The sequence below is a fragment of the Corapipo altera genome, unplaced genomic scaffold (genome assembly GCF_003945725.1).
Source record: "Corapipo altera isolate COAL_440 unplaced genomic scaffold, ASM394572v1 95, whole genome shotgun sequence".
NCBI lineage: Eukaryota > Metazoa > Chordata > Aves > Passeriformes > Pipridae > Corapipo > Corapipo altera.
The window spans coordinates 1,329,526-1,401,614 of record NW_020884947.1 but is presented as its reverse complement, the minus strand read 5'-3'; positions in this window follow the sequence as shown (position 1 = coordinate 1,401,614).

Here is a 72,089-nt window from a genome sequence, read left to right as displayed (position 1 = left end):
CCTTCCTGCTCTCCCCCTGTTCTACGAGGTACAAAGATCTGCCTCACACCAGGGAGAAAGGAGGCTCCTGAAGGACTGTTGGGCACCAGCCCCAGCCTTTCACACGTCTCAGTGCTCTGTGGCTTCAGGAGTGGAGTGGCTACAATGGGAAAGGATGGCTGCTCTGTGCTGCTTGCTGGGAAATGAATGGATGGACCAACACCTCCCAGCTCCTTGGCTAAACCTGGAGTTTCTCATTCTCCTCTCTGATGTGGTTTTGCAGTTTACCAGAAATGCTGCAGTTGCCCAACCCAAAGAACAGAGAGCTCTAGACATTATGGCAAGAAAACATCACTGAGTCTTGCTGATTTGCAATAATGCTGCTCCATCCTGGGTGTTATCCTGAGAAACTTAAATTTCTCAGTCCCTCAGGGCTTGTGGTGAAGTGAATGGCAAACCCACAATCAGTTCAAGAGCAACAAAATTGGGATTTTATTCAGGTAGGTGTTTTTTCCCCTCCCAGACATGCGATGAGGCCATATCCTCCACTGAAATCAAACAGCACTTGTATTTTCCAGTAACAATTCCCCTGACCGTGCTCCAATACACAAACCAACACACACATAGATGCAAAGAGGCCAATTTAAAAAAAAAACAAAACCAAACACCACCACCAACTTTCTTTGAAATCATTTTGGCCAGGCTGCTTTTATTTAATAGAAATGTTGTGTTACACTGCAACAATACATCCTGCATGCCAGAACAAGAAGAATGCCACTTTTGTGTAGGTAGGGAAATAGTTGTGATGTACAAAAGAGATACTGTTTTTCCATCAGTTTGGCCAAACTTTACACTTAGCTTCTCATGTCGGGAGAGGGTGTGACAGTAGATAGGATGTAGCCTTTGAAACTCCATCTCCACAGAGAAAAGACAGATGGAATCCAGCTGGCGGATATCACACACGTTTTCTGTTCTCCTCAATATCGCAGATCTGATAAACACAGAAGAATAACAAGCCTTTATAGAATACAGATGAACAGAGGAGACTATCTGTATGTAAAAGAGAAGGGCCTCAGTTGACTGAATACTTATTTCTCCTAAATGAAAGTTAACTCCCACGACCTCATAAAGCGAGAATCTACCTGTTGGAGGCACATATTTGATTATATATCCTATGAATTTCTTGACCTCCCATGGCTGTTGTTATCCTGATCTCATTTAACATCATGCCATGTCAGACTGACATGGATATCAAGGAAAGGTGATGCAGGAGGAGAATGTCCTCCAGGAGTTCACTGGGTTGTGTGAATCTTTGTCTCAGAGAGCACGATTGCTAGTCATCCAAAGTCTGCATTCTGGCTTTTAAAATAAGATCTTAGAGACCTGGGAATAATGTGCTAAGACAAGTGTTGTCTGCTGATGGGAACCAGGAAATGGTAGCTGCGAATACCTGAGTGCAAATGACTCATCCAGTGACCTCCTTTGGCTTTGCTGTGTCCTCCTGTAACCTCCTCATCTTTCCTGCTTCAGACAGAGCTGCAAGGCTTTGTTACCCAGAGGATTCTGTGATATGATTCTGTGCTCTCCAGCAAACCTGCCACAATTAATAAGAGAAGACGCCTAAGTAGCACAGGTTATTACTGTTGGTTTCACCTGTGCAGATATTGGGTCACGTTCTAAAATGGTTTTGATTAATAGAGGGTGAATTCTGATCTCTTTTTACCCAGTAAGGCAGCACTGTCTTAGTGAAGCCATGACAGAAGGTGGCATTATGATAGTTTAGATTTCCCCCCTATCTAAGGGAGGAAATTTTGTGAATTCCACAAAGAGGTAAATTTTAAGTGTATATTCATTTCATTCACCCTTGTACTGGAATGGTACTCACGTATCTTTTTTCTGTTTTCTCTTGTATAAGTTACAGTGAAGCATTCCCTTCCTTCCCTGCTCTTCTTTTATGGATAAAGGAATTGGTGTCACACAAAAGAAATCCCCAAAGACAGACCCTCTGTCAGTATCAACAAAAGTCTCAATTGCATCTTAGATGTCAGGTTCTGAGCTTGGCTCAGTGCTACCATTTAAATCTCTTTGTAATTTGTGAAGTCATGGAAATAGGTGTTTCTTTTATTTCTCCTCAAAAGAAGCAGTGAAACCCATTTACAAAAGAATTTTGGACTCTTGAAAGACACCCTGAAATACATATAAGATCACAGATTGTTACAGAAATGTAGATTATTGGACTTCAAAATCCTGTTTCCAACAGCAGCTACATCTGCTGCTCCAGAGCATGTTGCAATCTTTTGTTACCCCTAAATCCTACAGAGCCCCTCTGCTTTTGGCTGCTGGATTTCAAACTAAGAAAATAAACCAGAGTAGTGAGATACCTAAAACCAGAGGTAATTTTAAGAAGATTTACCCAAAGCCAATTGCACCAAGTAGGCAAAATCTACTCATAACTTTCACTGAATGACTTTACTCATTTCTTGTGTATTTTTTTACGTCAATTTTTCAAAATGAAATTCTGAGTTTGTACAAGCCAGCTCCCAGTCTTATGTCTTTGTCCATTTTGAAGCATACAAAGCATTGTGTCGAATTTAAGCCTAAGTCTCCAGTGCCTTTGTTTCCTGTGCATGGAATGGTTTCCAGCAACACATGCTCTGTGGAGGATTTTATGTTTTGTTGCTTTAAATACATGCCGTGTACCATTTGGGAAGCCTGAATTCTAAATGTCCTTTCTATATAAGTACACAGTATGGAAAGAAGAAAAACCTAACCTAAGCCTGAAAGAAATAAATTTGGCGTTTTAGAACATAGACTGAGCGATGACAAGTTTTGTAGCAGTCATACACAATGGAGAAGTTCTTCTTGTGCAGTGCAGTATAGGTTTATCAGTTCCTAAGACTGCTGATTTGAGAATTTTAATAGATTGTGTTTCATAAAGTATTGAGACTTTCAATTTGAAATCACAAAGGTATGAAAAGCCACACAGCTACAGCCACTACTTGTTCTGCTGCCCTGAGGAAACAAGTTTTGCTTTCCAGATGGATTTCTCTGGAACTCACTTTTTGCACCGGCATCTGTAACACAGTTTATGAAGCTTCTGAGAAACCTACCCTGCTGTCTGAACTTTGTCCCAGGCTCAAAACTGCTGTGAATACAGGCCTTTTCCACAACCCACGAACAGCAAAGAGATCAGAAACTGCAGCAGGATGAAAACAAAGCACACTGAAGTCCTGAGTAGCTGCAAAAATAAGCTTACCTTGTTCTCATGCCCGGAACAAAGTTGTAGACTCACCACTCATGTCACCTTGAACTATAATGGTTGTTGACAGTGAAAATAACAGACTCTACCATGAACAATTGAGATGCTAAATCAAGGAAATGAGTGAAAACAAGGAAATTTCACCTCTACATTTCGTTCTATTATCTCTGTGGACTTTGTGCCTGTAGTTGCTGGTGGACAGCTGCTACACTGTCCTTTGGTTTGATCCCAGCTGATATATGTTGGGCTGAATCACACACTCAACAAACTGGAGCTGAATTGTTGGGGTCAGTGAGCTGATGGAGGCTGGGAAAAGTTGTGCTGGGATGGGATGTGCAAGCTGGAGATGTGCTGTTAGCAAAGACTACTGATAACTGATACTTCTGCTCCTTTAACAAGGTGGAAAACATGAGCCTTATGAAAAATGTCTCTTGAGAACTGGCTGAAGAAAATAGGGGTACTTACCCTATTTCACTTCACTGGGGCTGTTAAGAACCCTCAAATTTTTCTGTCCTTTGATTACCTTTCATTGGGCTTAATAGAACTATACAGCTTACAGTCATAAAATCACTACTTATTGTCAGAACATGCACTAATAGATTTGGTCCAACTTTCTAGAAGGCTAAACATTAACAGCATTTACCACGTGCTGTTGCAGTGCTTTCCCCCAGTTCCCTTTGCTAGATGGGCAGCTGTCAGTCACTTGCCCTTTTACTTCTTGAGACAGGTTAAACATTGATCCTGATCAGCTTCTGCTTCTTCCACCTTTTTGCTCTTTGCCTGATTAAGGTTCTATATCTTCTGATGTTTCTGGATTTTTCTCCGAAGCTTTGACGATATCTTTGTTTTGAGCAAACAGTACTGACTCCTTTCTCACCATTATGTCCTGCTTTCACACTTTACACATGTTAGTGGTCTATATACCCACACACAGAACAAAGGGCTCTGAGTCACTGGTAAAACAGAGGATTTTCTAGGGAGCTATATATCTATTTTCTGGACAGAGTAAGAGGTCTTAAACTCTACAGACACAAACCACAGACTATCTCCTCAACAGAGATAAAATCCCTGGGGGAAGATGGATCCTTTTAATGCCCTAGTCACTTACACATGTGCTTTATAAACAACAATATGGCTTACAATTCAGTTCCAACATCTTTTCACCTTCATGGATCTTCCCAAGCATTTTTCCAACTATATGCTTCATATCATTCCAATGCCCACAAGAAAACACTGTCGTGTAACATCAATGGTATATGGCCTGCAGTAAATGGGGAAAGGACAAGATCTGACGTTCTGGGATTTTCTACTTGCCAGAAATAGTCCACAGTATATTCTGTGCCCCAGAATGAGAAGCCTCATTTCAAAACTTGTCAAACTAGAATGGGAATCCCACATAATCAGTATCTGGTATCAGGTATTCATCTGGTAGTTCCACTTAATATGTTGTTGCTAGAAATATTAATGAGAGCAGAATTTGGCATCAGTGCTGTCAGTTCTCTTCCTTTGGTTACCTGCTCCTCACTGCACTTGGAAGTAAAGAATATGGCTTACTGACTTCCTTCATTCTCCCCTTCTCAGTTTTTTAAAGCTTTTGAATTATTGCTTTGTAAAAGAGAAGGGCACAAGGTGGAAGAAACGCATCCCCAGGATTCAGCAGCAAGTAACTTGTCAACCTGACTGCTTTCTAGACACAAGAAAAAATTGTCTGTGAAAAGGAGAGGAAGAAAACACAGATAGAGAAGGTCCCTTTAATCTAGCAGAAAAGAAGCATCCCAGGACCAAATTAAAGCCAGATTCATTCATATGAAAAATAAGTCAGAAGCAAAGATGATTAACCATTGGAACAATACAGAGGGAAGTTGTAAAATTATTCCCCGTGTCCGGATGTCTTCAAATCACAACTGTATTCTCTTCTGTAAAATATGCTTTGATTGAAGAAATTTTTGGACTTGACACAGAGGAGGTCAGACTAGATAAGGTGATCATTCCTCTGACCTTAAAACTCTACAAATATGTACCTTCAGAGAGAAAGGCCATACTGTGGTTGCAGTCTGGCACAGGAAGACCAGAAATTTCAGTTCAAGGCCTGGCTCTGTTACAGATTTCCAGAATAACCACAAGTAAGTTGTGCAGTTTATCTGCGCCTCTGTTCACCATCTGTAAAGTCTGGAGAATAATCCTTCTCCTGTTCAGATTTTAGCTATTTGGGGTACGGAAAGCAACTTATTAAGTGTCGGTACAGACCTTTCCTAAGGTCTTCAAAGGAAAGTCTATAAGCATTGTTGCAAAGCATCTGTATCCATGATGAAAACTTGATTGTACAGAAGGAAAATATATTAGTAGGGAGATAAATAAATGCTTTGCTTTCAGCAGTAGCCTCCTGAGTGAAGTTAAAAAGAAACATGTCAGAGCATGGGGATGGTCACTCAGCCAGAGAATTATGATTTCATCTCGGGATGCTTCTGGATACAAATAACATCCAAGGCCTCTTCATGAGGGAGCCTCTCACTTCCTCCAGTGGCATTCACAACATTGCACTCATTTATGTTCTCAACAACAATAATCAAATGACCAGTGTCTGTCTCTATCCATGCACAATGAAGACTTGTGCTCTCTCTGCTTAGCTAAGAAACTTCATGAGCTTCTGCCAAGAAGTGAAAGATCATTTTGAATGGCTGGAACAAATTCAAACCATGTCCCAGAGAGCTGGAAGGCTCACAGGCCTGTCTCCTGCCCAGCTGCTCCTCCCTTCCCTACATCTTCATTGTGTCTATTGGTCTGCATCTCTGCTGGAGCTAAATTATCTGCCTGCTCCACCTGGTAGCTGGACACGCTTCCAGCTTTCCCCTTCGCCTGTCACTGGGGCTGAAATGTGAATAGCTTTTCATGGCATGTAGGAAGTGGGTTTTAGGAAATGAGCTGAGCATGAGCTGGGCTTCTACTCAGCCAGGGAGAGAAGGACTGCATCCCAGCTGGAACCTCAGAGTAACATCTCAATGAGTCCTTATGTGAGCTGCTGTTAGTTACATCTACTCCAGAGGGAATGGGAACTTAGACAGTGGTCTCTTGATAAGATTCAAAGTACACATAAGGTACTCTTCATTTCAGAAGCTTCCAGGCTGAGGAAGGGTCAGCATGGACTTGCATGTATAACAACACATATATATGTGTATATATATATATATACAAAACATGTTGTAACATAACATGCATAACTACACATATATAAGGAAAGCATAGGTTTCTTTCTCTACAAAGACAACTACTTCAGCAGAGTTAGTCTTACTAAGGCACCTTCTTTAAACAGAGAAAACAGGGCTAACAAACGAAAGCAGTAGCCACCAACACACAGATGTTCTTGAACTATGCTAAGGGTTGCAAGGAGAATAATGGGCACCATTGTTTCCAGTTCCCCACTACTCCTAACAAACCTCATCAAGCTACAAGCATGACCAGTATCAGAATAAGGCACTGAAAGATATATGAAGGGCTAGAGAAGGAAAGGAAGAGACAGCTGTTGGGATAAGTGGAGAACTTAGCAGAAATACAGTAAGACAGAGCTCCATAGAGCTCCACAGAGCTAAAAGATGCACTTGTGTTATGCTGCCAAGCCCTCCTTGGCACAATGTCCCTGCATGTGATCCTCTTAGTCTATCACTGGTTCTCTGCGATATGTGTCTATCTGGTTTCTCACGGCTGCCATAAACCCTTCTACTGCATTAATCTCATTTAACAGTTCCACTGACTTGAAAAGAACCCAAGTAAAATTGCTGTGCAATTTCTGCTGGCATTATTATGGACGTATCACTTGTCAGCTTTCATAAACAAGATAAATATAGTTAAACTTAAAGCATCAGATATGAAGAAATTTGGCACGTTACAGCAGCCTATCAGAAATAATTTTTGACAGGTACCTTATAAAGAAAGAAACAGGAGGATGCCAGTGAGGATCATAACTTCAAATTTCTCTTTTTGCAAAATTCTTTTGCCCAAGAAGGCTGCAAGAACTCGGTGTTCGCTACCCTACCTTTTCAGCACCATTAGCTCACTCTGCTGTCACACACAGCAGCCTGGACCTGGACTGACTCCCTAAAAGCAGTGAGTTTTGGTATCAGTTTCAGTATCTTATGGAGTCTCTCATCTCAGAGTACATCACTGGGATCCAGCTACCTGGAGGATAAAAGGCAGAATGTCAGCAGGCATGCAAAGCTGGAAGGAGTGGGGGAAATGTTCCTGTCAGGGCACAGGGAAAACCCCTACTCACAACTGATTTCTAACGTGTTTGCACAGCGAGAGGACATCCTGTCTGAAGGACCTGTGTGAAAGATCATCCCCCGCTCTTCCCCACACAAGTGGTTGGTTTGTGCCTGCAGCTACTCTGTGCTCCAAAGAAGACAAGAATCTCCCCTCCAGCACCCGCATGAAAAGACCAAGCCCAACAAATCTCCCCACACCCAGGAAGTACTCCTGGCTCTCTGCTCCCTTATCACCTCCTGGAGCAAGGTGATGGAGAGGTGGGATGGGGGAAGGTAAGCTCACAGCCCCACACTGTGATGACCAGGGTGCCAGCAGGAGCAGTGCAAGAGGCACAGGGAATGACATGCTCAGGGACAGTCCATGGGATAAGTCTGGGTCCCCTTTTGCTGTCAGGCCCTGAGCTCTCTCAGACCACATGGAGGTCAAACCAGGGACAGAAAACATGAGTTGGCTGTGCTGAGACCTGAGCCTATGGCTCCAGGGAAAGTAGGTGCTTCCTAACGTAAAGTTAGGACACTTTCTGGAAGAGATTCAGAGATCACAGGAGAGACTGTATTAGCTCCTAGCCAAAGAGGAAAAACCAGTCCTAAAAATAACTGAATTATGAAGGCCAGTGACAGAGGTTAGGCCATTGATACTCAGAAGAAAATGTGGCTATACAGCACCCAGACAATGGTTTTTTACCATTGTCTGAGTACTCTATAGTCAATATCAAACTCCACTAATGATGTACAGTTCTTGTTGCTTGTGCAACTGTAAAATAGGATGGGACAGATTTTCAGCATTAGCAGACTTTAGGACATTTATGATGTCTTTTTGTTCAGAAGAACTGAACATCAAAGTCTTGACAGAGATACTTGTGGGGAGAGGTGTTGAGATTTGAGGGTAGCAGACGGGGCAGACAGATCACGATGGTATGATCAGATAAAGAGCTTTTTGTCTTATGACATCTTGCTTTTGAGGAAATAAAATTCCCATCTCTCCACACTTGTACCTTTCCTCTTGCAGTAAAGAGTGAAAAACATGCAATAGTTCTGGTGGAAGCTGATGGGAAAATATTTTCCTGTCTTAGATTGGGGTAAAGCTGTTGATTATGTTGTCTTCAGACATTTCAATTTCCTGCAAAGAAATAAAGATTTCCACTAGTCCTGTGTCTAAACTGTGTGACAGATGAATTTGAGCCTCAGTTTGGATTCATGCTGAAGGTCAATCCAGTTGATCCAGGTGTAAATAGGCATATTCTCCTTAAAGATAGGAAGATCAAGGGTGACTGATAGGGAGTCAAGGGTGATACCAGCTTTTTCTGTGCTGCAGGCTATGAAACCCATGCACTTTTAGCACTGCAGATCTTACCACATTTACTTGAGACAAACTTTGGGCAAAGAAACATCTGCAGTCTCAAAATGAGCCAGAACACATACAATTTTGGGACCCCAAATTATCTAATGCCCAGTAGCAATCAGGGAAAATAAGTAACAAAGAAACTTCTAGTTAAAATGGTCTTCACCACTCTTGCTATCACCCCGGCTCCCTACCGACTTCCTACCAGATCTTCTGACTGTGGTTTTAGTGGGTGACATATGTATGCAGAGAGAGTATTTTCCCACTGATTAGTTACAGTAATTTCTGGAAAGAGCAATAAATAATCTAGAAAAAATACATGCTAGTATATTTGTCTCTGAAGACAGCTATGACCTGTCAAGTATCAGCCAGCCATTATTGATCAGAATATTAATTTTATAAGTTTATGTACTTTCTGAACATTTACAGCCTTCTTTCAGCTGATTAGAAGTCACTATTGATAGTAGACAATATTTTACTTCATTAAAAAGTATAGTCCCGGGAGCACTGATGAGTAAATGGCCTCAATCTGTCCATGTTTATGTAGAGAGTTTTCCAGATCTTTAAGGACTATAAAAATGAAACAAACTGAATGTGTGTCTTAGAAGGGTAAGAAAACTCTCTGTCATTCATCTTTGGACATTGTGATAAGTCATATGCCAAACACTTTGCCAATAAAGGAGAAAGGGAAGAAGAGCTGGTACAATTCTCCTTGGAGAACAACCTTCACCGTTTTCTCATACACCACTTCAGGTCTTAGCAATGATCTTATTAAAATGACTGCTACTGTTGTTCGGAGTTGTCCTGAGGCCATGGCAAGCAAACTGGATTTAAACCAGTTCTGCTTTCCTCAGCCTCTGACCTCCCACGTGGATCACAGCTGGGCTGGACCTGAGCTGGCTGGTGGGACGGCTTCAGCTGCTGCTGAAGTTATAGCAATGTCCATGACAAACCAATTGTGTGTGTGTGTGAGAGAGAAAGCACAAGAATTGAGGAATCTTGCAACAAAAATATGTTTAAAAGTGACATTCCACTTTAATCTCGAGTTACAACTATAATCCGTATCTCTCTTTGTTTCTCCTCTCTGGCATAGGAGCCCTGGTAGTTGTTTTGTCCATGGTTATAGAACAGCTCCTGAGCTGCATAGGATCCTGCTCATTCTGGTTTTTACCACCTGAAACAAATGGACATGAACCCACAACATCCTTAGCTGCATTCCAATCCAACCAAAACACAGGCACTAATCATACATTACAAAGTCCTTCGGCTGCCTCAGATGGAAAGATTTATGTCCTCAAAGACTTGGCCAGCCCATTATTGCTCATTCATTATGTTTGCCTACAAGTTACAACTGCTCTTCCATTAATTTTTAATGCAGCTCTAGCCTTGCCTCACGAAGCTCCAGGAAAACTGTAAAGGCACTGGCTGTTGCTATGAACCTATAATCTCTTGGCAAAAGTAGTCTGGGCAGGCAGTCTCCCCCCGTTGCATGATAGTTCAGAGCACCATACTCTGACCTTTGTGCAAGAACCACATTTTTCTTCAAAGCAAATGTGCAGTTTACATGTGCTTCCGTCAGATGCTTGAGCTCGAGAAAAGAGTAACATTTCCCAGACGAGGCATGTGAATTCAGTGAACATGTCCGAATCATTGTGAGCCTAGACGTGGTTTATTGCTATTCATAAAGCTCATCGCTATTCTTACCTAATGTTTCTCCTCTCTTTCAGTTTTGCTGAGTGCTCCTCATCTTGATATCAGCAATCCAGGTCCTGAGGGGAGCTTTAATATTTCTAGGCCTTAGATTTTAACCCAAATCAGATTATATTACTATGATATTGAATTTAGTGACTCAAGATGTTTTCCATTCCAGTTGTTTCTATTTACGTAACATATCCTAAATTGTCTCTTCCTTCTAGCTTTCTAAACACCTAGACCTCCTTTGCAGGTGTATCCAAACTCGGAAGCCTGATGCCAAGTATCAGAAAACCACCTGCACAGCGACCACCATTAAAACACAGAAGAAATTTTCATATATAAGTATGAAGTAATTTGCCTGCTGCCATCAGTATGGTGTGTTGGAATGGCATGTAGATACCCCTGCCCTGGAGCACAGGTTACTCACCCAAAATACAGGGGATTCCTGCATGCCTCTCAACCACCAATGGTTTCCAGAGTGGACCCAAGGTGCTCCACAATGCTAAAGAACAGGCAAAAATGGAGAGAAGCTATTGCAAATCCGCATGGTCTGGGTTAAATTTCCTTCTTTCCCAAACAACTGCTTTAGGCCCGGCAGCTGCAGCATTTCTGGTAAAGTACAAACCACATCAGAGGGGAGCAGCAGACACCCAGTTTTAACCAAGGCGGTGGTACCCTGGCATCCACTCGTTCCCCAGCATGCAGATCCAGCATCCGTCCTTTCCCACTGGGGACACTGTCTGGTGGCCCCCTCAAACCAAATGCCAAACAGGCAATTCCACTGGCCATGCCATGAGCAAGCTGAACAATAGAGTCCTTTGCTGAGGCACCAAGGTCTCCTCCCATTCAATATTGCATGGGGACCACAACTTGCCTCTGCCACAGTGGATGTTACTCCATGGCATCCATAACCCCTGGCTACAAGGCACGGTGAGATTCCCCAAAGCTCTCCCAGATACTGAGGACTGTGTCCTGCCCAAGTGCATGTCTGAATCCAAGGAAACTCCAAGGGGCTGGAGTCCCCCCGCTAAACCTCTCTTCCCATGTGAAGGAGCTGTGGAGTGGGTGACTCAGGCACTCGAGGGATCCCCGGCACGACTGAGTCAGTGCAGGGAGAGGAGCAGCTGCAGCTGGTGGAGGAGAAAGCCTGGGTGCTTTAAATCTAATAAATCATACACAGTGGCTGGGGAACTGGAAGCTCCACAAACCAGGGAGTGAAAAATTAGCCTGAATTCCTTGTTCCGCCTCCATTGCCTGCCAGCGCTGTGCCAAGCAAAGCAACAGACACCATACCCCTGCTTTATTCACTTGTGGTCACAGCCTTTGAGGCCAAGAAAGGCTGTTACAGTCACCTGGCCTGACACTCTGCCTCACAGAGTAAATATTTTCTGCATAAAGCCTTAACCTGTGTTTCATGCAGCACTATACCTTGTATGATCCACAGGATCCACAGACATCGCCCCGGGTATCGTAGGTATTCAAAGTTCAGTTTGACCTAACAGGCTTCAGTATTTCCCTTCTTACTTGCTGTTTGCAGTCTCTCACCACAGGCAGCAAACTGATTGATTAATAATTGCAACAATTAACTTTCACCAGGTAGTAGGAAAAAAAAATCAGATTAGGTTTGTGGTTGGTAATCTGGAGGAAAAAAATCAATGTACCCAATAAAAATGAAAGCACCGTTCTCTTGTTTATCAAGCAAGTTATTAAAGGTATTATGTATCAAAGAGTATGCACTGTGACATAAACTAGAAAACTAAGGGAATTTAAGTAGCGTGGCTCTGTCCATATAATGGTGGTGAAACATGTCTTCCATTCTTTATTAACTCATAGAAATTATTATCTTGTCAGGAAACTTTTGAGTGAAATTATTTTCAGAGACAGAAAGACTTTTTAGGGAGTCAGAATTATTTCCTCGTGACATCTGTGTACTTTCTGGAGAAAAAAAAATCACCTTTGTGTCAAAAATTGAGCCATTGGAGATGTAGGTTAAAGCTAAGGCTGGTATTTTCAAACCTGGTTGTCCAAAACTAGATTTCTAGAAGGAAAAATTAAAAACTACCTAAATCAAGGGCCCAACAATTTATCTGAATTCTATGTATTTGTTTACTGAAGGGAACCTGTGATGAGATGGCATAAACCAAGGAGCCAGAGGAAGTCACCAAGGGCAGCAAATCAGAAGGACAGTCTATTAACAAGTTGCACACTCTCCACCATCCATTCAAGAGTAGTTACATGGGTGAATGGTGGGAAGAAGGTAGAACATGTCATGCTTGCAGCTGCTGAAGAGACACACTGATGTGATCACACAGGCTTAATGATGTTGCTGCCCAAAGGACCTAAAATTTTTAGTGCTTCTGCAAATTGTTCCTCAGTATATTCTGGCCTGTGTCTGTGGCATCATTATGCTTCCTCAATGGGAAATTATTATGGAACAAATCAAATTTAAAGTAATAATTTTTCCTCTGTGTTGGCTATATTTTGGGCATTAATCCTCTAAAAGTGTCATGAATATACTAATTGTCAATGCATTGCTCATGACAAATAAACTCCACTATATAACTGTATGGTTTTTCCCATCTTATATAATATAACATTGTGCTAACACCTTCAGCAGAGGATGTTTCCTGAGTAACAGACAGAGGTTAATAACTTTGACTTTGCCTCTGGCCATACAAGCTCCTCCCAACTAGACACCTACTAGTTCCCAAGAAATATGGGAATTGTCTCAAGTATTATTGGTTTGACTCTACTTTTGATTCCATGCCAGCCACTAGGAATGGTGCCTCCTGTATCACAAAGAAATCTCTTGAGTAACAGATTTACAGACTCCTGCCTTATCTGGTACTTACATCTTGTCCCAGAAGTTAGAAAGTGGATTTACTGTGACAATAATTTCATAATAAACATGGCTGTAAGGGCAATAGAAGAAAGGTGGAAACCCAAAGCTGTTACAGTATGAGAAGCTACTTCCAGAGGCTGAAACAGGGACTGGAGATTCCAAATGCAGCTAAGGCGCACAAACTCCTCGCGCTGTTCCCCAGCCCCTCCTGGAGCTCCTTGCACAGAGCTGGCTTGTCTGCACAGCACAAGGCAGTGCTGTTGAGCCACACAAGGTGTGGGCTTGCCTGCTCCTGGCAGAGGGATTAGGCAGGGAGAAGGATTCAGCTGTTTGCAGTTGTTCTGCAAGCTCACTTGAGGTGAATTGTTTATACGTATTCCTCAGCTTACTCCAATTTACAGTCTAATACAAAATCTCGTCAGGCTAAGGCAGAGAAAATTCCAGAATAATGGTGTGTTTGAGAGTCAGATATGCTGATCTAAGGACACAAAAGCATAGGAGTCACTGTTCAGGCCATGCATTAGAGCATGAGCATGAAGAAGATGAAGGACGTGGTGCTTTCAGATATCTGTTGGATACAGCTCTGAAGCAAGGTGCATTTATTTTTACTGATATGTCTTTATTTCCTAACCTGTAGGTTTTGTTTTTGTTGAAAATGATTATGTATCAGATGGATTTTGTATCCTCATTCAGATCCCCATTTTAAACACCTTTATATGGAGCTTTTTTTAATCCATCCTTTCCCAAGTATCCATCCTTTCCGCACTTTGTAAAAACAAGTGGGATTTACAGGTGTTTACCTCGCTGTGTAGCACTGATGCACATCTGCGTCAAGAATTGAACAGCGTGTGTAATGATGGTCAGAACAAGGTGACCTGTAAATGATGTACACTTTGTAACTAAATGTGTCATCAAAACATAATGGAGCACTTTGCACCTCTTTCTGTGCCCTCTGATCACCGCCCTCAGAGCCATTTTGTCAGCTCTGATGACCAGATGGGATGGGATACTGTATGTGTTATAGTGAAATGATCCAGGAAGAAAATGCCTGATGGAATGAAAGACTGCTTTGTTGGGTGGATTAAGAACAGTTATATTGGCATTGTAGTAGAAGCCTTTGCTGGATGCAAAGTCCATGCTGACTGAACTTTGGATTTTTAAGTTCAGGTTAAGTGCTGAGTCTGGACTTCTTGAATATTAAGTTAAAAAAAAAAACAACAAACAACCAAAACCACCTCTCAGCAAGAACTGGGAATAGGAGAAATATCAATATATTACAGCAATGAAACCAAACCTTAACATGGGTTTTAGGATGCAGAATCACTCTGAACCAAGCCTAATAGCTTTATTCATAGGCCCTGATACATATTTTGGGTACTGTAAGGGTGAAAAAAATCCAGCTTGTTTTAATTATACTATATTTAAATACAGGTATATATTTGTCACTTTACTTTGAGGAATAGGTTGGCTAGAGAAAAAATGTCTTGACAAAAGCTTCCAGGGATACTTACTAAACATTTAATTTCCCTCTTTTTCCAGCATGGAAACACACACATGGTTACAGCATAAGCCAGTTAATGCATATTGTTATCACTTGTACTACAGCAGTAACCAAAGCTCTCAGTCACGATCAAAGACTTGTTCAAGATCATGTAAAAACCTGCTAGAAGACAGGATCCTCTGCCAGCTCCCCCTGAGCGTTTTTCTTCTGTTTTCCTTCTTTCCACCAGAGTGTTTCCAGCTTTAACGTTAAAAACTAATCACAATACTTTTGAGTGGATAACAAATGGCTCCCCCAGAAGAGAGGACGTTGGGGTGGGGAGGGCAAGGGCAGAGGAAGAGAAGTTCCTAACAACCCACACTACCAACCTGCATCTGCCTTTCCTTAGCTGGGAGAGTTGTAGCAGCCAATTAACTTCTACAATGTGAGTGTTTCATTAACTGCTAGAAATGGGAACGAGGACACCACTGCCAAAGATGGACCCAGACACTGCCATGAGGCAGCTCCAGACATGGAGAAAATAGCTGCAGGGTCTTCTGGTCTTAAAGAGAGGGTGGGAGGCAGGGTAAAAATCACCTGCATTAAATGATTCTATTAAAAGTAACTGCCAAATAGTTTATTACAAATTTAAAGTATCAGCTTTGTCATGTGTTTTGCTCACCAGAAGGATAAATGTGTAGGAATCAGGAGAAAGTTAGACAATTTTCTTACTTGGGATGCATATGTATAGCCCATATTTTAATGTTTTATCTCTATCTATATAGGTATAGCTGATATGTGAGCGGATGGGAAGGTTCAGCTTAGAGGAAGCAGACTTAAATACTGGTTGCTGAGTTACTAATACCTTTCTAGAGTGGCTGGAGCAGCAACCAAGACCCTGTAACAAATAGACCTTTTGGACCTGAAGACTCAGAATGCAGAACTGAGAGGTTTGCTTCAAGCCCAGACTTAAACATAACCTCCTGGTCTAAGTCACCCACTGCAGCCAAAAATTAAATGGTGTCTGTTGACTCCATATCAAAGATACTACCCTTATTTCTGCTGAGCCATGAGGTTATTTGCACATTGCTCCACCAGAAATTCCTCTGGAACGTATGAAGCTTTTCACACCCAGTGTAGTTGGCACATCATGGTGCTGTAAAACAAATGCATGATTTCTAAAGAACATCAGTGAGAGTTAGACATAAAAATTTCTGGAGTCTTCTGGCTACACTTCTATCAGTGCCAGACACAACCCATCATTGCTTTTTCACATGGCTGTTACCATGAATCAGCATCAGCTCTCCCTCCATCCGATCTCCTCTCCTTGACTGTGGTCTAAGCAGAATTCACACACATCACACAGGAAAACATCGGTCTTCTCACTCTGAAAATAACTAGATAAATTTTTGTGGTTCCTACATAACACAAGATAATCATCACCTTCCCTTCTGACCCCAAAAAATTTCTAAATATATTTGAATTCAATGACTGCACTGCATTCCTATGCAAGTCCATAGGAGCAAAGTATTTTATACAGTATGAATCTAGTGGCTAGTAAAATGTGGGGGTACTGCCTGAGAGCAACACTGCCATGTAGAGATACAGAGCAGGGAGCATTTCTTCACTGAATCACTTTACTTCTGTGATATTTTCTTACTGATATGTAACCATTTCCTTAGCTTTTGCACAGTAGAAATGTCTCTTTTGGTATAATTACATGAAACGACATGTCTATATCTCTTGACGTATTTACAACATTTAATAACCTTATCATTAATTTGTTTTGAAACAATGTTTCCAGCTGTCTTTAGAATGATTACCTAGAATGACAAGAGTGGTGTTAATTCACGAATATTTGCCATTTCATCTTGTAGAAATTTCATGGAAAGGCTGTGTTGAATAGATTCATGGCATTAATCTGTTGCAAATGCATGGCTAATTTTTCTCTTTTTTTTCCCCATTGCACCCTTTAGAAAGTTTAGTTCTGTAGTAGGATCTGGTCATTCCCATAAGAGACTTCAACAGTTCATTGGTCCACTTCTGGGTGGGATTGGAGCACTGCTCCCTCCTACATTTTTTGTTTATTACTTGTCCCCTTCTGCCACCTCTCAAAGGGGCAAACTCTACATATATCATAGGAGTTATGGACCAATGCAACAAAGACATCTGACTTTGTCTCTGAGGCTTTTGAACTTTACCCAGTAATGCTTGGTGTGGAAGGAGTTACTGTGCCCTGTGTATAAGCCACATATTTTTGGTGCTTGTAGATATCTCACAGAAGAAACTATGACTGCATCATCTTGTGAAACACTCAGAAAGAGAAAAAGTTGCCAAGTTCAGGGTAACAACATTTAGACTTCATACAGAAGAACAGAAAACTTATATTCCATAAAAGATCATCAGAGACCAAACATATAAATCCCAAGAATAGCCTTTCCTTTAGCATTTCATTTCTGTATTTTCCAAAAGTAGATGAAATCAAGAACTAGAGAGCATGCAATTATGTCAAACTCCTTTTAACTTCTGGAGTCTTCCTTTGGCTTTCTGGGAAAGAGAAGTCCCAGTAGAGGTTTCCAGAGTTGAGCAATTGAGTTATAGGACTGAGTTGTCTTCTGCTCATGCTGTGTCACTTTATGCTTGAGAAACCCCTCCTCTCCATGCAGACATACAAAGAACTTTCTCCTGGGCCACCAAACCATTGTTAAATAGCAGAGTCACAGACCTTACCATGGCACTGGAAGGTGACAATATCTCCTGAGTATTGGCAGAAAGACTTTCCTCACAACAATACTGACCCAAGGGCCCCAGCTCAGATTTTGCAGTAGGTTTTACCAGCTTGTTCCACCCTTGGATACCTCTGGATATACCTGCATTGCTTCTGCTGAATCTCCATGCAATACCTGACATCCATGGCTTTGTCAGATGTGTAGATCACAGTAGGTATCTCCATGGCATCCGATAATGTAGGCACGGATTTATTGAGGGAATGATGCCAGTTTAAGTCACTTAAGATTCCTGTGCTTACAGATGTGAAATTAGAAGTGTACACTTGAATTAATTTCATTAACAATTATTGTTTTGCCTGCTTTAGTCTATGAAAACAGAATTTTAAACAAGTTTTACTTTATGCCTTACCCCAGCTATCTGCACTGAAGTCCTAACAATGTCCTGACTCCTGCTGGGAAAATATTAAAAATGTTTAAACTCCATTTTTGTATATAAATAATAATATCAACGACACAAAATCTACTTATGGATCAATTCAGCAGCCAGAGCTCTTGTTCTTTCTGGTTGTCACTTTGATAATGCAGTACAATCACATGGGCTTGCAGCCCTGTCTGCTTGGTGGGCCATCATTTATAACACATTATCGGAGTGACAGCTGGCAGTAACAAGAGGCCAAGTGCCAGATATGCACAGCACATCTTACTGAAAAATATTTCCCTGTTAAAACCCAGATAGGTTGATTAAGAAGTGAGGGAATTCCTCCCCCTTCCCCCAGATGGCTGCGCTGATTCATTGGAAACAAATCCAGACGCAGCTTCTCCGTGCACTGGCAAAACTCCATGCTCCACCTTCCCTCCTCTATTCAGGTTATATCCCATGGGGTTCATCAGGAGAATTTTCCCTGACAGGGATTGAAAACGGTGATCTATAAGCAATGAGCAGCATCACCATTTGCTTTAATTAGGTAGGACAAAAAGCTTGCTCAAGGATGCACTTTATGCAGCACAAGGGTATACCCTGAAGAGGGTCCTGTTTGCACTCCACTTGCTTTGTGTTTGACCAGCCTACTTTCACTGTGGCCCCTTGAATTCAGGCCCAAACAATGTGCTCTCAGAGCTTTCCAGTCACCATAAATCCCTGCCTCTCTCCTCAGTGAGACTCCCTCTCAGGCACCATCTCAAGACTTCCTAACTACCCTTCCCTGATCCAGCCTGACCTGTTAATCAGTATTATTGAAGAGTTATCCCTTTGAACTTCAGGAAGTAATCTGGTGTATTAAGTCCTCCTTTTAGTTTCACTAAATAGTCCTGTGACCTCCCTGAAAACCCCTCAAAAGATGACAAAGGATTTGTGTCCCTCCACACAGGGTGCTAATTGGGAACTCCAATGAGTTAAAGGAAGAACAGCATTAGAGAAGACGACTTTATGGAGAAGTGAGAGAGTTAACTGGCTGCTATTTCATTATTATGCCAGCTGACTGTACAGGACTCCACAATGTTCTCAGGGATGTGGGGAGCGGTGTGTGTTCCCTGGCAGAGACCCAAGATCTAGATTAAAATCTCCCAGAGTTAATTTAGGAAAACAATAATATTTGAAGTTGGAAGGGTTTTTCTTTTCAGACTGTATTCCACCATGAAACATGTGATCCCTGGGCCTATTTCTTGTCCACATAGAGCTTTCCTTGTGAATTCTTGTGAATAGCTAGGCCTACACCTTCCATAAGAGAACCTAAGAGGAAGTACCTAAATTAATATTTTGATATTAAAATAAATATGAGTTTTCAAGAAATGTTGAAGTGTATCCCCAGTGAAATAATTGTCACAACCCCAAATGCTTAGTAAACTGATCATCACTAGTTATTCTGTACAAAGCCCAGCATTGACACCAGTCTCGGCTGAACTTTTGCAGCTTTTTAAATTCCTTATAACTGTTCCCCTGAGGTGGTGTAGTTTTCCTCACACTTCAAGAATCTACTCCCAGAGCAGAGGACGGCAGGACAACTTGCAAAGTGCTATGGGACCTGAACACTTGTAAAGACTATTGCTTGGATCTCAAGACCATCCAGCTGCAACCCTCTTCCAAACCCCCGTGGCAGGGTGGTGTCTGCCACACTCCCAGGGGAATATCTGTGTTGCAGAGCCAGAGTGTTGGCCTATGCCGGGTGGTATGTTGGAGAAAACATCCCTACAGGTCCAGCTCTGCCCTGAAGAATATAGTCCTGGTGCCACACAGTCACAGAAAAATAATATAACTCGACCATTTTGCCCAAGTGTTATGTTTGTGGTCAGGGCTACAACAGAGCCCAAAACCGTAGGGTTTCCCATTGTATGCCAATGTATCCATTTGCACCTCTGCTTCTCAATGTGTTGTTTCAGTAAATACATAAAGTTTTTTTATCTCTCTTCCCTTGCTTGTCCTTTGAACATTTTTTTGCACACCCCTTTGCATGTTGTTAAGAAATTTTAAGTTTCCTTGATCAAAAGTTACATACGGTTTTGTTTCCAGGGTTTGGTGGATCTTACCTTTTCTATCCCTGTAAGCAGGTAGAAGAGGTAAGGGGATAAACCAGTTAGGGAAGCCAGAGAGGAGGACTAGCAGGAACCTTAATTTCAATGTGTGTACCTCCTTGTTTGAACCAGGAATGTAGTATGTGAAAGATAAGAAGCCACCCTTCCAAGCCATAACAATGCAGCTTTGTTCCAATGTCATTGCTGCTGGCAGCTGGGTGTTTTTCTCACCTCAGCTCCCTCATATACACCGTGGCTAGCTCAGAGCATGATGGGCACATTCCAGGGGAAAACTGAGCATCTTTATCCGCTGTGATAGAGGGAGTTGTTCAGATTTCCTTTTTTTTTTTTTGGTGAACACTTTTCATTTAGTGAGTCACTATCGAATATGTGCTAAAGCACCTCTGGGAGAATCCCATCTGTACATCCCATGTGTATCATTAGGCACCCAAAACTTGCTCCTGAGGAACATTTTCAAAAACCATTTTCAGTGGGTTAGATGTCTGCACCATGCCAAGGTTTGTTACAGTGGTATCAATTCTGGGAAACATTAATTTTGTTTTCTAGTCAGCAAAGTCCATGCTACAGAACAAGCAAATTTATACTAATCTAAAAATGCCAACTTCAGCTAGTTTCTAGTAAAACTGAACTGGTAGCACTATAACTGCATGCAAAATTGGGTGTATACTGGTTTATCTAGTTGTACAATGTTAATGTGTAGATAGGCCTTAACACACACTTAAGTGTCCTTATCATGTCTGAAAGTGAGACTTAGGGTGTACTTCAAGAAATTCACTTTAAAAAGTTAATCAGCAGAAAAATAGAAAAAGAAGACAGAATGTTTCTTGCTACTGGAAGTTTCACTTTGAAGAGTAGCTTTTTACAAGAATATGGACATGTCAATACACCCGGAACTGCCTATCTGATGAAAAAAAAAAAAAAGAAAAAGAAGCTTTTAGCAGCTATTAAAGGATCTTGCAAGTCCACATTTGCATCCTGGCTTTGCAGTAAAAGTAGTAAGGTGTTTTTAAACTCTTTCTCCCTCTCTCTAATTAAACCAGCACAATTAAAATGACCTCACCACTCAGAGAAGACATTCATGAACACCTGGACTGCTGTGGCCAATAGATGTTGATCAGAAACTATGATGACACATATTATCTGCAGAATGCAAAACCTGCCATACATTTTTGAACTTTGTAATAAGAATATATAGTTTAAGCTCAGTAAACCGCTTCAAGATATTAGAAGAATAAAGCAATATTTAAATACACTCTTCCATTGTACTCTTACTTTAAAATTATGTGGTTTTGGAATTCCACTGATTTACCTGTATTTTAGGCCCAGATTGCCTAAATATTGTTGTGAATTAAAATAAGTATTTTTTTAACTTTATAAATCCTTATCTCCTGATGTTAGCAGCAACTAGTCAAATTTTGTGGATTTTGCTGGGTTACTTCCAAGGCAAATTCACCATATCTTTCTGTTGAAGATGGCTATGTAAATCAGGAATAGCTCCAATGAAGTCCATTAAAAATACATCAGTGGAATACTGGTGTAAGAAGAGATTCAAACCTATTGATTTCCACTGGAGTTTGCAAGAATGAAGAAAGGATAAGGAAATTAAACGTTATTTTTTTACCTTGTATTTTCTTTCAGAAACTTTAATTCCAAAACAAGATGTCTGAAATAATTTCCAATGAAAAATTAAATAGGTTATTGAACTGATTAAAATGAAAATGAAAATATCCAGAGACAAGATTTGGGGAAAAAAATGGAGAATTTGCAATAAAAACTAGTCTTTGCTGAATATTTTTGCCTGCATAATAGAAGACCATACTTTTAAGGGGTAAAAACATGTCTGTAAAAACATCTCTGGTGCATTACCAGAGACTGCAAGCAGTGATGTGCTCTGACAGTGTGCTCCATGCCACCTAACTGATGCAGGGACCAGGTAAGAGAAGAGAAGAGAAAAAGAGAAGAGAAGAGAAAAAGAGAGAGAAGAGAAGAGAGAGAAGAGAAGAGAAGAGAAGAGAAGAGAAGAGAAGAGAAGAGAAGAGAAGAGAAGAGAAGAGAAGAAGAGAATGAAGTAGAAAACATGGTCAGACAGAGGAAGAACTGTAAGACACTATTCATAATAGCATAAAAGCTGTATTTAGGAGAAATAAACTTAAAGTAAATGCAAAATGAAGACCTGAAAGAATAACCTTGTGGCAAAGAGGAATTCTGTGACATCCTCTGTCCCAGGGTTCACCTCTTTCATAATGTTCTGCTTCTCCTTGCTGGAAGGGGTTGAATTTGGAGAATGACTGAAAACAATGTCAGGTAGTGAATCAGACCTAGAGACATGAAGGTGTTTCTCTGCCTAATTCTTACTGAAATCAGCGAAAGTTAAATTCCAAAAGTAACTTTAAATGTGGGGCCTTGGTCTCTGTCCAGGTTTGTTTAGCTCAGTGTGGATCTGTTAGCTCCCAAATCATGCCCATTTTGAACAATTGCTATTGTTGCATATTTTTTCCTTACTATGTCAATATTTATTCTAGCTTATGGCCCTTTGAAACAGTGCTCCAGTAGGTACAGGCTTATTTTTAACTTCTTCTCTAGTCCTAACACACTTTTCTTTCCAGTCTTTGAATGGATGGGTACATCAGCTATTATCTTCCATGGAGAAAAACATAACCAATAAAAGTTGGTTTTGCTGCTAAGGGCTGAGCAGAAATGTTAAATAGCCCCTTTAATAATACCATTATTTTCATGGCCATCTGTATATTTTTCAGCTGTTCATTCACTTGGTGTTAAATTACACTCACAATTTTTATTATTATTATTTTATTGAGTTGTTACATCTTTGGAAAAAAACCCCAAAACATTAACAACCCTTAAAATTGTAGTAGGTACTTACTTAAAAGCATTTAGAAGTAACTGCCTGTCAATTGTTCACTGAAGAAGAAAAAAGGGACCCTAGAAGAAGAATTTATTAAGAGGGTGAATAAATCATTTCTCTCTCTCATTGTCATGTCATTTTCTTTACCATTTGGCATTCACTGCACTTGGAAATTCCTCCAAGTCTTTGTGTTCCTGAGCTTTGAGATTTCAGAAAACAGTCCCTTGGCCCCCAATCCCTGCCAAGGTTGCTACTTTCATACTCCTTTTCCTGTGGATTACAAAACAGGATATTATTGTAAAAACAAACAGAAATTGCTGTTCACTGCTGCTAATCTTGAAGAGAACCATAGGGGAATGAAAACTCAGAAGTTCCTCCTTTTTCAAGTGGCTCAGGCTAGGGATGACTTCTGTTCTGCTGCTGTCAGGTGAAGATCAAACCCTTTTCATTGCTAATCACCAAAGGCTGCAGCAGATAACTGCAATTTTCTGTCCCTCCTTTGAAATTTTGGTCATTATGAGGTAAATCTAAGTTTTTAAAGTTTTAAAATTTCCCAGTATGCTTCAAGGTAAATATGGGATCATTTATAAAGCAAAGGCAGTTTATAATAGGAAACTAAGTAAAGATATTTCTCTGCTCTGTACATTACCTCAGGCTGTTTCAACTCTGGGCAGAAGGGGGACTTGTATGTTGTTTTCTTGCCTTTTTCCTGTGGGTGATGTAGAAAGTGTTAAAAGACATGTATTTGACCCCTCTACATCTGTGAGCCAGGAATATCCTATCTGATTAATTTAAAACAAGAGAAATATGATGCCACAAACCAGAAGTGATGTGCTGGTTGTGTATCTCAGGAATGGGAGTCCAAGGCAGTATCTCTGGAAGAGATACAGATCTGAGAACAAGTCACCTATTTTTTCCCCCAAATTATTTAACCTCTTCCACACAGCATCTGACCCCACTATATCATGAAAGGATATTTTCTCCATAGCTCTCTCACAGGACTGTGAACTGTGAGTTATGCTTTTGACAGACAGAAAGTGGAATAAATGCAATTTTACTGCAGCTCTTGGAGGAAGAGTTTGGCTGAACTGGGAATAGAGGTGGGACTTCGGCTTTGTAACTGTAACATGTGGCTCCAAATTTAACCTTTCTTTTGATCTTCCTGTCTTTGGGCAGGAGGATGATGTGCTAAAATATTAATAGGGTACAAAGACCTCAGTCATGCTCATTAGGATTTCACCGTGTGCCAAAGCAGGTCCTTGAGCTTTGCTGAGGCCACACTCACAGGCTGCCACAACATAGAGTCAGGGACAGTGCTTTTCAGGACAACATCAGGTCAGCTCCCAAACAGCATCATGGACTGTGTTTGAGGCCTGCTGGCTACTGGCTGCTTGTTTCCAAACCTGAATTAGCCCCATTTTCCATTTCCATCCACTACTAAACACCCAGCTTGCACTGGTTTCAGTTGCAAGACAAGCTCCAGAGACCTCCTCTAGGCAGTCCCCCAGAGCCATGTGAAATGCTCTGGGCTGTCCCAGGAGGGCACAGGTCTCCTACCAGTCCTATTCCAGGGACCTGGCCATCTCAAGCAGCTAAAGGTGTCTTGGATCGTCTTTAGGCTGAATGGGAGCCAAGCATACACCTGCATTCCTCCATGAGGGCACTCCCTTCATTGAAAGGCTAAAAAGCAAACTGGGCTTGGAAAAAGCAAACAAACCAAGAACTAAGATCTGGTAGGGAGCTCTGGGGCGTGAGTTCTTGGGAGAGTCATTCAGGGTGTGGGTAATGAGCAAGTGGGTGCTTGAGGGCTTTCAGGGATAGGATCAGCTCTCTGATAACACTGCAGTGGTTCCCAGGCTCAGGGAATAGATGCAACCTGGTGGATGTTTAATTAGCAGATATGCTTAAAAGTTTGATCATTCAGTGGTGGTCAGAACTAGTCATACTAGTGGTCAGAACTGCTTTGTTCTTAAACTACATGATATGTGGTGGTCTCTGTGGTGGCTCTGCAGATCAGTTTGCCAGTTTTTGAAGAGGAACTTTATTAAACTCTGAGCTCCTTTAGACACCGAGAAAGAACAGTAATAGAAAATGAGGAAACTTTCCTGATGTTTTCTTACTACCTCCAACAGAGAAAAAAAACCTTAATGAAAGTAAAATGCTAAGATAGGTTTTCTAACTGATGTAGAATGTGTTGGACAGATCAATATTTCAACTTCTAATATTAGTTCTTCTTGTGAACAAACAGAGGAGTTTAGGATTGCCTGTTCATCATCTTTAGCATACATTGAAATGGCCATATTGATAAAAACAGAACAATTATGGACAGGAAACCCCCGAAAACAGATGAAAATCAAGTGCTACTTGGCAGCAAAACTTACCTGGGAAAAGTAGGGAACCCAGAAGAGACAAATAGATGTAAGTCTAAGGCTAGGTCAAATTAAGACTCAGATGTGTCATGTCACTAAAACAACATCTGAGAACTGCAGTTACTGGGAAAAAAACCAGTTTGTGTTGGCAGAGTGTGTAAAATTTTACATTATTGACAAACAGCTAGAAATTTGGCATGATACTTATGTTTTATAATGCTTTAAGATCACAGTAACATTTTAGCCAAAAGTGCTTAAAACTGCTGTTAGAATTTTTCATCAGCTTAACATACCATAGACATTAAAATGTCATTCTAAGCCCATTTTCTGAATTTTCTCTATAAAAGGATTAACTTGTCTTTAGAATGCTAAAAATGCTTAAATTACTTGATATTAGATAAGAAGGTTTAACTCAGGTTCAAGAAAAGTTTGAGAATTTATTAAGAAAATATGTATACTTTGTCTTTTGCTCAGTTGGTATAAGTCAAGTTCTATATGGTAGGATAGTGCTGATGCAGGGTAATTGGAGTGCAGGTCATTTGCAGTCCATTTACCAGGTACCTGACATTATCACCAAACTGATTCATATCCCAGAGGAGAGATCCCTAATACAAATGTAAGTTCCAGTATTCAATTTGGTTGGAGTCCATGTGAATGGGACCCATGTGACATTCATGCATGTGAATGACATGGAATTACTATCTGTGTCTCCAACACTGATTCTGCATGCTAGTTGATACATAGCCCAAATTCAGGCTTAGGGCAATCTGCATGGCAGTTTTAGGAGGTCTAGGTCCAATGGTAAATCCCAAAGATCTGGGTGTGATACTCAGAGCACCCTATACACACATCTTGACTATTTCACGCCAAGTTATGTTGTTTTGTGGTTCTCCTTCACCCTCAAATTATATTGCCTTCCTAAATATAATTTGGGTTTGATTTTTTTTCCCTTCGAAACACAATCGAGGAAGTGTTTCACCATCCACTACCTGTCTCCTGGTAGAAAGCTGGATGTGGATAGGTGACCAGTGGCAGCCTGATTTTGCCTTTATTTTTCCTCATCAGTTGGGAAATATAACACACCAGAAGAGCTATTGGAGACAGGAGATCAGCTGCGGCCATGATATGCCTTTCATCCAAGAAGATGGTCCAAACCATGGTCCAGGAGACATGCACATCAGTCTGTCCTTTTTCATGCAGAGAAGGAGATAGGAAACAGGTATCTGAGTTGCACTGGCTGCTCACACAGCTGAAAGACCCCTCCTGGCCCCAAGTCCAGTGAAAAAGTCAGAACCATCTTCCACGTAAAAATGAAGCAGTGGTGGAGACATAATTCCTTTTGCCTGTGCACGTGACCCAACACAAGTGGCTCCCTTTGAGAAGCATCACACTGCAGGAACAGAAGTGCAATGTAGGATGGAGGAGGAACAAGCTAAGTAGTGTTTGTGGAGGGCAATGTTCATCAGATCAAGGAGAGCAAAATCAGGAAAGCAAAGAACCTACTGTGTTCTGGAGGGTAATACTCACAAGTTGACCTGGCAGTATCCACTTTTAGGTTGGACATTTGTCTCAACATCTATAGACAATGAGGATGAGGGGAAAAGAAAGAGAGAAGAGTTGTAGCTGGGCAGTCTGCATTATGGATGGTATGAGACAGAGATGGCTTTTGGTGTCTATTGCCCAGAGGAAATACTGTTTTGCCCAGAAAACTCGCAAACTTAAAAAGAAAAATTCCCAATGGAACTGCATTTGAGAATTTTAGACTACCAATTTGTTTCACAAAACATGGAAAATCCACAGGAAAGGCATAACCAGAACACAGCTGTCCTGGCTCCCTTCTGAAGCCCTCTCTCTCAAGACATGTTGTTATTCAAAGCACACTGATCTCCCAGCTATGCTCAGGTTTAGCAGGGAGCCAAGGAAGCAAGCCGGCATGCAGCTACTGCATCCAGTTTCAGATCTCCTTCTGCCCCAACAGATCAGAGGTGTCTATGTCTGCCTGCTGCAGAAAAGGCTCTGTCCTATCTGTCTGCAACAGGCTTTTAATAAGGACAAACTGAGTGAAACTCACCCTACATTTACCCAGAAATGTCCAAGGGAGATGAGCAACAGGCTTCTCACGAGTGCAATGGGCAGATACAGCTTGTTTGGATCTCTTTGAACTTTGGTAATTTTTTTTTCTTAGTGGGGTTAGCAGTGAACAAGTTTGCAAACGTGGCATTTGGCTTGCCTCCCCTTGCTGGGGTCGCATGGCCACCACACCTAAATGTAAGGAGAATTTTTTATGCTTGCTCTAGCCAGCTGCCAGGTTGGTACAAATTATACATGGGGCACAGTCCCGCAACCTGACTTTGTGACAGAGCAGAAATGTCGCCTCTCCTGCTTCTCTTCCCTTCTCTCCCCACCTCATTTGAAGCAGATGGGCTCTGTGCTAGTGCTGAGACCAAAGCTCACAAGTGACTAAACATGGGGTCTTGCACACTTTCCAGCTCCTTCAAGAAACCAGGAACAAATGGCTCTTGCCAAGGAAATTGTTGCTGGCAAAGTCAAGAGTAGTCTCTTTATTGGAGTCTGCAGTTTGCACATTGCACACCAGTGAGAGTTTAGGTGTGACCAGGTAATTATTCCTTAAACCCAAGGCCTTAGCTGTGCCCAGGAGCAATCAGTCCTGTGTGTTATTTACCACTTCCTCCTTGACTGCCCTTTCATTTCAGGCTTGCTTTGCAACAGCCTGATTGATTTACCCAGTTCATACCATTCTCTCAACATAGGCCCTGGATTAAAAATAAACCCTGTAAATTGCTGCTACATATTTACTGACCATTGTGCTGCACGGCACCTCCTGCTTGCTCAGAAAAAAAATGCTTCCTCCTCTCAGCGTTGTTTAGCTGGAAAAGACAGATAACTTCCTGTACTCTAAGTGGTAGAGTTGCTTATTAAGCTGGACCTTGGTTAGCAACACCAACCTGGCAAGAATGAATCAGTAGGTGAATGCAACACTGCAAAACCCTGAGGATTCTCCCACCCTGAAAGAGTCATTAAAAACATTACAGAGAAAGGAAGGGTATGCCAAGTTTAAGATTAACAGCAGTTATGACTGTGAAAATCATACTGGGAACACTCCTACGGGCAGGCTTCAGTCTGAAAAGGAGGCATTATCTCCACTTGGCACCAATGTGCATGTCCAAGCGATAATTCTCTGCAGGGCTCACGTCAACAGAGAGAGCACAGTGCCTTGCTGCAAAAGGGCAAATAACCCTTAAAAAAGCAGAAAGAATCTCTGAGAGGTGAGTAACATGAATCAAAGAAGTCAATGGTACCTATGGAAAGGACGGGACAAAAGATCCTCTTAAGGCCAGCGATGGGAACAAACTTTAGGAAGGGAACAAATTTCAAGAAATGAAAAAGTAAGGGTTAAAGTGGTAGTTCCACCAGGGCTTGTTCTGAGAAAAACAGGATCCTGGGTGTGACTCATCTTGCCCATCCTATGGCATTTCTCACACACCCATATAGATAACCAGACTCTCAAAAGCACTTGGAGACCATTTTTAAGTGCAAAACATACAAAGATCTTAAGAGATCTCAGATTCTGTCATTCTTTAGAGGCCAGATACCTGCTGTAAGCCTGGGGCAGGGCTGAAACTTTCTGTCTTTTTGGTGAGATTTAAACTACTGGATGGTGCCAGCAGAAGAGGGAGCAGGGATGGCGGAAGGCCCAGCTTGAAGAAAGATAGCAATCAGTTGGAAGTACATTTTAAAAGATAGCATCAACCTTTTTCTTAGAAACATCTTGTTGGCTTATGTTACTCGGGGGAATACAGAGTCAAGGAAACAAAGTCTTCTGGTTTCAGTTGTTTAAATAATCAGGGCCTATGACTGAATGAAATAGCAGAACAAGGATGACGATAGCAAAATGCACCCATGTAAGAGCTCTCAACCATGAGGAGGTGAGCTGAGGGCAGCAGCCACCCTCCCTCAACCTGGTTGGCTCCTCTGGGAAAAGCCCTGCAGCTTTCTTCTCTTGCACCTTTCTTCTCTTCCAGCTTTCTTCTTTTCAGATTTTTCCCTGATAGACAGGTGTGACCCCACTCTGGGGGCAGGCAAAAGGAAGTAGCTCAGCATCCAAAATTCCCCCCTTTTTTAACTGAGAAAGAGCTGGCTGAGTCAACTTGATGCCTAAGTCCAAGTTCTTTTTCTAGTGTCTTCACCTTACAGTAACAACCAGCACAGCCAAGAGTGGGAGAGATTCAGCTAGTGTCAGACAATTTTCAGAGAGTATAACATTAATCTTCTCTTTTATCAACATATGCCCACATTTCTGGTCTCAAACACAGCCCAGCCTGGGAAAAGGGGTTGTGCACATGTCCCAGGGATTTTTGGCGGCTGTAGAAGCTCCTTAGAGACCAGAAGTACCATTTAGCCTAGAAATAGTTTTGCTGGACTCTCAGTATTGCTGGACTAAATGTCCCTCAGCAATCTACACCATAACTTTTAAAAGACAACAAAGCATATCCTAAACTTGGAAGAGATATTTTTTTATGCATTCTCAGAACAAGACAGCTTGATAAAACTCAAGGGAAGTTTTCCACAGCTAATGCAAAACATAAGTAAATCTATGCCTGTTAACAAAGAAGAAAAAGTCACACAAAGAGACACATTTATTTATATCTAGTAAAATTCTATAAACTATTTATATCCGTATTGATACCTGATTTTTGTTTTTCTGTTTAAAGGGGTCACATATCAAAGCTATGTCAATGACAAATGGCTGCAGAATAACTGCTCTGTTAATACCAAAGCAAAATGGTTAACTATGTTACTGGATATTTTTAAGCACCCAGATTTCATTAAAGAAACATTCAAAGGCAAAATAAAGCATCAGTCATCAAATGTTTGTGGATAAATGTACCAGCTTATTACACTGAGCAATGAAATGGGTTTTGGGGGAGAAGAATTTGCAAGTGAGTAATGGCTTCTTTAACACTAATGTGGCTTAATTCTGAATTAAATCCTTGTCCTGCAAACAGAGGCTGTCATAGAGATCAGTATTACTTCATCTCCTTTTTTTTTCTTTATTTAATGTCATTACAGAAAGCCCAGTACTCCAGAAACATTTGCTGCTACCCAGTATGTATGTATTAACAATAACCACTTTATGCTCCATTGAAAGAATAACCAGTATGCCTAGAAAGTACATTAAAATATAAATTAGGGAAATTTCAAAATAATCCATTGGAACTTACAAAAGACCAGAACAGTTAAAATAGCTTAGAACTGAAGTTTGGTTTTGGAAATGGGTGAAGTCTCCCTAGAGAGAAAATGTGTTAGATTTTAATGAACATTTTGATATCTTTTAAAATTGTATTTTGTTCTGTGGACTAAAAAAGAAAGAAAAAACCCCCTACATTTAAAAGTAGGCTGCATCACTTGTGTAACAATTTACAGTTGGGGTCATGAAAACCAAAGTGATTTAAATACAAAGAGGTCAGCTGTGATGGTGCAGCCTCCTTCACAGTATGACTAAATCTCATGATTTTATATATACTATGGTAATTCCAGGAAAAAGATGGTGCTTGTTGAGCTCTGTGCTGAACAGACCTACACTGACAGTCATCTCCCACTTTAGACGCTTTGGAAACCAAATGAAGTAATTGGCTGAGATTTCACAAAAATCTGAGGTACAGCCCAGTGGTGGAGCCGTGTGTGAACCCCTGGGTCACTGCCTGGGCTCCTGGTGTCAAGTGCCACTGGCACTGATGGTGGCTTTGGGATAGCACAGATGACACTCAGCACCAGTTTCTAAAGTACACGGGGCGTTGGGCACCAAAAGGTTTGTTCTAAAGCAAACTGCTTTTTAACATTAATTAATGGATTGTTATAAACAGCTGAGAGTGTATCTTGGCTATTTTGTCTGTGAATTTCCTGGCTTTGTTCTAGGAAAAGTGCTGGTGACAGATAAGTTTCTACACATTGGACAGTGAGTATTTTTAAGTTTTCCTCTTTCACCGATCTAAAAGCTTTCTTGTCAATCAGTGACCTTGCTTTCTGGAGAGTATGAAGAGCATTCTCATAGCAACGATGAAAGGGAAATTACATGGATTGTAAAACAGGATGAGAAAGGCTGGTGTGTATATCCCTCACCTGTAGGAATCATCAGTAATTTGTAGCCAAGAGATCTGCAGGATCCAGTAAAGGAAGAATAAACACCTAGAGAGCTTGGATTTGCAGAAGGAGCTGAAGAAGCACTCTAAAATAGTCTGAACAACCTGTTTACGTTGACTCTACTGTGAACAGGGAGCTTGGACAAGACAATTTCCAGAAGTCCCTTCCAATCTCAGAGGTGCCTGCCTGTATATATCAACGCAACCAACTACCATTAACCCACAGCTTCTTCCTGAGCTTCACAGCAGTCACACAGGGAAGTAGAAATATTTTAAAAGAAGTCAGCTGGCCCATTTTCATCTCTTTACCTGAAAACTCTAAATGTTAGTTTTTTCCGTCCTATCTCAGTCTTTTCTCCGTTCTTCTCATTTAATCACTGAAAAAAAATGGGGAAAAATAAAAAGAAGTAGGGAAAGAGTAAGCCATAAGAATACCAGGGTGTTCAAGTTTTGTTGGGAAAATCTGGTGGTTTAAATCTCTCACAATTTTAATGAAATAGGGTTTTTCAAATAAAAGTTTGAGGGTTTTTTCTGATGAAAAAGTGGCTTAAATTATCAACTGTCTCTGGGAAGCAGATGATATTTTGCTATACTATCAGCAATGAGAGAACACTCTATGTTCCCTGACCCAAGGATTTCTTTGAATACTCTGCCTTAGAATCATTAAGTTTGGAAAAGGTCTTATAGTCAAGGGATTCGCAAACAGGGCCAGTGAAGGCTTCAGCTCTAAGGAAAGTATTGATAGACTCCATCCACTTAAAGATCATCTCTTTCTCACTCTTTTTCCCCAGGTAAAATGATCACAACTCTACATTATTGATAACCTAGCATACCCTCAACACAACATTTCAGCCTTTCAGCAGAAAACTCAAACAGATTGCTCCCTGCCTGCTGTTGCAAATGCCAAGTGTGGCTGGAATCCACCTCACTTTCTCCGTGAGGAATTAGAAATTACCTTATGAGGGAGGTTATAATCCACTGCCAAGTGAGAGAGTCAGGATTAACCAGAGTAACCTGATTGATCTCTGTGTGAGGTTTTTTGAATGAAGCTCTGGTTAATTTCCACTCCAACAAGCTGCAAAGCGAGGTAACATGCAGAGTGATCTCAGGGAAAAGCTAGTCTAAGGACCACTCTGCTCAGGACTGTGTCCACTCAAATCAGAGACATGCTGGCATGCTGAAGGAAAATTCTCAGGGACAACTCATCACTCAAACAGCAAGGATACACAGATAGAATTTCCAGTCTTTGTTCCCAACTAAAACACAAGATCAAGAACGATGTGCTTGTGTGAGTCAGTCACAGCCTTGGTGCTGTTAGAAATGCTGCCTATTTGGTCTACCTGACAAGAATCATTTATTGCCCCCCAAAATCCTGTGATATCAGGCAGAGTAGCTGTGGGGATCTGTGAGCATCAGGACATGTGGTAATGTTCTGGACACACAAAAATTTCACTCTTTCCCCAGAATTAAATACCTGCCTGCAGTTCTGGTTGTAAACCATTGTATAGCGTGTCTGTGTTTTGATTATCATGAAAATTACACCCTGGAGGTAATTGTACTGTGGTTCTCTGTGTATTTCACTAAAAAGATGAATGAAATCATCTCTGGCAGTCCAGTTTGTACAGTGGCTGTTTAGGCAGTACGTAAACAGGATCCTTTTTATTTACGTCAGTTGCATAAAACCAAAATTCATTCCAAGGATTTGCATGCTCACAGGCCTAATCATGTTAGCACAGTGTACATTTGCAAATTTGCTCTCTGTCAATTGCTGGAATCTGGAAATCTGTCTGATTGCTGCTGGAGGCATCACCAAGTGCCAGAGGCAGTGGAGGGAACAGGTAGGGGTGCAGCAGCTGAGGGTGTGAGCAGACAGATGTGCCCATCCATGCCAGCAATGGAAATGCCAACTGAATAGCAAGTGATCTATTGTTCCTGGTTAAGTAAATAACACCAACTTCCTGCCCCTCTGGAAGCCGATGCTTCATGTGCCCCAGCTCCTCCTGCTTAATTGTTGTACGTCCATGTTCAGACTCGCACAAAGTGTGTAAGTCAAGGAACAATAAAATGGACATATTTCCAAGAAAGACTGATCTCTCACTGGAGTATAGACTGGGACTTGAAATTCTCATGGACTCAGATGTCTCCTATTTCGAAATTACAGGTAGAGTTTTCAAACAAAGCTATATTTACTGAAGTCTACTGAAGCTCAAGCATGCTTTCACTGCACACAAGCCAAGGTTCTTATCTGGTGTTTTTCGTAACATCCTCCCAGATTCTTCTCACCTGACTCGAGCAGAGCTTTTCTTCTGTGCCCACTGATTTACACAGAGGTTTGGGTTAGAGTCCCATCCCCACTTCCTTGGCTGCTAACCTTACACAACCCGCCCAAGTAATTTAATATTTGAATGCAGATGACCCACCTGAAATTCCTTTCACACCCCAGGGAAACCATACACATTCCCCCCCAGTTCATTAAAATCAATCACGGAGCTGCTGGGTTTATTGGAGCGCAGCAGTCTGCCGGGCTTGGGACGTGGCAGGGAGGGAGGGAGGGAGGAAGAGTACCAAGTGTGTGATCTCATGCTGTGCCTGATCACACCTGAGCCAAGCCAGGGTCTCAAGCCAGGGAGCAACCACAGAGCCAACTCTGCAGCAAACGCACACCTCCACATGCATTTCTGAAGGAAAGGTTTAGCTTGTTGGGATTTCATTCTCTAAGTGCCAAATAAAGACTAATATAAACTGAGAAATTCAACAAATAATACTTCAATAAGCCCCTTTGCTGTAGGTTTTTACATTCTCCCTCCCTTCTGTGCTTTTGTATGGACTTTAGGTTGCACTGGGGGCTGTGTCTGAAATATATTTCTTTTTTAAGGAGGGATTGTATTGGATAAAAGAGGGATAGACAACCCGTTTTATGTAACTGTGGTTTTTGCACCCCATATCACAGTTAATTCATTGTTTAACATGAGGCTTTAATTCAGTTGTCTTCATCAATGAGCTACTTTGTGTCCATATGGCTAATAAGTGTTATTCTGCATTCCAATTAATGGGAAAATAGAAAGTATTTTAACAGTGCAGCTGATCTAACAAAAAACACATCTGAGGAGGATTAACATTTCAAAGGAACTATTTGCTCAAGTGAGCTGTCTTTATTATGATCTAAAGAGGAGGGAGTTGAAGAAGAAACCTTGAGTAACATTTTCATTATGGTAGCTTAGATACTGGAAATTAAATAGACCCAACTGAATTATAAAAAATCCTTGTACTTGAGGTTGGAGATAATTAAAACTGTTTTACCATGTATCAATAGTAACAAATGAAAACTGGTGGAGATGAAGGATAATACAGTAATGTAAATACTTCCTGGCAAACAAAAACATTGCTCACTTTAACCATGGCCAGTAAAAAAATATGATTTACCAGAAAGCATAAAGAACAGGCTGAAGTGTATCAGTATGTTTTTATGGAAGACATATGGCTCATTCTCACTTCTCAAAAATGTGTGGCTCTGGTAGTAGGCAATTGTTTTACTACATAATACTAGCACAAATTTAATTTAGATTAAAAACACGACAGGATTCCGATGCAAGTTTGTGTTTGGGGTTTTTTTAATCTCTATTTCTCCAATTTTTTAAACCTTGTTCTAGTTACAGCTGTTCTTTCACTCTCCCCATCTAATGGGGAGGGGAAGCGAGCACCTGCTTGCACAGTCAAAGGCAGCATTGCTTCTCCCAAGCCAGCTGGCCAGACTGCCACGTCGGGTATGTGCTCCCTCCTCTCCAGAGATCAAATGCATCAACCAGTGTGAGGATGGTCTCTGCCAGCTCAGGATCCACTGCCTGGCTTTCTGTAATTCCACAGCTGTGGAATCTGGCTACAAAATACCCTCTCTACTGAAGAATTCATCAACTTCTCTCAAAGGAGTGGAAAGAGTAATTCCCAGTGTTGAGATCCAGGGTTTCCAGCATTAAGGTGACTGCACAGACTAAACTTCGTGTGTTGGAGTCTTGCAATGAAGAAGGATCTCAGGATTTAGATGTCTTCAATTATTCCAGTTGCTGAAGTTCTTACTGCCTTCCCTAGTGTACATGACCTGTCTATGTAGCATTAGGATGCTTAGGGTGACCATGTCCCTTCCAGCAAGCTACACATTAAGGGCTACACTTCATTTATGTAGAGTGATCCTGCACATTCTCCTTAGGTTTTCTCCAGTGTTCCTGATACAAGTATGTGGATGATCTTTGACGGACATCACACCGTAAAGCGAAAAATAGCCCATGCTCATATGGCTAATACAATCTCACAAGGAGCACCAGTTGGTCTTGAACTACTCAATGAGCCATTTGACAAACATCTGTCAGGACTGAACATATTTCTGAACTCCCTGTGAGTGGCACTATTGATTGGAAAAGGCCATTTGCGCTACAGGAGCAGAGGAAAGAAATGGAGCCACTGCTGATGTGGGTGGATACATTCATACCATGGACTCAGATGTCACAGAGTAAGAATTGGCTCCCCTTAGGCTGAAGGGAACTCAGCAGCTCTCCAAGGCTTGTGGCTGTTGTACAGATGCTCAAGACAAGAGAGGTCTTGGCATATGAGGGAATGTACACTCCTTGCAATTGCACTAATTGTGGATCTCTGCTAAGAGATTCTAAAGAAATACACATCTTGTTTCTGTTCCTGGCGCTTGTGGAGAGACATGTCTGAGATACCTGCAATGGCCACCAACACCAGCATATGAACTAGTGCCTTTCCAAACCCAGTGATTGATTTCCAACCCTAACGATGTCCAACATATTTTTGCTTGTTCAGAGGTGAAGGATAACAGAGGGTAATGCCCATCTACAAGACCTGTGTGTGGGTCTGCCCCAAAACTTGTGCCCCTTTGATCTAATGTCCTTTCAGGTGGTAATTATGACACATGCCCAGAGCTGTTAGAATGTGGAGGCCTTGCTTTAAAGAACACCTCTGGGTGTTCTACTTTTCTGACAGTTTTTTTGGAGAGGAGCTGAGACTTCTGTGTGCTGGTACATGCAGGTATAGCTTCAGAAAGATAGAAAGACCCAGGGTCCAGCACCATGAAACATGTGTCCAGCTGCAGGGAGAGTGAATCTCTGCCAACAAATCAAGGCCATTGTAGTTATTGACAGATGTTGCCTTATTTTCACAAGAACTTTCAGAATTGAAAGGTTTTGACTGATCACATTAACACTTAAAAAGGAAGAATTTGTCAAATGCATTTGTCAAAAGGGCACTGTTTCTCTAAGTTCTGAGAAATGTGGTTGCTGAAGTGAACTAAAGTTGCAGTCATAGAAATGAAACTCCTGATTCCACTGTAAGAGTTGGGTTGCAGACTCAGCTTTGTCCTCTGGTTTTCTATATATGTGGTTGTCTCTTAAATATGAACCAACATTCTCAAGCAACATAAATACACATAAGATATTTAAATATATTTTAAAATGACAATACGCATTGAAAATTTGACAATAGTTCCTGGAGGAGTTCTGAGCTCAGGTCCCTTTCTGTCTGCCAGAACAGTATCTCCCTATAGTCTCCTGGCTCAGTTGCCCTCTTCCATGCTATCCCCAGACAAGAAGCTCTTGTGACTGGGTTGTGCCTTCGTGCTCTGTGGGCAAGGTCTGGTTTACTGAGATCTTTGTCTGTGAACATGTTCCCATAGCCTGTGACAATAACTGCAGGAATGAGAACACCAACAGCAAACAGGAACTGTAAGCTTTAATAATTTTCTTTTCTCCATAGGATTGAACTGTTTTCAAAATATTGTTTATCACTATTATTTATTATGTGAGCTCCCTCTTGTGTCTTATTTTGCACCTGTTTAATCCAATTGGCTGCCAGCCCTTTCTTTCAGGTGAAAAATCTCATTTTAAAGTTTTTACTAAGTAATTCATTCATGAAATTTCTTTTTTCCCTTTCAAGACACCTTTGTTGTCATTCATTCAACTGATGAAAAGAACAGGAAAAAAAACCCCACCAAACAACTAAAACCTGCAACATTTAACGAGAAAAAATAAATTTTTGGCATGTAGTTCTATTGTCTGGTTTTCACACAGATGCCACTGAGGGCAAAGACAGAGATTGAATTCCATCCAGAGAAAGCTCAATATGGAAAGGAGTTTCACCTATGATCCAGAAAACCCACACAGGGTTTTTATGTAGCCGAATTATAGAGAACAAAGTTACACCATTATCCTTGCAATGTCGGCATGTGAGCACAAGTGCCCATCCACATGGAAACACTGGCAGGGCCGAGCCCTTTCAGATCATGTTGCTCTCCCATCCTCCCAGGGGTGAATTTTTAAATGGTGGGAAAAAAGAGAAACCTTGGCAGCGTCTAAAGTTTACATACACCTATTGCTCTTTGGAATGACTAACTTTACCCCAAAAAATGACTCATACAGTCAGTGTCTTTGATCTGATTGCATTCGTTATTATTATTATTAATGATAATAACAGCACTGCAGTCATGCCTCAAGGCCCCAGCTGAGATCAAGGTTCTGTTTTGATAGGCACTGAACACACTGAGAAGACAAACCTTGCCCTTAGGAACTTACACCTGAGCTGAAGAAGACACATAAAATGCAGAGAGAAGGAAGTGGTGTTATCTTTGTTTTGCCTCAAGACAGAGAGGTTAAGTGACTTACCTGGAGTCAGGCAGGTATTTGGAGGCAGAGGCAGCACAGAGGTTGTGCCCAAAGCCCCCAAGGGGCTGGGGGGACCAAGTGGGATGCACTTGTCCTCACCTTCAAAAATGCCTTGGCTGATGCCCAGCAAGAGGGACTGCGAGTTGGCAGCAGAGCAGTGCAGGATTCCAAGGGGGAAGTGGCCATCATTGGATGAAGTCTGGGGTGGGTGAGCACCTGACCACATGCCTGTTTGCATGGCAGGCCCACGAAGCTTAGTGCTGCAATACAAGAAACCAAACATCCCCTCTGGCCATGGGTTTGAGCCATACCCTCCTTCTAGCCCAGACAAATTAGCCTGCACCCAGCCCCGCACTTCTTTGGCTGTTTGCCCCAAAATCAGTTTGTGGGATATCTCTGTGTTAGCTCAAAACCTGCACCCCAGGATGGAACCAGGCAGTGACTGCTAACACCTCATGCTTCACCTCCCCAGACATCTTCTCTTTTGCAAGACCGTAGCAGTCTTGTGACTCCAGTTGGAGAAGCTGGAGAGTGGCAGCAGAGGTGAAACTGTTCTCAATTATCATCAGTGCTCTTGGCCAGACCTAAAAAAAAAAAAAAAAAACCAACCTGAAATTAGACCCCTCTTGCTACATTTTGGCACCTAAATACATGACCTGCTTTTGCAAGAGTGCTGACAGCCGTTGGTATGGCAACTGTGCTTACTGGAAATTTCCAGGGGCTTGGCTTTTGGAAAGCTGGCCAGTTATTTGGGTGCCAACATTCAGGTTTAGAAGCCTAAATTTAGACACTTTTTTTTTTTTCTTCTTCCAATCTCAACTATTCATTTATGAAAAATGTATAATGAGTTTAGACACATGTAGGGCACAAGATGTAAACATGGGACTTTACAGTATCCAACAGCTATAAGGGGCCAAGGCTAAAATATGCTACAAAGAACCATTTGATTTAGTAGTGAAAGAAAAAAGGTGCAAATGCAAAAGCTATCTGGAGTACACTCAAAAAGGACTATGTATCTAAAAGCACCTTAACTCTGAATGTCCACAAACATCCCCTTAGGATGGCAATTTTCTGTCAGTGACAGTTTAGGACACCTCAACTGAGGACTATCCAGTCCATTGAGTTTATATGGTTGTATAATCTTTTTGGAGACTATTTGGTTCCTGCTGCACCCTGTGGCAATGAGCCCCTCAGTTCCATATGTACTGTTGCACAGTAGGTAGTCTGAATATTGAGGACAGATAGTAAGATTCAGAATTTACCAGAGTGTCTGGAATATGGATATCCATCAGGTGATCCACTACGGGACTGCTTCTAATATAATTATTATCTATGTCCTTTTCATGTGAAATTCTGGAAAACTTCTATATATTCTGCAAATTTAAACTTTTTTTTTACATGATTCTGAAATTAAATTAATTTTAAAGGAGTAATTTCTTAGTTGTTCCCTTTGATTAGTTTTCCTTATGCTTCTGTTCAGAAATATGAGGACTAATTTAGTGCTCACACAAATATAACTAGAATCTGGATTTACACTCTGGTCAGAATTTGTCATGTTTGCTTTTATTCTTCTAATTAGATCACTTACATTAGCTTAATTTTGTTTAGATATGGCCTATCTCTGTTACCATCTTTGTAATGGATTTTATTTAAGAAAAAAGCCATACTGAAAACATGCTCATGCACACAGGTGCAGTGTATATAAACTAATGCACTGTATGTGTACATGCAAACATGTGTGTACACACATATGAAATAAACATGGATAATTTAACATGTCTCTGTGGTAATACACTGAAAAAAACCACTTTAATAAAGCCATGAGAAAAGCGTTTTTACTCGTGCCAATAAATCCACATCCAAACTTTTTTGGATATCTTTGGAAAGATATCTTATGTCAATAGGCTCTAACGACTCAAGACCTTTATCCTCCCCAAGGACATCCCTCTGCTTCTGGAAATGCTATATTTTCTCTCTCCTGAGGAGCCCCGAGGTAGAGAGTTATGGTATTTTATAATTACTTCTTGACAGTTGCTCACTGGCAGTAAATTTGAGGCTGACACTGGAGGTGTATTTGCCAGTTCCTATTCCATGCTCTTATTTGTCATTCTTGGTCTGTCACAAGAGTTTGGGGATTGTGAGCAGTGGGGATTTGCTTTCATTTCCTAGACATGCCAGTAGCACAAACAAAACCAGATCCATCTTCAGTAGGCTGTGAAGTATCTAGTCCCAAAAAAAGTTCATCTACTTGCGGGGCTGTCCTTTGGACATCAAATTAAAGATTTGGTTTTCTCCAACTCCCAAATTCTAGAACTTCCTAAATTTAAAAAGAAAGTTAAATGACTATTCCAGCCTGGAACTGGCTGACAGGAATCTACCACGCTCCAGGAGTTAATCCAGAGGAAATGGATACAACTGAGATTGCCTTTATTTTCTTCCAAGATATCCAGAAATTAATATATATTCTGGTCAGCTCCATTCCAAAAGGCTGGAAAATACTGCCCAAAAATGAAAAAAACTTAGAGCAGGGATAAGCCCACATATACTTGTTTTTCTGCACAAAGTGTCCTCTTATCCCAGTTGAGAATTTTTTTCCAAATTATTTCTCTTCTGACAGTCATGCGGCTCTTGTGGCAAAAGGTGTGGCTCCATGAGTTAAATTGCTATTATAAGGGGTAATTAAGCTACTGTGTGGTGCAGCAAAGGAGTGTGCAATTCTGCATTCCCTTATCACAGAACCATGGAATTTTTTGGGTTGGAAGGGACCTTAAAGACCATCTAGTTCCAACCCCCCCGCCATGGGCAGGGACACCTTTCACCAGACCAGGTTGCTCCAAGCCCTGTCCAACCTGGCCTTGAACACTTCCAGGGATGGGGCAGCCACAACTTCTCTGAGAAACCTGTTCCAGTGCCTCACCACCCCACTCTTGCTTTCAGAGATCTAGATCTGCCACAAGAGCCTTGGGAGACCTTCTGCCTCCCAGTAACTGGGTTTTTTGCACTTATAATGACTAGAACCATTACATCGGTACACAAAATTATGCATTAAAAATCTGTTTTGCTTTTAGTGTTCCGTCTCAGAAAGATAGTTTTAATCCTGGCTTCACTAAAACAGTATTTTTTGGGCCTGTTCACATACCACCTGACCAATTACCCTACACATCCTTCTCTCAAATTAAAATATATTAAAAATAGTTTCAGAGGAAGCAAATCTAAGCAGATGGTGTCTGTGAATGTAGGAAACATCAAGTCAGTGTTCGTTTCCTTGCAAAACTTCACTAAGAAACAAATCCTGAAATATTTAATATATATATATATATATGAAAATGAACAATGGAGAAATAAAAAATGCTGCCTTTACTCTGTAAATTTTCCCTGCTTACTGTCTATTGCCTTGCTTTCATTTTATATCTGCTTTTATTATAAAAGATGAAAATCAGCAGACCTGATTTCTTATTTAAACAGTCTCTTTGCAGCCAAATCTCTGGTGCAATTGAAGAATGACTATGTGAAGAGGCCACCTTGTATTCGTAATGCTCAGGAACTGCTCCAGGTCTTGGAACTTCAGAGAATTCCTGTTTCATATTTGCTTCACATGGTCTCCAAGAAGGGAGAGTCACACCGGCCGTTCACTTGATAGGGCTCTACTCCTGTTCCTTGCTTTCTGTGGGAAGGGAACTGGGGATGTGCAGTTGCTTTCTCTTCTCTCTGTGGCTCATAAACTGAGTAGCCCATGCAAGGGCACATGTCTGTGTCTGTGCAAGGGCAGGGAGAGGGGTGGCTGTTCACAGGGAACGTGTCATGAGCTCTTTTTTTCTGAGTTGCCACCTTCCTAAATTTCCTTGATTGAAGATTCATCAATGCAGAAGAAGGTTCAGTGATCAGCATGACTATTTCTCACACCGATAGTGTAGCTTTAAAATGAAGTCTGCTCATATTAAACTTTTAAACTTTAAACCCTTTTAAACTTGACTGTCTTCTTAGAATCCTTTCTTCAGGTCTACAAATGCCTATTGAAGTTGTACGGTTTAAGTTATCCTCTGAACAGCAGTGTTTAACATTAAGGGAGTTAAAGAGTGTAGATACTTGCAGAAAGTAAAAACATGTTTTGGTAAAAAGCTGTTTTATCTCAGTGGTAGATAGGTATCACAGACCAAAAACTGAGATTAGAACAATCCAAAACAGGAATGTGTTTCATGTCTTTTTTTTCTTAATAAAAATCATAGTTGAGGGTGTGAAGATTTGCCCATTTCAAAGGAGGCCTGACTGTTTTTTGTAAAAGACATGAGACATTTTGTCAGCTGAAAGTTACTAGTCTTCCATCATATAGGCAGGGTTTTGTTTTTCCCATGTACAAGGACAGACCAGGTGGCTGAAATAAGCCAGTCTGGCTCATAGTTCAGGCTATGAAAAGTGTCTGATACACAATGGACATGTTTACTGTTAACTACTCTCATTAGGAAAAAACTCACAATATAATTTATGTCTATGTCCAATAGCTGCCTTTTTAAAAGGCAATTTATCTGTTCCTTACGTGGGGAAAATACCTATAGTTGTCTGTTCTTCCCATTTCTTGGGCAGGTATAAGATAAGGTGGTAAATAATTTATTACTTTGCTCTATTCATCTTCCATATTAAAAAGAAACAAAATTGTGTGACTAAATATTTTGCCACCTAAAAGATAGCATTTTGCCCTTCTTCCACTTAGAAATTCCCTTCTTCTCTCCCCCGTCTTCTTTCTGGCTGCTGACAATGCATAATTATAAGTCTATGCCATGCCACAAGTGCTATGAAACAGCACAAATACAATGGAGGAGCACAAGCATGGTACAACTTCTCATTTCAAACATCCCTGCTAATTCTCTGTGGCTTGAAACCAGCAATGAAAGCAGACTCACATGCAAAGGAAGGTCCGCCTACTACCTATAGGACAGAGGTCCAAAAACCTAAATCCCTCCAGGCATGTAAAAACACTCTTATCAAAGGAGCTGTTCATAGGCACTCACACAGTGCAAGGACAAATTTGGGTTTTTCCATGATTAATGATAAGTTTGGAGGAATGCAAGCCACACTATACTCAGGGATTAGCTGTTTATCGAGGAAAATATATTGGGAACTGGGCCAACTGGGGCTGCTGAGCTACACACATTCACTTGTTTGGTGCTCCTTTCCTCTCCCATTTCACAAGCAAAGGGTGTGTGTACGTGAACCCTAGCAAAGCCCCTTAAAGAATAACTGTGCACAGAAAGTCTGTTTTGCCTTGAATGTAGTCTCTTCTGTCTTCTGAAGCACTCGAGGTCAAGCTTTCATGAAGACATAATGTCTCCTCTTATTTTTGCCACCAGTGTAAACTGAGCTTCGTAGACTGAACTGGCACATGGTAACTGATATGCTTTCACTTACAGCCATTTACACTGCTATTATTGCTTATTTCCTCTGCTATCCAGCTTTCTAGAGGTTATGCAAAACAGAAATGTGGGATTATTTGTGTCAACAGTGGCTGTTTTATTAGAAAGCCTGTCTTTGAAAAGGTGGTTTATGTGCAGATTGCGTGTGAAGTCCCAGGCAGTTCAGGCAGTCCTGCTGGATTCCTACCATGTATTAAAACTCTGGGGTCACACTTGTGGCCATGCTAGGGATGCTGGCTTCAATGGGACTGTGCTGACTTGCTCAGCAACTGAAGCTGGATCATCTAAAGGAAGAGAAACATGTGATGATAACTCTTTTTCATTAACCAAAATTTTCAGATGCATTAGGAGTAAATGTCATTTAATTCTCAATATCCAGGCAAATATATGAATCTTACCATGGGAAACTGTTCATTTCAGGTTATATCACAACATTGGTTAACATCAAATCCTGCAGCTGTATGTAACTCTGTCTTTCCATAGAGAGGACTATATTCTGAGACTTAAGGGCTCTCTCTCTTGGTCTAAATTTTACTTCTAGGATATTCACAACAAAGATTTAGTGAAAATCTTTTATCAAATGAAGATGTAGCTAGACAGGTTTAATGCCAGTAAAAATATGTAAATCATCAGACTCAGCCATAGCAAACTTAGCCAAGAGAAGTGCTTGGTAGAAAAGATAAGCCCCTTGACATTTTCGATTGCTAACAAATCAGTTAGTGGTCCCTCTGCTGACCTTGCATAGGACAGTGCCACCTGTGATAGTGGTTTTTGTGGTTGGGACACCTGTCTACTAGAAATTGGGTCAGGGTGTGATGACTCAGTTCTCAAAAGCTGCCAAGCAGCTGTCAGATAGTGGGAGTTTTTTACTGTCAGCCTTGCTGTGTGATCTAAGTGCTGACTTGGAGATATGCAGTTGTGGGTCACTAGCAGCTTCTCCAGTCTTTCCCTGACTCCTCCTTTATTTTGACCACTGGAAAGGCAAATGTGGTTGCATTGTTATATATCCAGTGTCCATTTTTAGTATAGTTTGTGCATGTGTATGTAGGCATGTGAACAATTCTCAACTTGAATTTCATGGTGAAAGAAACTCGTTGCTGTGCAGAAACCTAAGCACAGTCTCTACATTGCCACAAATAGTGGGGAGCTCTGAACAATCTTTTGGGAGGAAGAGTTAATGCTATTTTTCCCAGAAAAGAACCTAGGGACCTCTGATCACAGACTAGCATCTTTAAGAAAGCATCATATGCTGCTCAGTGCTTAGAGACTTCAAGAAAACTCCAAATTAGACTCTCAGAATTAGAATTTGTCTTTGGCCACCTCGAACCCAAATGTTTGTTCTACCTCCCCTATAACCAATGGAGAGATACAGAAGTCTCCAGAAGATAGTTCACCCAGACGTTTAAAATAAGCAGTCTATCTTTTTCTTTCATTAAAGAGAGCCTGGGAGATCTCTGTAAGATGGAGAGTTCATTTTTAGTTGGTTAAAGTTAAGTGAAGTGAATCCAGACTCAGTGTGACCAGCTTATGATCTTATATGGAAAACAAATAACACTGAAAAGAAGGGGTGACAGAAGAGCTTCCCACACAAGAAAGGCAACTGACACTAGAAGAATAATATTTTTCATTATTTCCCAGACCATCATTTCACTTTTTCCAAGACACTGTGACCTGTTGTCTTCCAGCAGGCAAGAAAATGCAACTCCATCATCACAGTACTGAATATGCAACATTCATAATACAGAGGAGAAAATCAAGGCGCAAAATGTAAATCATTTTTCTGCAGCTGCAAAGTACATCAGTATTAGAACCAAACTAATTATTTAGGGGTTGCTAGTTCCCATGGCTCTTCCAGAGCAAGCTAATACCTTATTAATGGTTATTCCTGCTGTATTTGATACAATAAACCTTTATTTAAGAAACTACAACTCCTATAACTTTTAATTCCTTCCCTGTGCAGCTTACAGATGTGAGTGGGCTTAAAGGAAAAAAGAGGGTGGGACTTCACTGTGATTTAATTATTTTCTCTGTGGTTTTCTTGGGAAAAGGCTCCTCTTCTAAGGTAAGGCAACTGTTACATTAAAGAAACAATGACATAGAGCCCAAGGGTTTGAAACCAGATTACCATCTATGCTGGGACCAAACTTCCACTTGTGCTGGCAGCACATAAAACCTGTTGAAATCAGGAGTATCTAAAGATGACTGGAAATACACAACCCAGTGAGGGGGGATGCTAGGTGTAAGTATATGTTTATTTATTAAAAAAATCAAGCATTATTATTTTGGTCAGTCTTTTACCGGTGGGGTTTCTGGGAGCTGCTGTTGTGCAAACCACAAAAACTGCTATTTCACAGAATCTTAAAATTGTGGGATCATGGAATGGTTTGTGTTTGAAGGGACATGAAGACACATTAAAGATCTTCTAGTTCCAACCCCTCTGCCATGGGCAGGGACACCAACATGTTGTCCAAAATGGCCACCACGAAAACACTTTCACCAGGGTATTTGGATTGCAACTGGTAGCTTCAAACGCTCAAATAAATTCCAATAAGCCAGAAATGTTGAAAAGGCAGTTGGGGCTGGAGGAAAGTCACTGACAGAGAGCAGCATAAAGGGTTGGGTTTGCGGGAGAAAAGTGCCATGACTGCAGCAGACCTTGTGCCTGTCCAGTGGAGGCTGGGATAGGGAACAGCCTTCTTTGGCCCTTACCATTGTGGAGAAGGTGGCAGGCCACAGCCCAACCCCACTGTCACCAGCCACCATAAGGGCTGCCCTCCCTCATCACAAATTTCCCCTTTTAAAAGAAAAAAAGAGATCATAGACTCATAGAATCCTGAAGGTTAGTAAAGATGTTTAAGATCATCAAGTCCAGCACAACCACTGTAACCCCTAAAACACTAAACTACAGCACCCAGTGCCAGATCCAGATGCCTCTTAAACACTGAAACTTTACCACCTCCCTGGGCAACCTATTTCAGTGTTTGACCAACCTAATAGTGAAAAACAATATTTTTAACATCTAATCTGTATCTTCTCTCTGTCATCTTAAGGCCATTTCCTTTGGTCCTCTCACTGCAGGTATATTAGAAGAGATCAGCCCCCAACTCACCACAATCTCCTCCCAGGGAGTTGTAGAGAGCAATGAAGTTCCCCCTGAGCCTCCTCTTCTCGAGACTAAACAAAGCCAGTTCTCTCAGCCATTCCTCACAAGATATGTTCTCTAGTCCTTTCTCAAGCCTTGTTCCCCTCCAGCACCTCAACGTCCTTTTTAAAGTGAGGGGCCTCGAACTGAATCAGGGCACTGTGAGCTCACAGATAGCTGCCAGATTGCTCCTTTGGCTAGACTGGTTTCTCACCTCTTCTCTCCTCTTTGAGGGACAAAGCATATGGACCCGCTTACAAAAATATCTGTATTTAAAAACAGGGAGAAGAATGTATAAATGCAAAGGCAATGGTCCAGATGTGGATTTGCACAGAGATTTAGGGATGTGGTGCAATGCAACTGCACACACCCACCCACCCCCTCCATGCACACACACACATAAACAAGGCTGGAGAGCTGCATTTCTCCTCTTTACAATCAGAAGGAATACAGTGCCCACCTACGCACAGTCCTCAGTCTTAAAATACAGGTACACAGAAGAGCAACAGAAAAGCAATATCTTTTCAGTCTAGTAAAGTGCCTTAATTGGTTCCCTCAGCTGTGGCTGTATTCAGAAATGTTTAAACTCTGGCTTCCTTTCTGATGTACTGAGAAGCTGATGCAGTTTCACATGTTACAACAGTAACTGTTTCGGGGCCAAAAGCTGTTCAGTACACCAGGGTTTCTTGTTCTCCAATTTAACTAGCTCTTACTTCCAGAGAGGAAGAGACAGTTGTTTAGATCACTGAGCAGGTCAGAATCTGCTTTTTCTCTGTTCTGCACACTGAGTACCTTTTATAAATGAATCTGAATGAGTGTCAAAGTTGGTATGTCATGGTTTTCAAAACTTCAGTTCTTTGAGTCACCAGATTACAAAATATACAGCTATTACTTAAAAAATAAAAGAATGTTTCTAGATGTCTTCATTGAAGAGAAGAATTTGAAAGTGTTGTCATAAATGGCCCAGAAACAGAAAGTAGTCAAACAAACCCCAAACTGATTTCTTTACTTATTTAGCAGAACATGACTCTACTAATAATTTCAAGGTTTCAGTGGCTGATTTAAGACTTCTGAATACTTGGTATTTACCACTAGTGGATGAGGCAGTCCTCTTTCAGACCATTTTATATATCTGTGGGTTGTGTTTCAAGTCAGAATCATGGGTTTCCAGGCTCACATTTATTTTCACAGGAGAAACCAACAGAGGTTAGTGCTTGCAGGTTTTATAAACTCTACAGACTCACATGGAGCCAATTCTCCAGCCTTCCAATGTACAAAGAAAACTTTGTGTAAGAAAATCCATGAGCTGATACAAAAGTCTCTATGTCTCAAAGAGCTGTAAAAGCACTGATTAAAATCTGGCCCCACAGCGAAAGCTGAATATGAAAGTGAAGAAGATACATCTATAGTTAAAGTGTCCAATTGGATTATTTTCACAAATGTGAACTCTCCTGGGAACTTGCCTTTGATTAGGGACTGATCAGGTACACCTCTGAGTTGCAGTTACCTTGTACCATGGAAATTAACAGAGTTTCCTCATATCTATATCATCAGCCCCAAATAAATGCTGCAGACTTCATCTTCTCTTTCATGACTGTAAATCCCCATATACACTTTTCCTCTTTCCACAAAGAAAAAGCCTTTTCATTCATGCCTCTACACAATGATGTTGTTCTTCAGATGGGCTATAATTCATTCATAGGAGCCACAGTTTGGTTGCTGGCTTTATAAATATTGGCTGTCCCATGATGCAAATTTGTTCTTCTTCTCCCAGTGCTGCTCATAGGTAAAAACATTGGCTTCTATTTCCTAGTCCATGTTACTACCACTGTGGCCAACCCCAAAGTCCTATTCCCTATGAAACTTTTGGATCCAGCCACAAAATCCTTTAAATATACCAGCCTGATTCTCACTCCACAGATCCTGGGTTTGGATTGTGTTGGTCGTGGTTGAGGATAACGGCACATCTTCCCAGTTGAGACTGGACATTTGAATCCAAAAAGACCTGAGGATTTCCTCTGTAAGCTCAGTGCAGTTTGATGCTCTCAGTTAAGTTTATTGCTTCTTGTTTATATCAGCGTAACACTCAGGACACTCAGGATTTGCCAAGGGGAACTGAGGGCCATTCAAAAGCAAAATGAAGGGCCCAGCACGTCACAGAACTCAGTTAATAAAAGCAAAAGCCTGGCAAGTACAGTCAGCAGAGCACATATAGCAAATAGTAACTGAAACACAGTGCAAACATTTTCCCTCAAGCCTTCAATGATTCAGTCAATCACTTTAGCCCATTAATAGTAATTACTGCCTTAGGCATTGGAGCAAACTTTGACTTCTATCAATGTTTTCATGGGCAGCAAGGAATAAAAGTTGGCAACTGTCTTGAAGATATACAAATAAGCAAGTGACCTTTGAAAGGAATATTCACTAGAAAGAGGTAAAAAGAAGTTGGGAATAAACTGATTTTTTCATGTCTCCATACCTTCTGATAGGTGCAGAAGGTGACAGGTTGAAATGACATTCCTAATAAAGATCATCTCCCACTTGTGGTTGGTTCAAGGATTGCATGAAAAAAATATTAGTAAAACAAATGCAACCAGTGTAGTCCTGTAGACAAAAGAAGCTCAGATTAATTCATAATAAGTTTAGAGAATTATCCCATCCACTGGGCTCTCAGACAACAAAATTCACCCCCCCTCACCTGCCAGCTGAGCTCATATCTACCTTCCTCTTGGCTGTTATTAACACTGCTTTCATGGAGGCATTCACTTGATATTTAAATTGACAGCTCAATTATCTTTTCAAATTTAGTGATATGACAAGCCAGGGGTTTTATCCCATTACAATATTTCTAAGTGACAAAATTATTTTATCTCTCCTTGACAGTATTATTGACCTGTAATCAGGAGACGAATGGGAGAAACAGAGGTCATCTCAAAAGTAAAAAGCCAGTTAGAAAACTGTTTGGCCAATTATGTCAGTCATCTTGACTTAATCTTGCAGCAGAACAAGGAAAGATTTGTTGCTATGAACCTTGGACCAACAAACCCTACATGGAAATCTTTCCAGTCATATGAAGGGGGGGTGTCTCGCGCATATGACTTCTTGCAGTGAGGTCAGTGAGCCCCAGGGGTTGGTGGAGGATGAAAAATAGTGAGGGGTCAAGGTTTGTAAAGCAAATCAATTTTCTTAAAGAGAAGATTCTTCTTGGAATCAAGAACCCTGTGGCTATGTTATAGGTCAATTTTCACAAGGTTACAGCTGCTACCGAGCATCTGGGCCAGACGGCTTTTTTGACTGTTAAATCTCCTCATCAAGTTGGTCAATGTTTTTCTTTGAAAGCATGTTTGCTTTAAAAAATGCTCAGCATTTTTTAATGAAACATAAATGGTTATCACACATGCTTCATTTATAAAGCTGTCTCTTTGACACAGGAACATATAAGCCATCTGTGGGCTGCTTAATCATTTTAGCAACATTTGTTTTTCAGTGTGTCTGCTTAGTTGGGCTTTTAAGTTTCATGAGGAATAAAACACATTGTAAATCAGAAAACAAAAATATGCTTAATATCAATAATGCAAAGTTTTCTGCCAACAATTTGAAGCTGCTTTAAATGAGATTTTTCTATCTAGAAGTTCTTTCAATGTGGTATACAAACCTTAGCAGAATAGATTGTTACCTATTATTTGGCACTAAATATAAGCTTTCACTGAGCTGGACAGGCCAAGCTACCAATGAGAGAACCTTTGATTTCCTTTAGCTTGGCCAAAGTTTTTGGGTGATTCACCAGTCTTTACACAAAGATATTTTGTAGCTATTTTGTACCTGGATGAGGTCAGTCATGGGCTGATTTTCTCTAGAGGATTGGACATCATTCATACAACACCTGTCACAAGATCAAGGTGGCAGGGGTGTCTCCTTTGATATCCATGCAAGGCCACCAGTGAAGTAAACCTACGCGACCCCCTTAGGCTGCTGCTACTGCACCCACCTTTAAGATACTTGTATGCATCAATAAGATCCCCTCTTACAGGAACAGCAAAGAGAAATTCTGTTTGGAATAAGTGTTGGAAGACGAAGATCCACGTTGTTTGTTGTCCAAACTAAACTACCCACTTCTAAATGTAATTTAGGGCTAGGTTTTTTCCTGTGAAGACTGGTGGTGCTTTGTGAAAAAGGATCAATACAATAATTATTGTTATTTTGCATACTACCAAGAATTTATATAAAAAGATGCTGAAAAAAACCCAGAGTATGCCCTAAAGAGACATTCATACAAAATAAAGGGAATGGGAAAGAAAGCAGGAACAAAACCACTCAAATGTTGCGACACCTTTACTCTTCTCTTAAAATTTCACAATTAGCTTTGACCTAGAAAATACTTAATTATTAGAAAAAAAAAACATGATCCTCAATGGATTTGGAAGCATTTCCATATTTTTGAAGCTTATGTTTTTCTTTATGTTGAATATAGTATAAAAGACAAATTACCAGAAATCCTGTCAAAACCAAGAAAGAAATCCACACAACTTCTGTAGAAGTGCTTGAGAGTTAAACATTTGTTGGACAGGCACAGAAAACTGTAAAGGACAATATAAGCCTGATGTCATAACAAGAAACATATTTTCAAAGTAATTCCTCTAGATAGAAGAATAATATCAGGTATGTATTTGGTAATTATTTTAACCTATTTTTTCTTTATAGAATTTTATTTGGAACAGCAGTACAGGACATACAGAAGTATATACACTTCGCTTAGACATACTGCTAACGTGTTTAAACATGTCTGCTTGCTATAGCTTATTAAAATTTATTATGTAGCTTATTACAAATTCTCTGAACAGCAACATTTTTTCAAACAAAGTGCACCAAGCTTATGGATATGCACTGAGCCTGAGTGACATGGCAATAAACTGAGCTGAAATCTTTTTGTTATCTCTGTCCTGAGTAAATCATCCAGGCAAACCTTCAGCTTGACAGACAGTTGGAGCATGGGGCATATCCAAAGGGCATCTGGGACACTCGTGTCGTGACATTTTGCCATGTGTGGGTCTGAGTGCTTCGTGTTTGGTAGAGTTAAATAATGAATTGTTTGAATGTGGGGTAGGAGTTTGCAGTTAAATTAATTAGGATTTGACCCTTGAATTCCACCTCAGAAGAAACTGCTCAGTGTTACTCAGGATGACACATAACCTCAAATTTCCCAATCCACTGACCCCAGGTTACTCAAAATGGGTTAGTCTCAAAAAAAAAAAAAAAAAAAAAAAGTCTACTTTGCCAGTACTTCAAGGGCATATAGGGATAGGACAAGGGGGAGTGGCTTTAAACGGAAAGTGGGTAGATTTAAATTAGGAAGAAATTCTGTACTGTGAGGATGGTGAGGCACTGGAACAAGTTCCTTGTGGATGCCCCATAGCTGCAAGTGTTCAAGGCCAGGCTGGATGGCTCTTTGAGCAACCTGGTCTAGTAGAAAGTGTCCCTGCCCATGTCTGGGAAATTGGAACTAGGTGGTCTTTATGATCTTTTCCAACCCAAACCATTCTGTGATTCCACGATTCAGAAAGAGTAGTTCAAGTTTCATGTTCATAGCAGTGCCTGCAACAAAGCAAGTCTGGTAGTTCAACACATCTCCCTGCTCTACGCAACTGTGAGAGAGGGAATGCTTGGCTTTGGACAGGGCTTCTTGTCAGTCAGTCTGACCAGTCTGAAGAAATTACTCTTGCAAAAGTCATAAACATATGCACAGGATTTTCCTCACCAGAAGGGACCTCAAGTGAATTATTCAGGAGAAATAAAGTCTGTAAAAAAAAAAAGGCTTTTTAGACAAGAGAGTGTTTTCTTTCTCTCAAGACTACCCTTGCCAAAAACAGCTGGATATAGAATGATGCATTATATGTAAATATATTAGGAAAAGAATAACTCAGGGAACAGGTGACCAGCTCAATTCTAATTCATGCCCTCTAGAAACCTGAGTTCAGATCAAAGGTAGCAAGCAGAAATGTTTTACTTTTCTATTACGTATTACTCAACCAGCACATAATCTGTCATAATTAACAGATTAGGATTAATTGAAGTCCGAGCCTCAGATAGGTGGAAAGACAGAGTGTAAGAAAATTGCATAGTCTGGAAGGTTCAGAAAAACATCTGAGCTGAATATGCTGCTCCTTTGAACTTTATTTGCTGCTGGGTATTAAGGTAATGGACATTAGATCAGGACCTGAAGTTTACCGGTATATCGCGACACATGACAATTCTTCCTTGGTCTCACAGAGCTTTATTCATGGAGGAGGGAGTTAATTGTTTGTGCCACACTGCTTTTTTGCCACAAAAAAAATAGGTCACTCCTCCAGTAAAAAAAATAGCAACAGCTGAAAATGGAAGAACCAAGCCCAAATACATATTAAACAAGAGAAGTTAATGAATAAATGGCATGAAGTATTTCCTGCTACGTGACACTAGGTACTAGGGATCAGGACTTCTAGAAATACGAAAGGAAAAAAAAAGAAAGAAAAAAGTTCACTTGGGCAGAAAGAAACACCACGTCTTTGTACTACACAGTGGAAAAACGGGGAAAACTGAGCAGCACGAACAAGTTTTTGAACAGCTGTCGGCAACGTTCCCATCTCTGTGTGCTTCTCTGTGAGAAAGGAATTGCTACGCTCAGCACAATGCCAACAAGGATGGTGCTCTTAGCTCTGGCTCCAGTTCTGCAGATTTTTTTAGGAAGGGATGTAGTTTCCTGCAAGCTGCAGGCTGCTCACCACAACAGTCCCTGCAGACCCTGGCACAGGGCTGCAGCAATGTGTGTGGGTGGCTGTAGGTCCCTTGGGGAAGGCAGGTAAGAACTGGAGGGGTGCAAGGGCTTTCTCCAGCCTTCTTGGGATCTTGGCCAGCAGCCACGTGGATAGCACCAAGCTGGACGTGATGAAAGGCAACACCATCTTGTGCTGGTAGAGAGCTGCCTCCACCCCCTTATTACTATCAGATTTTACCTTTATCCTGCCAGTGAGACAATGGAATAGAGGCATCTGCGCTGTGTGTTTTCCCTCTCTTTTTGTGGTAACAGTTCAGGACACACAGTTATTTCCTTCAGCAAGTAGGAACCAGTTAATATTCTCATCGAATTATAACACCCAACAGTTAAACACAAATGCCGTTCTGACCTTCTGAAAATGGACCAAGAACAACAGAAAGATTCATAAAATGTAGCAGCTTTTTCGTAAGAACCATAATCACCTCCTGGATCCAAATCTGTAGGATGCCTTTTATAAGAACAATTGCCATTTTTGCTCCACCAGGACCCAGCAAGCTCCCTCCTGCTAGGTTGGAGGCCCTAAGAAGGAACCACGGCAGTGCAGATGATTTGGGAATGGCAGCACCATGAGCTTGCTTAGCGTGCACCCAGCCACGGGTGAGGGAGTAGATGGGGATGGAAAACACATACCATGTCCTCCCACAACAACTTCTTCTGTTACTCATGTACAGGTATTTATGAGATAAGAACTCCTCTGTGTTTCATCCTGGGGACTCAAACCTCACTGAGGTGAGAGTCCTGCACTGTAGTGGTCTACTTTACACTGACCAGGAAATGGTCTTGGATCAGCATTTCTGCCAGACCTAAACATGTATCAGCCCAAACCTGTCATTTCCTTGCACAGCTGTTTTCCCCCGCAGGTGCTGCAGCATTTTTGAAAGTGTACATGGATTCTGATGGCAAATCATGTGACATGTGTTGAACACGTAGCATTACCACCAGCTAATCTTGGTTTATTTTGTGTGTGTGTGTAGAGGAGAGGAGCTACTGCAAATGTTGTGCTTGGAAAGCAAGGTTAGCAGTAGGCCAAGAAGGTATCTGAAAGATTTGATCGTTGAAATGTAGAACAGCCAACTTTAAAGTGCTGCAGAGAGTGATCAGGCACGTAGAATTCTACACTGATTTACTTCAGTTTGATTCCCTTTTATAGGATGTTTCAGAGGGAGCTGGAGAGCCAAAGGTCACTGTTTTTAAGACACTCTGTGTTTCCATGACTGCAAAAATATGACAATCACACCATGTATCCTTTGACTTTAGAAAATATCCCCAGACACCAAACAGGCAATCAACTTGCCTTTTTGTACTTTGGAGAAGGCTTGTTTTTCCTGCTTGAAAAGAGTCATGACCTGTCATTAGTTTCTTCCCCTGAAACACATCACATTGCAGACAGTAAAATGATGTTTTCATTCTAAGAATTCTACAGGGAAAGAAAGGAGCAGCCGTTCTCTCAAGGAAATAACCTAACAAGACCATGATGATTACAACAATTGGCTGGAAAATATCAGAAAAATAACAGCTACCTTTAATCCAAAACAAAAAATTACAAGAAAGGAAATTTCAATGAACTGTTTTAGAAACAGTTTATTGAGACAGTTTTTAGGGAGAGATTTTGGAGAACTTTCCTTCACTCACCAAATGAAATCTTTTTTTGTGGTTGATGAAGAAAAATATTTTTATATTTTCCAATAAAATATGTGGGATATTCATATCAAAGATCCATGTGTCATTTTTAAAGATGATAAAAATCAACAATACAGGGAGTTTTACTGCAAAAATAACATCATATCACATAAAACATACATAACATCACAAAACATTACCTTATAGTACACCCCAAAGCCCAAAACCTAGCTCCTGAAGGATGAAAATCCAGTTGATACCAGGTAAGTCCCATTGCTACTAGCATATAGGAAAAGGAAAATGCTTCCTTTGAGTAGGTTTGGGAAAACGTGAAAGAGGAACTTTGTTTCATTTGGAGAAGTTGCAAATTAGCTATGCAATGCTGATTCTGAATACATAAACCAAAACTTTAGACCACTTCTGAAATATTTAAGGGACATATTCACGAATTTACTTGGACCAAGAACTAAGAATGAGCCAGAAAATTTCCAGAGGGGGTAAACTGAACTAGCTCAGTGAATGTCCTCTGTGCTACGGTGATCTGTGTTAGTTGAAGTTCTGGATCAGTGTATCTAGTGTTTTATAATGCAGGTTATGTGTCAGCAAAGTTTTTAGGAAAAAATGCTTCAAGTAACTTATCTATGCAAGCTTTGAATCTTTACTTCATGTGCACATGGAGGTTTGGGTTTGATTTTTTTTTTAAAAAACGGGAAAAATCAGATCACCTTTTATATTCACCATTCGTCTCAAGCAACGGAAATAAAAATTCACAAGGGCCCAGAAAACAACTCTGATTTTGTCATGAAAAGCCTGAAAATGTTCATATTTAAGGTTTTGAAGGCTAGGTAACAATTACATAAGTGAATGAACAGGCAATTTCTTTGTTTTCTTGCTGAACTTAAACACTGGAAAAATGACAGATAAGGAAAAAGATGATCTGAAATCAAGCATTCAATCTTGTTTGGAAAGCATTTTTAACCTTAAGAGTATAAATACAGGTAGATGTCAATGTGAAAAGTTGTTTTAAAAAGACATCAAAGTTTCATTTGCAGCATGTCAAAAACAAACGTTTGAGTTTTTGGTTGTTCTCAGGTTTTCCTGATAGTGTTGTAAGTCAAGAAAGTTCAGCATCAATTTCTAGGTTTGGCTGTTTTGCCTGAAGATTTTTACCTGATCTCTTGTGCTGTCAGATTAGACCTTTTGCAGGTTTTACTCGGCACACAGTGCACATGCACAAACTACAAGCAGTGTGTAAACAGTCTATAAGACTAAATCAGTCCTTACCAGTAAAACAGCAAAAATTACAGGATTTTCTTCTTCACAAAGCCAGAGTTTCTGAGACAACTGAAAATCAAAATTAAACAAACAAAACTCCCTTCTGCAGTCCCTAAGATCTACTTGTAGTGCCTTAATGGTTTTCAAGAAAGGGTGAATGCTTACAAAGACAAAAACTCAAAACAACATAACATCCAGAGATTTAGCTTTGATAATGTGTGTCTCAACAGTAAAAACAGCCACTCAGTAGCATAATTCTTCAGCAACCATTTTCAAAGCTCAACTAGTACAGTATTTTGTCCAAACTGTCCAGAGAAATAGCAACCCAAGAAGCCAATATTCAAACATGTAACACCGATTGAGACCTCAGGTATTGGTAGCATGTTAGTCTCTTGTTTCTTTTTTAATCTTTTTTCCTAAGTTTTGTGTTTTAAGCTAAAATGTTAGGGTTAGTAAAAGGTTGTATAAACATAAGGAACTTACAACCATTTAAGATGTCCTGAAGGTCCTGTCTGACCTCCAGATGCCGCTCTACATTCCTTCTTCTACCAGAAGTTCTGGGTCAACCTTAAACTGTGGTCTTGGATGCACTTGGAGATTTCAGGTGGCACAAGACATATGTTTCAGCAACTGGGTTGAGCCCACAGTGTCTGTGGCATGGATATAATCAGAGTGTATTTTCATATGATTTCCCTGCCCTGAGGTGCTGTTGAATTGTGACACTGGAATCCAGTTTTGCATGTCTACTTTTCACCAGGTGTATATGAGGCTCTTGCACACTGTGGGACAGTTACTTGCTGGAGGATTCCTCACAATGTCATGTTTTGATAAGGGCTCAAAAATTAGGAGAGGAGTTGTGTTCATTTTTCAGTCTCAAGAGAAAGAATGAAGAAGGCAAAGGCTCAACTCTAAATCCCTTACTAGACAGGCAAACATGGCTCTCCAGAAACCCTCTGGAGGGAACAAAGCAAAATCTGGGATTTTGTCCCTGCAGGAGGCATGTAGAAGGACACAGCCATATAAAGGGTATGAGGTTTCAATGTCAGCCCCTACAATAAAAAGAACTGTTCTGATGAACACGGGTAGGGTAAAAATCTCTGAAAGAGAGTGCTCTACAGAGGAAAGAATCTACTCCTTCACTCAAGACCACCCCTACAATGAAGCTGGTGTTCTGCCCACAGTAACAACATCTGAGCTTCTCATTCCCAGTAGAACACTTTTATTATCTTCTTTCCAACTCAAAGACAGTCATCTTTCAGATATAATTACAAAAAAGGACCAGCCTCTGAAGCCAGCTCCTGATGGACACAGCTGTTGTAACTGCTGAAGGCTCCTCTATCCCCTGGCTTTACTCATGCACTACATTGCTCTCTTTTGTTATTTTGATGGGAAGGACATTTCAGCTCTTCTGTGCAAGAGGATAACGGAGGTCAGCAAAGTCCCCATTTACTGTTGTTGTTCTCCTGACTGCTCTTCCTCCATTCCAGGTTGGTTTTTTTTTTGCACAGAAACTAAGCTGTCATAGCCAAAGACCTGGTTGCTATCTCTTTATTAAATGTATTTCCATCTCCCAGGCTGTACCTCACAGGCAAGCTGAACCAACACATCAGAATGACACAGGTGAGACACTATTCTAATGTTAGACATAAAACTCTATCTCTGCACTGATTATGGAGGAAAAAACCTGCTGCCTTATAATGGCAATTGTTGATTCAATAACTGTGGAAGTGCAGGGTGTAGAGGGCAAAAGCTTCTTTATTCAAAGGGAAATTATGTTTTCAAACTGGCTTTATTCCAGCACTGTCGATAGACCAGGTCTCTCTCCTTCTCCCTCTTTCTATATAGTCTCAGTTACTTACAACATTAAAGGTCTTTAGAAGCTTCTTTCTTTAGAGGTCTGTTTCTGCCCCTCATCACCCCAGTGAATGACAACTTGAAAGAAAACCAGGAGCTTTGCCATGGATTTAGAAGTGTCTCAAAGCAAATCACTGGATGCCAAAGAAGCTGCCAGGCTACTGCACCTTGCAAGCAGTTTATAATCAGCGAACAAAGGCACTGGAGGCAGCACAGAGAGGGAGCCTTTTGTAAAAAATATTGACCAGCAAATTACGCTGCAGACAGTGCTTTGGCACTCAGCTGTCTAAAGGTGACTCAGACGATCCGTTTAGCTCAGCAAGCTGGTTTCTAATTACACCAAATGCCTGACTGTTGTCAGTGGGCCCAGTATTTGCTAAGCGGGTGCTCTTCACATGTGTCATTCATTACCTCACCCTGCACCGAGAGCCATCTCTATAGGGAAAGTGGTTGGCAGCATCTTTGGCTTGGATAATTTCCTCAGAGAGGGGTTTAAAAGAGAAACCTCAAAACAATCCCCTTCTACCCTTCAAAAAAAAAAGCTTGCACAAACCCCAGCAAATCCTCCAGCCACCACATGCTAATTTCAATAAATGCCCTGGAATGAAATGATGGCAGGCTGCTGTCTAAGGTTTAAAAGCTGAACATAGTATACCCTTCCTGGGTTTTAACTGGACTCTTGCTTTGGTGCCAGAGTAACAGCTGTAGCAGCTGCAGATGCATTTTACCACCCAGTACAGGCACCTGCTATGACCAAGGAAGTGAAAACCCGCAGAGAGGCAATTTTCTTTTAATTACATTAGCCTGGTTTTGGCAGCCAGCCACTCAACACACTGTTGGTGGGGATGTGGACTCTATTCACAGTTAGAGCCTGTCTGTGAGTTACTTTTGACGCGTGGCAGGTTACTTCAAAGAGGAACAGTGAAGGATCCATGTCAGTGCTGATTCTTGTTCAAGAGAAATAATCGAGATTGGCATGGTTTTTATTACACATGTAATGTGTTGAATTCTGAGATCAGTCTTATATACTTTTCACACTAGCTGGGTCACAGCAGCTATAGTATATACCACTGAACTATACAGGATCAATTCATGGGCCTGAGGAGTGCCTTAAAATCACCCACATTTTTTAATTTCTGTTTAACCCAAATGATTCTTTCCCAGACATGCCTCAGTACAGTTTAGGAGATGTGAAGGAGGCTGCTCCCAAGCAGCCTGTTCCCAATGAGTTCTGTAGATGAGCACATCATATTTTGGATGTCCTCAGGCATGCAGATATGAGCTGTGTGCTGCCAGTTCTTTTCAGGGCCAGAACAGGCTCTAGTGTGTTTCACAGCACCAAGCCTGCCAAGAGTTCAAGTGTTTGGATGATACTCTCAGGCATATGGTGTGACTCTTGTGGATGGCCCTGTGGCGGACTAAGAGCTGGACTAGGTAACCCTTGTGGGTCCCTTCAAGCTCAGCATGTTCTATGGTTATGTGATTTATTCCTATAGAGACAGTCAGTTCCACCTGACTGTCCCCAGGTGCTGTGAAGAAGGTGAGCTCTGGCTATTTTGCCCAAAGAGGAAGAAGCTGTTCTTTGCTCTCAATGTGCTCTGTGGCTAAAATGACCCTTTGCTGTAGGAGGTACCTTCAAGTAAGTCTAAGCTCTGTGCTAGGATGGTCTCATTGAGGAATAACATGGTATTTCTTACAGCTAGCATGAGATTCTTTTTGCCAACTCACAGAATATATAGATGAAACTATCGTGACCCTACAACACTACTCAAGCAATGCTTGTTCACTCTCCATTTAGGCTCAGGTGCTGTCACTACCTGAATTAAGATCTGTTTCCATATTAGGCAAGCTCCTTACTGCTTTTAACCTTCTGGGCACCATCTCAGGATATGAACTGTAGTGCAAAGTAGGGCTTTGTATCTCCATCTTATATTTTGCCCAACTACATCAGGAAAGCTGACTCAGAGCTTAGTAGGGTTGTAATCATGATTCAGTTTCTGAAGAACTCTATTCTCTACAAGTGACAGGTCTGCACATTGCTGTCAACCACACTCATGATTACCTGGAATTTAAAAAGTGGAACTTCAAGGAGAAGTTTGTTTTGAATTTTTCATGTTACATTTTCCATGTAAAAATGTGCTCCAGATTGTTCATTTGTAATATTTATATAAAGGATATCACCATGGTATTTAGGAGTTAAACATTAAAAGGACAGACTCCAAACCTCACAAAAACAATTAGAGTAAAACCAGCATAAATGAAAGAAAAAATCTGTTAGATGACGTCAGACTAATTATTCCTGCTTTGAATCACTACTTGTGAGAGGAAAATAAAGCCTGAAGTGAAATCAGATCAGAACAAACGGAAGAAAAGAGTAAAAATTGGGAACAGTAAAGGAGTTAACAGGAATCATGTTGAGCCTCCCACCATCTTCTTCAAGCCCTCTTGAGATATGGGAGAGAAGGCCTAAAGCTCTATAAAACAGCTGAAACAGAAGGTCAGATTTAGATGTCATTCAGGGTTGCACACATCTGAGATGTTGACCAGATTAACATTGACCTTGAAACAAAGGGAATGGTTGTCATTGGGTTTGAGTTAAGGTCTTGGACACCTTCAGCAACACAGATAGTTAAGTGTAAAATGCAGCCTAGGAAGTCATGGATAGCCTTGCTCTAGTAAAAATACCCTTTTATTCCCTGGTTTTAAAATAATGCCTTGACAATACTCCTTCAGGAAGAATGCACTCCCAGGTGGAGCCTGGTAGTGCTCTCATGTGACTGCAGCAATGAGAAGAGACAACACAATTTCTGGAGATACTTTGGCTTTGCATCTTATCTCAACTACGACAAGGAAGCCTTGGCAAAGTTTTGGGGTTGTATCAAACATCAAGGACACAAGGAAAAAGAGCAAAAGAAGCTTTCATGACTTCTGAGTGTTTCACTTCACGCCCTTGATGCTACTTCAGTGCAGTGTTTTCTACAGTCCTCAACACTTCTTTATCTTACAGCACTAATTTTAAGGCATTACTCACTGTTCTGATAGTTCAGAGCAACACCAGCCAATCTCTGAATTACTCCTTTACAGTGTTGTGCATTTAATTAGCCACAGGTGAAGACTGAGTTTGCTTAGTATTTTCCAGTCATTTTTTATGAACTAAACCTTATGATTCATTCCTGAGATTGTCAGGACATGTATCTATGGATTTATGGGAAAACAGAAAGGAGGGACTCTTGCTTATTTCCACCTTTACAAAACTGTAATTTTAAGATGCATTAACCCTGTTATCTATTATGTTAAGTATTGCAGCAAGCAAGGTTAACTGATGGAAGTCATCATTAGACATATACAAAGCCAGAGATATCAAGTTAAAAAGCTTTTGTGTTTTTTCCTGCTACTGTGGCATAATTTTGATTACATCTCCTATGCTAATCTTAATCTTGTTCTCTTCTATTCATCCTCTTGCAGTGCCTATGGCTTTATTGCCCCAAATATGAAACTTCACTATATCTTTATAGGCACCAGTCCAGCACTCTTGCTACCTGTCCTTCCCACCATACCTTCTCCCAAACCTCTCAGTGAAGCAAAAAAATTATTTGCATTGTGTAAATATGAAAACCCACCTCCACCATACAGAACACCCTCCTTTCCCCACGAGCCAGAGTCTTTGCTTCTAACAAAGGGGAAGGAGAGCTGGAAGTGATAAAGACTCATTGCTAACACTCTGTATTTGGTTATCAGAGTTAGAGAATCTGAAAATAAGAATATTCTTTTGGAAAAGTTTAGTGGCAGACTAGGTTACATGTCCAGGAAACAGTGTAGTTCTCAGGGAAAAAAAATCTCCCAAAACACCTTGTAAGAAAAAAATAACGCAGTGTACAGTCACATATACAATTCATTTGCATCTGAATGTCCAGCATTATCCTGGCATTGTCTTATCTACATACAGCTGCACATGAAAGACCATTACAGTTATGTCAAAACAAAGCAGCCCATTACAGTTCCCTCCGAACCCAGACCACGTGCCACCCGCTTCTCATTGCCACCCCTTGCTTGTCTAAAAGTAACAAGCCGCTTTCCCAGACAGCTCCTATTGACCAGCTCCTGTTGGCAATGCAAATTCCTTCCATGTGCAGTCAGGCATAGCCATGGGCCTGGAGCACAAAGAGGTGGAGCTGCTCTTTGCCTTGCACAACTGGAGAATTTCCTGCTGTTTTCCCAGTCATCCACAGACCAGGTCTATCTGCTCCACATCGTTCCAGGACATCCCATTCATTCCATGACTAGCTGCCACAGGGCACTCTGCAGGCAGCTTCCCAGGCAGGGCTTGGCTAACTTCTAGCTTTGTTTTCCTTCATGTAAGAAGACACTTTGATACAAAAGCAGCTCTCAATGTGTATAGAAGATAATAGGAAGACTCTCAAATCACAGGCAATATCCCTGACCATGGACATTTATTGTTGTTGTTTTTTGTTTTGCTTTTGGGTCTCCTGAGCATTAACCAGTGTCAAAGCTCACCACAATCAATACTGTATAAACATACAAGGGAGCAGAAAGTACACTGAGGAATGACCATAAAAACACAAAATAAATAAACAGTGGAGGAAGGACAGACCCTCCAAAAATGATCAAAATATGGATAATTTCACACTGTTTTCAAAAGATCTATTTTTGGGTTGTTTTGGTTTTTTTTTTTTTTTTTGGTTTGGTTTGGGTTTTTTGTTTGGTTGGGGGTTTTTTTGTTGTTGTTGGGGGTTTTTTGTTTGTTTGGGTTTTTTTCTAAATTCTACTCTCGCTGATGTAAATGGAAAAATTCCTCTGGGCTTCAAAGTGAATAATGTTAGGTCACTGCTGAGCACTTCAGAAATACTATTACAAATATTTGATCAAGCATAGCAAGAAACCTATTGCAAGGGACAGGATTTGGACCCAGATCTACTTAGTTTCAAACCAGGACCTTAATTATAGGGCTAAATACACCTTTAAAATCCTTATCAGTTCGATAGTAAAAGCAATTTCTTATCCTAGATATCTGATATGCACCTGGGGTAGGTTTTCTTCTTTTTTTTTTTTTTTTTCCATTTTAGATAGCTAGACAGGTGAAAAACAAATGAAAATACAAGGCATGAGACACTATTGTACTATGACACTATGGCATATACTATTTTCTGAAAGTATTTCCAAAGGAAAAAACATTTTCCAGATAGCTTCAGGCTGAGGGAAAAATAATTTTTTTTCTTCTTCATACAGACTGAAACACTTCTGAGCTTGGCCTGTTTCTGAAGTATTGTTAACCAGCAGTGTTTTCCTTAGCAAGGCTAAAGGTGCTGCTCTGGAGGATTCATGGTACTGGAGTGGTTGAATCATTCATCACTCCTTTGTAAACTTGAAGTTCAAATTTATGTTTAACAGATATGTGACCACTAAGCTCACTCCACCCCGTTTGCAGCCGCCAGAAGAGCTCTTTGCATCCAACTGCAGTGTGAGGAGCTGAAAATTCCCCTGCTTTAATGATAGAGAGCACTTTTCTTTCTCTCAGCTGTAGACACTGAGTAGGGCTCTATTGGCTTCAGCACCTTCTTTTGGGAATTTGCACCCAGAATCCCATGCACTAGTAATACTCAGGCTTTGCACTGAAGTTTCCCCCAAAATGATAGTATGTTAATTTTATCTTACTCCCTAGCCATGACAGCAAAAGTTTGTGGCTGTAGCAAGAGCAGTGGACCCTCCCTGACATTTTGATACAAATCATACCAGCTAGCATACCTATTTTCTGCTTCAAATCCAGGTTAGAGAGCAAAGTTGCTGCTTACAAGGCATAAAAAACCAGTGCAGAAAGCACAAAGCTTTCACAGAGGCAACGCTGATCTTTTTGAGATCTCACTGTGAACTCTACACGAAACTGTCACGTGAGCAGAAATATAACAGACTTAGGTGGCATTTTGTGTTTGCTTTAGGAGGGAAATGAGTCCAGCCAGCTTTTCTGAAAGATGTTAAACTGTTCCTGCAGAGAGTAAGGTCTCCAGTAAACTGGACAGATGCTATATGGGTAGTCAAAAGACACCATCTTTTGTCATGTTGAAAGACTCCAGCTGAAGGGCCTTTTGTACCTCATGAAAGAAAGGCATGCTTATGCAGAGGATGTGCTGCAAATGGGAAAAATAGGCAAGAAAAAAAAAAAAGGAAAGAAAACCTGCATTGCATTTTGCAGTTGAGTAGTAGAAACACAAATTTAATGTACTGTTAAGGATACAACCTGCAAGTTAAGAAAAATTTAGACCACTGCTGACTTGTAGTTTGAAGCCATAACCAATGACTGTTGCACTCTTCTATCCTTGTGATGACTGTGCTTCTCTCTTCTGAGCCTTCCACCAGGCAGGCATAGGGGGAATTTTAGTTGCATTTGGTATTGGGGACCCACAATTTAATATCTAATAATTACAAAAACTTACAGTTGTTTTGGGCCTGCATGGGGAAGTCACCAGCTATGTGGAGTGGACAAACTATGGACAGCCCATAAATCCTCTGAAATTTTAATATTTCTCATCATTAGTCAAGATTTACATGATCCCCCTCAAATAATCCACAGAGATTCAATGATTTTGAGAGAGAACCAAACATCTGCTCTGACCTCCTGTGCACTTTCACACTGCTGCCCCTTGCCCAATAATGACTTTGACACTGACACATCTCCCCAGAGGCTCCCCAGGCCTGGGGACAGGCAGGGACAAGCAATCCTTTACTTCCCCTGCAGACTTTGGCCAATGATAATTGCTGAAAGCCTGTGGCAGTGTGAAAAGAGCAGAAAATAATAAGCATGGCAGGGTCCATAACACAGATACCTGCTGAGGAAGCTCAGCTTCATCTGGGCAGATCTTTCCATGCAACCAAGAGGGCAACCCCTGCATTGTGACAACAGCTGGGCAACCTTCTTCCTCCTTTAATCTCTGAGATGCTATTGTTTTTGCAGTAGTGTTTGCCTAATTGTTGGTAGTTATGGGACTCCACTCTGGCTTTGTTTTTGTCACTGTTGTTGCCACAGTCCATTGCTTGCAATTCTGACCGCGTACGTAAAGAAGCTCTTACTACTCTGCACACATGGAGGATTCAAACTATTTTTTTTTCCTTTTCCACACACATCTATATATAAACTCAGAGAGGAGTCTAACCCACTGTGGATGCAGTCATCCCACCTTGCCCGAGGCATCTAACTAAGGAACCAAATTTAGATATCTACTTGCTGTTGGTGCGTGCTACATACAACCCTGCATGACAAGGGGATTGGAACTAGGTAATCTCTGAGGTCCCTTCCAACCCAAACCATTCTGTGACTCTATCAATACACACCTCTACAAGACCCTGTGGGTCTCCAGTGGGGTGGATTGTCCTTTAAACTGGCCTTGATCGCTTCAGTGGTAGAAAGAGATTAGGATACTGCATTCCCTAAATTATGGATGTTCTTTATTTTTCAAACCTTAGAGACCAGCAAGGCAGAAGAACATCCTGGCCAACTCCTAGAAACTCTGTTCAAGGTTCTTTATTCTTCGGTAAATAATTTGCATGTAATTATTTAGCAGAGCCCTTCACATTAAGGACACTGGGAACAAATGGAAGCAGGCAGAGTCCCAGTGGTCACCAGTGCGAGCTGGCTCCAGTGCTCTGATTTGTCATTTTGAAAAGAAGGTAAACGAGCCTGAGTGTGCAAAGAGGTAGCAATGGGTAAAGGCATCTCACACATCTGGAGCAGGGCTGTGCAGTTCCCCCTCGTACCACCAAGTGTCAGCGGTGCTCTTGCAAAGGGTCTCGGCACTGAAAATGCTGCTCAGGTAAACAGCCCTTTAGTGTTTGTATTTCTGCTTTGTGCGGTACATTTGGGAAGGAGCTGTGATGCGAGATGAAGGGATTCAGAGAGTGATCTGCCTGGCTGTTGTGTGCCTGCTGCTCCCAAAGCCACCTCTGGAAAAGCTTCAGCCTTTGCTGTGTTTCTGATGATTTATCAAGTTAAAGCAACACAAATATTCAGCTTGTAGAGCGGGGAGGCAAATGCTGAGGGACATCTTAAACGGATTTGCCTTTGATGAGACAATTGTGGAAGTCTAAAGGGATTTTGGTATGTAAGCAGTTGATAATTGAGGTAGTCAGCTTGCCAGCTCAATTTTACAAAAAGCTGTTTTCTGACAAAAATCTCCTGCTAACTTTTAACAACTTCAGTGGTAGAATATTAAGGACGAAATAATCTTTTAACAAGCAAAAATATGGAGAGACAGTATTTGAAAGGCAACATGCTAGCACACAGGCCAGAAAGCCTGGAGGCAACAGGGGAGAATAAGAAAGCAGCACTTTTGGCCCTGGGAGGTCATTGAACATACTCCCTCCTGGATCACACAGGTGTGACGGTAAAATGCAACAGCATAATCCACCAGCAGTGGCAGTGAAAGCAAGGAGCAAGCATTAGCACACGTGAGGAGCCAGAACAAGAAGCCCCTGGGATTCTGTTTCCCTCTCTGTACTGCCAGGGAAGGGAAGACAGTGAGGAATGCCATCATTTCAGGAAGGCAACAACCCCACAGAGCTACAGCATGATAGAAAAGGTGTAATTCAACACCATCATGGGGGTGTTTGTCCTGACACACAATCTTTGACAAGGATACCTTGAACTTGGGGAGAAAATATTCAAAAGTGGCAAAATGTCTGGGCATACGTATCCCATGAGTCACTGTTGACATAACTCTGATCAGGACAGGGGTCTTGCCTCTCACTCACAGCCAAAATATAGTTATTTGCACTCTGGTTACATAAATTTGGCTGCCCTTATCAGCTCTGGTAAACATAAGCTGCTAAGATCTGCTGAGAAAGAGCAGATAACCACAATGGTAGGACAAAGTTATACCTACCAATTAGATGTAGTAACTGCCTGTTATTCTGGGAGGAGGATGCTGCAGCCAGAATGGGAACAAGGGGAGAAGCTGAGAGTTGCCCTAGGAGCAAGGATGGACATCAGTACGAGATGCATATGTGCAGCAGTCACAGCTGTGCTGCAGAAGGATGTTTCAAATAAGTGAGTCTCTTTCTCCAGAGTGCCAGGGGATTATTTTTCTGTATTATTTAGCTCACAAGTCTAAGTTAGGCCTGATTCTCTACTGCCAAATGACCAATTAAAAAAATCACAGGAATAAAAAAAAGAAGGTGTCTAATGTATCTTCATGATCCCAGAGACTTAAAGCTACACAGAAACACATCCTCTGTGAGGGTAGGATGGATGAACTGTTCCTCCTGTAACCTGTGCTGCTTAACCCTAAATAAATCCAAGGCAAAACATTCAGTATAATATTATTTCATTCCTGCTACTTTATGCAGTAGTGAATCACAGAAGCCAAAGTTTTGGCCATTAGCTTTGAAATCAGGCCTGGGTTATCAGGGTTATGCTAACATGCTGGGTATTTTTCAGAGAACTTAGCCTAAGTGTTGTTGGGTATTTTTGCTTTTTCATTCGATGTTTAGTTAGATTAAAATCAGCAGGTTTGGAAAGCAGCTGATGTATTTTCTACCCTGGTCTCAATGACAAGTGCTGAGGATTTGAATTATGTGTGTTTCTAACAGTCCTACTACATTCTTTGCTAAAAAATAATCCAAATTCTTAAGTTTGTACTTAAATAGTTATACAGGCAAAATGTTTCTTAAAAGACCCACAAAACAAAAACAATAATAAAAAAATAATAATTATAAACCTAAACAAAAAACCACAAATACTAATAATTTATGTTATTCCAAGGTGTTTTTTCTTAGCTAGCTACATTCATTGAGGGAGAGGAAAAAAAGGTCATTGCGTTTCCTTCTTTTACTAGATTTAAAAAGAGAATTCCTGAGATTGATGTAGATTCTTATTTTTAGCCTTCCTCATCTACAAACACAAAGCAAACAGATGTTACAGTGCAAATGTACCAGAGGTCCACTGACAAAACTGTAAAAAGATCCAGTGTCTGGAGGATTAGACAGGAAAATTTGAATTAGGAAGATGCCTTCCATCTCTGAGTTCAGACAACTGCCTATGGGAATAAGCTAATCTTAATTTCCTTAAAATTTCAGCTGTACACATGCTGTGAGATGTGTTTTAGCCAAGGCCATGCTAATCTTGATTCAGGCAGACTCTGTTCTCAGTACAGAGAATTTGATGCACTTGATGTGGACAACATGAACTCCATGAGTCCTTTTTGCTATCAGTTCAGTGATATGATGTTAAAATACATTAAAAAAGAAGACGAAAAAAATTCATCAAACTCTAGACCGTACATATTTCAGATCAGCCTAATTTGTGGTGGACTCAGTCTGGCTCCACTGATTTTGTGTCTCAGTAGTTTATCCAAGCTGAAGAAAAAACTATTTTGTTTGGCTCAAATCTCAGAACACTTGAAAGTCTGTAGAATATTGATGTGATTTTCAGACACAGTCTTTAAGCCAGCTTCATCAATCATTTCTCAAAGTCAAGCTTCTGCCCTTTTATTTCTTAACATATTTTTAATTTTGAAAAGCTGAATTTTGCGCCTGGTTCAAACACCGCTAAAAGCTTTTCTTTAGCCACTACACTTGCACTGTCTCACAGTCTCAAACTTGGGGGGGAAAACTTTAATCTTTTTTGCAAGCTCCTCCCGTGTGCCCAGGGACTGCCGAGGTAGCAAGAATTTTGGAATGTGACACTCCTTTCAGCACTGCTGCCACTGGATGGCACCAAAGCCCGTGGAAAAGTCTTGGGCTGTAAGGTGGGTTTGGAGAAGAGCATCACTTCAGAATGATGGAATCCTACCGCCATGGTCAGTCACCTCCAGCATCCTTCCAGCACCCGAGGACACCGGGAAGTGGTTTAAATATCTCAGCATCAGGTCCACGGCAGAGTAACACAAGTGGCCCCTGTCAGCTTTTTTCTGGGACTCAGCTTGTGCTAAGTCATTGTTGAATTAATTCACAAAGCATCTCTCCAAATTAGGCAATGGGATTTCTGAACTGTTAAAAAGCTTCCAATTTTCCCCATGGTCCTCTGTGTGAAGCACTGGGTGTCACTCCACAGCTGTCACTTACCTGTGCAGACGCGCAACACAGGTGCAGTTTAGTCCTGAAACTCAATTACAAATTAGACCTTCAGTATCTACCACTCTCACCCTTCTACTGTGGAGGGGACCAGGTAGCTGGAGATGCTATCAGATGGTTTGTCCCGATGATGTATTTTTGGGGGGAGGAAGAAGCACTTCTGAGCACCAAGTGATACAGATGTAGCCATCCGGGGTCTAAAGCTCAGACAACAGTTTAGTTATGTGGGGACCACAGGTATAAAGATGAGCTGCAAGTGTGCCTGGGTCACTGTGTTGTCCCAGTGATGGTACTAGACTTCTGAAAAGCCAAACTAATCAACATTTCTCTCACTTATGCTTCAGCTCCTTATGCCAGCAAGCACCCTTCCATGGGGCATGGATGATTCCATGTGTCCTGTTTGGCTGCTCCTGTTTGGCAGGGTGACACACCTACAACTCTTCCCATAAGCAAGAGGGAAGGGACCACAAAGTCTGAAGTGCAGAGGTGTTTCCTTCTTGCCCTCTCCCTAGGCAGTACAGATACCCATTGTTCCATGCATAGGGTTTGTGGTAGGAGCCTCACATCATAGCCTTGAACAAATACATTTTAAAGAGTGATAAGCCTAAGGAATTTGTTCTTCCCCTACAGCTCGAGTGACCAGAGTAGGCACACACAAAGCAAGTTGGCACCACTGCTGAAGTAAATCCAGGACCAAGAAAACAGGTGTACAGGTGAGGATTGATGCTATTTCCAGGAGCTCTCTGTCTTCCTCTATTACATCATTATCACCCCAACAGGCTGTTTTGTATTTTTGTTTTCTACTATAAAGGCACAAACATTTAGTAAGGCTTTTTCTACAGGGTTCTGAGTACAGAATGTTTTCTTGTGAAGGCATTGATGAGTATTGCAGAAACATCACGCAGTGCTGGTCATGTGCACGTGCTTAAGCACATCTGTACCTGGCTATTCAGACCCACATGTGTACATGTTTTTACACACACATACAGAAATGTACATTCTAATATATACACATGGTACACTCATGTACACGAATTCATATGTATATAGATAAAATGAAATGGTGGCTTTGTCTGTAGTGGCAGAAGTGCCCTGCACGTCCAGCCGGGCTGCATGCTAAGAAGGTGTGAGGTTTTTCCATGTTTCCAGGGAAGTGAACATGAATAGCAGCTCCATCTTCTGGGTCTCAGCTCTGATGGGCTCGTGACTGCCGCCAGTTTGAGTCTAAGCAACTTCATCTCTGCTGCTGCTACTGACATTTGGATTATTTGAAGACTTTACCAGAGTCCCTGGACAAAGACAAGAGAGTGCTATTTCTAAAGTACAAAGCTTAAAGAAAGTGTCAACGTGTCTTACTTTTTACTTAGAAAGGAGAGTTAGTTAACAAAAATAATGTACAAATAATTAAAAAAATACTATTAACTAGTTAAGAGTATGAAATATAGCAGATTTCAGTTGCACCACAGTGACTTCAGGGTAAAAGTACTTCAGTTTGAGAGGTCTGAGATCAGCACCCCGCTCTATGTCACCTTCAAGAAAGGGATGTCAGAGGAACAACCATACAAAGAGAGCAGGGAAGGACATTTGTCTTTCTTTATCAGTCCCCCTGTACCACCTCTCACAAGGCAAGTTTTCTCTAGCATTTATTTTCAGGAAAGAAGGACATGGTAACCCTTTCAGGGTGCAGCAAGTTCACCACCCCACTGACACTGCTTCAGCTCTGAAAGCCCTCTGCCTCCACCCACCAGATTTCACAGGATCAGGGTTTTATTCTCTGCCACTTGCATCTAACAGGGACATCAGCCAGCTAAGCTGGTGCTCCCAGAGCTTAGCTCAGGCTGTTACAAAACTGGTAGTGCTCAAGCTATGGGACTTGGTGGCCTCAGCTTAAACCTTCAAATCCCAAGACTTGTCCTTCCCTGTGGTCATAGTCTTCTGGGTGGGCAGTGGGGAGGGGGTGTCTGATTGAAACTGCAGCCCTTGAAATCACCCGGCTTATCGATTCCAGTCTCCTGTAAAATCAAAAGATCAAAAATTCCTTCAAACCAGAGTGCAAAAGCTTTTGGTCAGTAACTAATAATAGCAAACCAATCCTCTTCAGACCTCCCTACTCATGAGGGTATTTTAACAGGGAATCCGTGTCACAGCTAGACATCCCAGAAGTGACAACTGTGACTGATTCTGTGGAGCTGGGCTCTGATCACAGAAGCTGAGCCTGTCTCTTGTTAAGGTCCCAACATGAACTCAGTTCCTTCTTGCTGTGATACAAAGGGTGAAAAACCAGTTTTGTAAATGACCCCACAGCCCTTATCCTTGGAATTTTTCTCCTGTACTCTTAAATTAGTCTTTCTCCTTATCGTAAGGAATAAGTTGTATAGTGTAGTAATTGATCCACAAAGCTTTTGTCACTGGGTGCCAAGGTCCCTGCTGGGCCTTGCACTGTGCAGCCCAGTTTCGTCTCTGTAGTCCTACTGCTGCACAAGAGCTGGCAGTGCCTCAATCCAAGAGCAACAGAAGCTCTATAGGACTTGCTAGACAAGAAAGGTTTTCTGATTCAGTTTCGATTTTTATCTGAGTGTAAGAGAGCAAAGTTATGCCTTGTGGAAATGTAATGACATTGGCCAGGGAAATCTATCAGAGAAATAGGCTCCTTCTCTTTCAGTCATGAGTAGGTATTTGAAACGACTGTAGAGATGATGGTCTGTAGAGATGATAGTGCAGA